The following is a 71,265-nucleotide window of genomic DNA, read 5'->3' on the forward strand; positions in this document are numbered from 1 at the left end:
CTACAAAAAAAAAAAAACAAGCAACAAGCTTCCATTCACTCAAGGCCAGTAGACACTAAATATATTGTAAACATATGCATGTTTTCACTTCAGCGTTAAATAAAAAGGAGGCATATACTATATTCATAAACGAATAATAATAATAATAAAAAAGTGGGCAGCATGCATTAGTGGTGCAAGGCTGGAGTAAACAGCGGAGCTGGTGATCAACCTGGCTTCTTCCAGGTTTTACTAGCTTTGTCTAAGTTTTGCTTAGACAAACATAGGTGGAACTACAACCAAACTATATATTCTCGCGCCGATGCTTATGGTGATAGTGGGAAATGCTCTAATTATGCCGTCCAATCGACGCGCTAACATAATACCTGGGTCACCATTCGTCACCACATACGCAGAGAGCTGCAATCAACCCTGGGCTGGTATAACGTAAAACTATTCCAATCTGTCTTCATTGCGAGAGCAATTATAAGGACACTACAGGCGCATTTCTGCCGCCGTCGTGATGTTCCTCATAAAGTCTGGGGGCAATAACATCGTCACCGTGTGCCGCATGTGCGAGTGAAAGAGTGCGAGGGTGAGCCGACAATGGCTTCCAAAAATCGCACGCTCAAGGAAGGAAAGCTGGGAGAAAGCGCGCCATCTTCGGTCGCGCGCAAGGCACCGTGGGGGGAAGAGGGAGAGGGGGGGCGTTCTCCGACGGCTGCCGCGTATGGCACCGCAGCGCGAGCCCTCTATTGAAAACGATCTGCCATGGAGACAGAGTGCAAGTGCTCATAGCATCGTGCACGCAGTGTTTTCGCAATTCGCGTTGAAGCAAGAGGCAGCACGAAGGTCAATTCGCTCGCTGCTGCTGCCGCGCTTCCTCACTCCAGCGTTTTGACAGCGAGTTTCTGTGGTAATCGAGTGAGATGTGTTTACTTGTGCACGCATGACACCATGCTGTTAATTTAGTCAGTAAGCAAATGTTTGCAAGTTTATACGGATGATAAAACTACTATCCTTACTTTGTATAGCTGTCGACTAATTTGCTATCGCAGTCGATGCTTCGCCTTTCAGGCGAAACTGCAACGTTTTATTCCAAATCTGCCATTAGCCCTTTGCGAAATGTTAAAATGGCTCAGGCCTTGCCCATTTGGGCATAAAGACAGATTGAAATATTTTTCAATCTCGGGACAGACTGGTCCAAATTAGTCTAGAACATTCACTTTTGCCGCCCTTCACACTCTTATGTAGGGCACTGGCATATCAAAGTGATCTTGAATGAACAACCATCATGTCATAGAGAGCATGCCTCAAACTACCCCCAACAACAACAAAAAAAAATGTCTTGATATTTTAAAAGCTGAACTGCTTGTTGCACAGGAAAATCAACTGCATATTTCAAATCCGCATGTAATGCCTAAGTCATGAAAGTTTGATAAAAATGTGCCGACATATAACAATATTCTGCTTTCAAGTGGAATGTCCTCCATTAACCCCTTAAGTGTCTTAGATGAGCTCAGCTCATGAGCGTGATCCTGGTTAATTTTACTTAGCTCCAGCTCAGCTCATCAACACCAATAATCCAGTTTTCAAATCGATTTGGACGAGCTCAACATGTCAACAGTTTTTTTTCCTTCTACTACATAGACTGCTGCTGTACCAGCATTTGAAATCCCCGGTTATATTATTGCGATAGCAATTATATGGACACTTCAACCGGATTTCTTCCGTCGGCGTCGCCGTGAGGTTCCCTATAGATAAAATCTTCGCCGCGTGCCGTATGCCCGAGCGGAAGCGTGCGGGGACGCGCGCTATCACGGAGAGCGAACGCACTCAATCTCCCACGCGCAAGCAAGGAAGCGGGAAGCCAGCGCCGGAGGGAGCGGGGACACACTTCCACTCTGCCAACAAACGCGCTCGTCGCTCGCTCGCACCGTCTCTTATCTCCACACGGCTCTGACCTTTATGCGCCATGCATTCGCCGCTCAGTTTCCGTTGAAGCGATGGACCGCTCGTACCTTCGCCGCTGCAGCGTATCCGCTTGCTGCCACAGTTTTCACGGTCGTTGTCTGCAGTCATTCGGTGTGATCCATTCATGTTTGTTTGTGCGCGCTCACACCACGCTTGTTCATTCAGTTAGTAATAGTCGGGCCACATTTTCCAACGCACGCTACACATGCAATGCTGCCCGGATCGGCAGTGCAGCGCTACAGGTGTGTCCCTTCGCACGTGCTGCCCACGGGAAGCGCTTCTCATCAACACCACCGTTTCACACGCGCCTTCTAGTGGTCATCGAGTCTCTCTTCATGTCGGTCTACTTATGCCACAGCACACCTGCTTACTTAATCAGCTCATGTTTGCTACAATTCATATTGCTACCAAAGCCGCTCACCTTACTTCGTATGACATTGCTCTGTTGCTATCGCATTCATTGCTTCGCCCTTAGAGCGAAACTGTGACATTTTTTTGTTCTTATCCTCTTACACTGTTTTTTGTTTTACTATGAAGATGTCGAGTTTTTCAGCTGTGTTGATTCAGTCTTCGTGTTCTGCAACATACTTGGCAGCCAATTTGCCAACGCTGGAGGGGCACGTTTATTGCGGTCTTTGTTTTCCACTACATAGATCGCAGCACTTTGTCAGTGCTCAAGGACAGTGTTTTTGGTATTTCATGCTTACGCCTTTTTCCTCGTTTTTAACTGTACCGTTTGTGGCAATAACAAGTACATATATATTGCATAGTGAAGAAGTAAAATGAGGTTTTCACACTTAGAACATGAAGTAAATTTGTTAAAACAGCTTTAGAAGGGTTTTCGATGGAGTGAAGTTTGAAAATAAGGCGTAAAATAATGCAAAATAAGATTATTTTAGGTCAAAATTATAAAAATTTTATGGGGTTAAGTAGCATCAGCACTGAAAGCTGCCAAAGTCTTCAAAAGAAAAAAAGGGCACTAAATACTGCTTTGCAGAAACGACAAGTCTTAGTGTATGTAAATGCAATGTACAGTTTTTAAAGCTTTGCCGATCTGCTCCTTGAGAAAGCAACAGATTCAGAAACAAACAAAGATTTTTCAGCAAATACAGAGAAACATTACAACTTCTAAGACAAAAAGAGGAAATATCAATAGAAGACAGCCTGCATAACAGCAATTAATAAAAAAGAATTTAATTTCCCAGTCGCTTTCTTAACAGCCTTTCACTTACAAGCTGGAGCTACAAAGAAGTGGAAGCTCAATAGAGTAAAACGAAAGACGGAGGAACATTGGAACCATAGCAGGTGCTTAGGAGCAAATCCAAGACAGAGCCACAAGGTTTGATTTCTTTTGACATAATGAATTACATGAAGACAATGTGCAAGTAGACACTGTTCCCAATTTTCAACAATATCATGTGAGCATCACAAAACGAATTGACCAGCATCATAAGATTGACCAACGTGAACGTATGCAAACATACAAATTACACAATGGAGCAGCCAACAGATGTTATAGGTCCCCCCCTTCATTCTATGGGATCTCCTCCAACACCACTACACGCAACATATTTTATGCGCAATAAAAACAAAAAACAATTCAACTACCATCTGCTAAGCTGTTGTCAGGATCTAATCACAATCTCTGCTTTTTTTGTTTAATGCTAAGCAAGAGGCAAAGAATGCAAAAGAAAGATAAGAGTACACATAGTATGCTTCATCTTTCTTACCACTGAACAAAGGAGTGGATTACAATGACCAACTTTCCCAAGCGTATGTTACCCTCAAAGCTTGTCAACGTACCGTGCTTAAAAGAACATGACAGTGTGGCTGCCATCTGCTATAATGTTCTCAGGAGTGCAGCTCGATATTTTGTGCCAGTTAACTCAGACATTTGTAAATGCTATCCAAAGTAATACCTGAAGGAGTCAATAAGCAGTGCTGCGAACACTAAACTTTGCAATGTGCAGTATGTTTTTGTTCTGTTCCGTCTGCCTGCAACATTCACAGTTGCTGATGTTTGCTTGGTTGAGAAAGAAGTAGCAGGAGTAGCACTGTGCTCAAGAGAGCACAGTGAACTGAACACGATGATGCACTGTATGTACAGATGGTATCAGAATATATAATATGAATACTACTGTAAACAACAACGTAAAATATGAATAAAAAAATTAACAAAGTACTAGCAAAATGACTAGTGAAATGTTAGTGCAATGCACATATTTATATAAAACAATGCAGAAGATTGTCAGTAATAAATGCAGCAAATAAAAAACTGATCAACAGAGCCATGAATGCTGCCAGCTACCATAACTACATGATGCCAGTACCAACTCATAAAGCACAAAGGCATGCTACATGTGGCAAAGTTATGAATATTCGTTCAAACAAAAAACCACAGTTGCACACATTCTGGGGAGATTAATTGTATGAGTTTAATAGGCCGTCTGTGAAGGCTAGTAAAGGTATGTTCTCACACACACAGTTAAGCAAAACCCATGTGCATTAATAAATGTTCTGCATGTTAAATTCTTCATCTTATGAGATAAATAAGCAAGCAGGCATATCCTCCTAAGACCCCTTGTACAATGCATTGCACATGGCCTTGAACTTTTTTTCGAAATTCACTCGGAAGTGATTAGACAAATTGTGGGTATGAAGTACGGTGCAAGTGTAACAGTAAGAAAGTGGTTGACTCGTATTCTTATCATAGGCTTTCGAGAAATTTGACACTAAACTGCTCTAGACCTCTGTGTAGTCTCGGATGGCAGAAAGCAACCTTGAGGTGTTTAATTATCACCAACATTGCGTCAAAATACTGGACGCAGCATTAACATAGCAATATTATACACGTAGTTCCATCTTTATCTCTGCATTTAGCCAATGAAATGTAGTTTTTACCATAGCACACATGAGGAGATAGTTTATTTTTTCACGTACACGGAGATGCAGCTTTTGGCATGTAAACATGGTCTTTAAACTTTAAAAATTGTTTTTCACGTTCATAACATAACAGTAGATAATAAAAACAACCTTGAAGAGTGATTATGTCCCTTAGCTGTATCCGGGTCTCAGGAGGATATGGGATCCCCACTAAGAGCATAAAAAAGAAGCTAAAATAGCGCACTGCTGCTGCAGGCTTTTATTCAAATACAGCGCAAAGAGTACTTAAGCACAGCTTGGTCATGGTAAGGTGGACTGATGTGCTCTTTCATGACCACTGCTCTGGTCATCCTTGCCACCTAACTGCAACAAATTTTGAAAAAGAACAGGGACAGAGTGTCGAGGCGGTCATGCTCTAGATACCGACCATTGAACACACAAAAATTTCGGGCGAAATAAAATGCATACACAGACACGGTATACACCATTCCTTCAACTGTGCTACAGGCATTAGGTACTATAAGCTTAATGTGGAACATTGTGGCACCTTTATGTGAAGGGGGCACATACAATGGAATACCCTGTAATGCTGCTTTAAGCAACATGAATAAATACCCTCCCTGACTAGATATTTTGTAGGAATTTAACTGCAATGGTTCAAGGCACTAAACACACAACTCAAAAATCGCACTTTGCCTCTTAGGAATATAGTCTTTCCGCATTCTGTCATACTCAGTGGGCCATTTCAATTCACCGAGGTGGTGCAGCATATTCTTCAGCATGCCCTATCACATCTTAATGGCCACATTATCACGGTCATCATCGCCAAGTTGGTCCTCAAACAGAGCCTGTATTGCACAAGTGCATCAACAGTTGTTTCAATTCTTGTCCTTGCTTTGATCAGGCACTGAAGTAGAGGGAGCTTGCCCCCCTTCTGTTCCACCACTCTCAGATTTGGTAGCTGTCTGCTTCCCTGAGGTTTCGCCATGCCACTCAACCAGGGAGCCAGGTTCTTGCTTCACAGTATCCGATTCCGTTACAGTGGCTCCAGCATTACCGGGCACTGCAGCTTGAACGGGGATGTTGTCAGCTTCCGCTTCTACAGGATTGGAGTACGAGATGTAAAAATCAGTAGTGCCCTGCTTTGGGCCTGTTGAAACCCGTTCAGTACTGTCAACCTTGGAAGCCTCCAGCTGTTGAACTGCAGTTGCAGTGTCCAACAAAGCTGCAGCACCATTTGCCGAAGGCTCGTGCACTTCCGCCAGAACTTTTGGTTCGTGTTCCACAGCACTTGGTTCAGCTATATTTGGCCCTACATAGCCAGACTCGGGCTTCATTGCACTTAGTGCATCCTCTTCAGCACCACCTTCCACAGGATTGGAGTACGAGACATAAAAATCAGTAGTGCTCTGCTTTGGGCCTGTTAAAACCTGTTCAGTACTGTCAACCTTGGAAGTCTCCAGCTGTTGAACTGCAGTTGCACTGTCCAACGAAGCTGCAGCACCATTTGTCAAAGGCTTGCGCACTTCCGCCTTTGGTTCCTGTTCCACAGCACTTGGTTCAGCTGTATTTGGCCCTACATAGCTAGACTCTGGCTTGATTGCACTTACTGCATCCTCTTCAGCACCACCTTCCACAGGATTGGAGTATGAAACATAGAAATCTGTAGTGCCCTGTTGCAAACTATGCGATACTGGTTCCGAGCTGCCAGCCCTGATAGTTTTTTCTGTACCCACGCTCTGACTTGGTGGCAAGGAATCATCCTTCTTCAACTGAACCTCAGCAGGACCCGAGTGCACAGCATGGAACGGCATACAAAGTGAGACATCTTGAGAATCTCTTCTAGCGGGAGCAGTGGCCACACCGATGCCTTCATCCGAAATGCTATGTGAAAGACACTTGGGTTCAGTCTCCAATGGTACCTTGGAAGCACTATCACAGGAAGCAGCATTTTCTATAGAATGTGGCATTAGTCCTTTTTGGTCATGATTTTGGCAGTTGACATCACTGTCCTCTTTCAATAAGGCAGCATCCTTTGGCAACTGGCCAACCACCCTGGCTGGAAAGGGTGATTCGGGTGACTTGGAAGCCTGCATGTTTTCGGAGGACTTGCTCCCTGCTCTGATGGCACCTTCCGGGGCCTTGTGCTTGGAGAAGATGTTCATGTCGCTCTTGGCTTTGGGAGGACCACCACCAGAGCTCGCAATCTCGACGTGCTTGTCGGCAGGCAGTTCAAGTACCAGTGGACGCGGAGGTGGAGTCAGGGAACGCGGCGGCGTCGGGCAGTAAGCTGGAGAACTCGGTTTGTACGGTGAGGAGTCTCGAGAAGACATTGGCCGCCGTGTTCTCATTCTGGCCGGTGGTCGGAACAGATTGCATATTTCCATATAATGCAGGGACGCGCCTGGAGCAAAACCTTCAGCATCCAAGTCCAACAAGGGAGGGCCGCTTTGGTCGGTTTCCTATGAGGGCAAAAAGAGAGAGAGCCCTCTCAGCGAATGAGCCGGTCCCACCGTTTCGTCGCTCCACCTCTTGCCGCTGCACTGCGATGTCAACAAGGCACAATATGCTCCTCCTTTTTCGGAATTCTACGATAAACCGAATATGACTCAAGCTTGAACCAGACCTTGATGGCTGCATGTATATAGGACGCTCCTAGCATAAAAACCAGAGAAGGAAAAAGGCAACGGACCGTGCAACTTGCATCCACTTGTTAAAAAATTTCGCCATAGCGCAGGCTTGACAAGAACGATCCAAAGATTGGCAAACAAAGGCAGACGCAAGAAGATCTCTGCACTGCCGCTGAGTGCCTGAAGTCACTAACACAAACTGATTCAGGCAAAATGTAGACGATATTAGATGCACAAGCTCAAGAAATTGCTAATCTGCTGATACAAAAACTGCCTCCAGTTATGATAAGCACGTATCGTTACACACAGGGTGCCCAGCAAATATTTGTTTTTACTGCATATCCCTGACGCAAGCACGAGCAAAGTTTCACGCTATCACCAGAAAGTGCTTCCTTAGAGAAACCAATCAGCTGCAACTCTCAAGTAATGGTGCATACTTTGACATCACCACTTTAACCTGAAGTTAAGGTGGTGTCTCAAGATTACCGAACTGTGAGTACCATGGCCATCAATGTGTGCAGGATGATCTTTAGCAAAAAAACAAAAGGGGTGGGGGGAAGAATACAAATAAACTCACCAGCCTTCCTTCCCTGCCAAAGAGCTCCAGGAAGTTAAAGATGAACTCCCTTGACTTCTCTTCCCACTTCTGGATGAATTCGTGCCTTTTTCCTTCAAAGTTCTCCACCAACTGTTTGCTCTTATCTTTTAACTCATCCATCTTGTTCTGAAGCAGAAACTTCTTCTCCTGCAAATGCAAAGGGGGAAAAAGGCTTTGTTCACTGGTCTTCTGTACTTTCAAAAGTCAGTCACTGCCTAACTGGATCGCCGTCTGACACATTTAATACCTTCAAACTTCACAAAAGCACAAAGCTATGAGGGGGATGTTGTGTGCAACCAGATTCCTTGTGCGACGAGTAATAAAACTTGTATACTTGTCAGAGGGAAGGTCAGTTAACGCACAGTTTCTACACATTGTAATATGGTATCAACTGTCAACACAATAAAAATGACATTAGCACTATGTTGTAAAATGTATGAGTGAATGAATTTATTTGGAAGAGGAAGTGCGTGCTCCCCTTGACATCATCATTGCTCATTTGTTCTCAGCAGGGACGAGTCATTTTTGTATACAAAGTATAGGCACACTAAAATTTCAGCCAAGAAAAAATTTAAATAAAAATTTAACCACTGAAGGTCACAAGCCCAGGCAATACAGACAACCAAGAAAAATCCTAGCAAAGCTCACCAAGAGAGAGAATCTCTATGCTGACATTCATATGCGTCCAAGCCAATTTGTGATACTAGTATCATATCTCGACTTGCAATAGCCTCAGCAGCTCAAAGCCGGCTTACCAGCACCTTCCAATGCCAAAAGATAAAAGAGCCCCCCCTCCGTCTTCAGAGCAAAACACGTGATAATGGAGCTTAACAGTTCACTCAGAGACCAGTGTGTTAAGACACAATAAAAATGGAAGGGGGCATAAACGAAAAAGCTAGCTTGTCACTTCTATGTATCATACTTATGTAGTGACTTTACAATTTTACAACATTCAGGACTTTTTTTTTTTTTTTTTTTTTTTCACACTACATTATACACTGTTTAGATAAGGAATCTGGCCAGTGCAGTAGAGAAGTCGTAATAACTGTGCAGATACAAACAACGAGTTGGTGACTGCATGCACACAAGGGCCTCAGTGTTTTTTTACCAAAGGCCATAAAGTTACGTAAATTGCGCTGTTCCTTGCCATTCAATTGGCAGCAACAATCACACAGAGATTTATCACCAAGACGCTGAGAAGTGTTCAATACTAAATTTGCACAACAACAAGGACTACAAAAGGGGCTTACATTTAAAAACGAGACATTCATGTCTCTAGCGGAGTAACCCCTGGCGAGGTTTCGTCTGACATACACATCGTAGTCTTTGACAATCCTTGCAACTAAATCTGATGTAGAGATTCCATCTGTCCTTTGTGTGGCGAGAACATGCCTTTCTCTTTGATAAACTTGTACACATCCTCTTCATTGCCCATACAGTAGGGAATCTCATCATGCGCCACAAAGTCAATCTGGAAAAGAAAAAAGCAAGGAGAAATATACTCAGGGCCCCTCACCAGGCCACATAGCAAACTTTGGTTACACGCCGGAAGTTGTTACGTGCCCTCTAATGAGTATTCTACCGCAATAGGTTTTCAAATTACAGTGCAGTCCACTTATAACGACATCAAGAAGAACTAAAAATCCCATCGTTGTAACCGATCTTCGCTATACAGTCGAATCCCCCTACAACCAATGCCGCTACAACGAAATTTCCGCCATAACGGAGATTTTCGGATTCCCCGTCAGCTGCCCATAGAAAGTAATACAAAAAAAGTCCCTTCATAACGAAGGCATTTTATTCGGTATTTCCGCTTCAACAAACTTTTCGAGAACGAAACTGTGGCTGAATTGAAATTGAAACTGCCGAGTAGTCAAATTAGAAGGCCCTTCCAAAGCTGTGACCATCGTATGTCCGCTTGAACGAGGTTTTCGCGAACGAAATCAAATTCAAAGTACCGGTTTAAGCCACTGCAATCCATAGCCACGCGTGATCACCACGCGCCTGCGCGACACTGCAGGGGATCACCACAATCGCTGCCGTTTTCTGTGGTGTGTGTCCGGATGAAATGGCTACGCCAACGAAGAAGCGGAAACTTCTCTCTCTCGAGGAGAAGGCACATACGATCGCCGAGGCAGAAAGCAAAAGGAAGAAATCTCGCAGTTTCGCCCGCAAGGCGAAGCATCGGTTGCGATAGCAAGTTAGTAGACAGCTTTACGAACTAAAGATAGTAGTTTTCTTGTAAACATTCGCTAACTAAATTACCGGGCACGGTGTCACACGCACACAGATAAACATGAACAGATCTCGCTCGATGACCGTGGAAACTCCGTGTCAACACGCTGGAGTGAGACGCGGCAATAACAGCGAACGAATTGACCTCCGTGCCGTCACTCGCTTCACCGCGAACTAAACGTCGAAAGCACAGCGCACACGACTCTACCGGCACTAGTTGCACTTTGCCCCCATCGCAGATCGCTTTGAAGATGAGGCCCGCGCGGGCGCTCACTTTGTGCACGTCGCATTTCAAGATAGCGGCCGCGCCGCGGCCGCTGTTGTTAACAAGATGCTAACGTCTCGTCGTTTGGGGAAAATGACTATCCGCTAGACACACCGACTCCGGCGACTGCTTTGAAAGCAATGGTTCATTTTCGCCTCATCAGAAAAGTTATCCGTACCCACGACAATGCGATAGCTCTTTTAACGGACTCTGAGACTCGCGTAACGCCTTTGCTTGCCGTGAAGCGTAAGAAATCCAGGCTGACCGACTTCGGGAAATAAAACTTCCGGTAAGCGCAAGCTTGCCAAGCTTGCCGACTTTGTCATAAATATGCAGTGAAATTGCGATAATTCAAACCGCTTCATTGCGAAGGTGCATGTGCCGCAAAATGAGTGTTTCGCGACCAGCCGAGCACGCGCGTTGGATTACGCGTCAGCCGCAATGTACGAAAAATGCTGTAAGAGCGGCGTAAAATGCATTCTCGCGTGAAGTTGACACTTTATTGACTGCCTTCGGTACCTCTCAACCTTTGCCCCCCACCGCCATCGCGAAGATTTCCCTGACGAATTTCGGTTTCGTTCGCGGCTTTGCCGTTTGGCATACGTACCGTATTTACTCGATTCTAAGCACCCCTTTTTTTCGTGATCGCGATGCCCAAAGTGAGGGGGGGGGGGGAGGTGCTTAGATTCGAAAAATCTCCGTGACGCTCGGCTCCGGCTACGCGCCGCGCGCGAGCGTCACGAGTCCACGCGGCGCGTGGGCGTCATGAGTCCGCGCGGCTCTGCAGTCTGACTGTGCGGCGAGATCGCGCTGCGGACGTCGTGCCACCTCGGGAGTGCGACGGCTCCGGCTACGCGCGGCTCGCGGGTGTCACGAGGCGGCCTTGGCTATGCGCTCTTCTTAACAAATAGGCGGGTGCTTAGATTCGCATGCAAACTTTTCCCCCAATTTTTCTCGGGAAAATGGGGGGGGGGGGGGTGCTTAGTATCGCGAAAATACGGTATATACATACCAATTCGCGTCAACGAAGTTCCGCCACAACGAAATTTTTCGTGTGTCCCGTGAATTTCGTTGTAGCGGGACTCGACTGTAGTGAACATTCGAATATTCTATCTGTCCGGTGTAGAGACCTGTGCAGCTTCTTTATCTATTTGTGCAGTGGGTTGTTGGGCCTCTGGTAACACATTGGGCCTCTTTGATTACCCGTCCCGGACAGTCCCGGAGTGTCTGAGGCGGGGATTTCAGCCAATGAGCGTTGCACATGCACCGTCTCAGACAGTCTGTGACTGTCGGGGACGGATAATCGACGAGGCCCATTGTAAACAAGACTGGCAGTGATTGCATATCATTCACAGCACAAGGTCCACTGCGGCACTGCTTCGCAGGAGCACGGTCCGGCACGGCAGTGAGTAGCTGAAAGGCGCTGAGTCGTGGTAATCGGATGTGGATCGTGTTTTGAAACAAGGGAAAGGAAAGTCAAACATGACGTCGATAATCACGTAATGTCCCTGTGCCATTTTGAGGAGTACATGACGAGGAGAAGAGATGCGAAGGAGAGAGAGAAACAAGCGGCGGCTGGCATTCTTGATCATCAAACGTCTAACTCTGCTTTTACAGCATCATTTTCAAAAATTCTTCTGGCCACGTGTTCGTTGTAGACTTGCCCACAACTGCCACTATATAAAAAAATTTTCGTCCTCGGGCTTGTTTAGTCAAATCAAAGAAGCTGTTAAATAACATGTGCTTAATAAGTACATCTGAGTCGGCATCTTATGCACGTATGGGTTTTCTGTCATGATTGATTCCTTTATTACAGAGAACAGAGGCGTGCTACTTTGCCAGCCAGCATTAAATATTACATTAGCCGTCCACTTGGCAAGAAGCATACTTTGAAGCATTCTCAGGGGAAGACAAAGCTTCGCTCTCGTAGGGTTGGCATTTGAAAGATTATACTTTTGCATGCAGCTTCTGCTGAGGTACGACCGTGCCGACGAAGCTGAAGACATTGCGGAGGGTTACATGGACGGCCACGCGGACGACTGCCTGCACGCTGCCTTGTACGCACAAGCCTTGTCGCAGCGGCGCAGCCCAGCGACTGGAGAGTTGGTTACATCTCAACGCATGGAGCTGCTTCATGTGAGTCCCTTACCCACCGTAGTGAACGAGGGGTTATGGCATAGCTGCTGACCGCGGAGTGCTGGGTTTGATTCCCGCACGTATAGGTATGGTTCTCAACATTAATGGTGTACCCACATAACTGACGGCTCTGTGGGCGACCGTTCGGCGATTCATCCAGCTGTGAATAGCATCCACGTGATAGATGAGAGCTAAGCAGACGACAGAGCTGCAAAAACATTAATACTCTCTACCCCAAACTTTCCGTGATTTCTAGCTGCAGGCTGGTGTGCGGATAATAACAAGATAAAGGTTAAGATGTGAGCATATCACAGTGCGCGACGTGCAAGCAGCTGCTGCTGTGTTCAAGTAGAATCACCATCGTGCCTGAGCTAGGCGTGCCCAGCACAACCATATGTCGTCATTGCATGCAAATGTTTAACGGGCAGACATCTGTGGGGCCACTAGGTGGACTAGGGGAGCACAATATCTTGTGCAAAGGCGTGCAGTGTTCCAGTCGACTCCATTGATTTTTTGTGCAACAGTTCGAGCTGCTCCAAGAAGGCATGTCGGTTCGGGAAACGCTCTCAATCTGCTATTGAAACATGCAGCTGGCACTCTAGATGTGCCATTGGAATGATTCAAAAAGAGCAGAAAATGTTTAACTGTAAGTGCTCTGAATCTGTCATTATGATTAACCTAAACTCATATGTGAATGTGCCTAAAGGGCATCATTCTGAGAATGGAGCTTTCATAAGTGTGAAAATGACATCAACATGGGACAGGCTTGTCATAGCCACTGTGAAAATACTCTTATGGCATAACATGTATCGTGTATAAATGGCAAACTGTAGTCATACTGTGCTGGGGTGCTCTTGGAACACAAGGACAGACACAGATGGGTGCATTTTTCAAAATTTATTCCCCCCCCCCCCCCCCCATTTTTTTTAGCACTCCAGCGACTGACACTTACTAAAATAATTCCAGTAGCGCTTCCATGTGGGGCTTAGTGTGCCTCACTTTGTCCTTGTCTTTCAAGCGCACCCCAAAGAAGTATGAATTACCAACCCGCCCAAGAAGCATCACCAGTCGAGCACTGGTGATGAAAAAGCTATACAGTGGAACTCTGTAAATACATTGCTCGCTGCTGCGTTTTCCCGGCGGCTATGTTGCGTTTTCGTGGTCCCGACCTAAATCTCATTGACTTCCATGTGTCGACAATCTGTAATAGTCCTGCACCTTACATTGCGTTTGAATGTGGCACTCACGTAAATTTACTGGTGCAGCCAGCCTGTATGTTGCAACAAGCGACTGGCACATTGCAGCAAGCGACCGAAGTTTGCAGCAAGTGACCACCATTTGCAGTAAGCGACCAAAGTTGCACAAGCCTGGCATTGCAAATGTGCACAGAGCTGCTGGCGAAGCACCCGAAGCAAAGTGTGCATCAGTTAAAGCCTACCAGGAACCACGCACACTGGGCCAGGTCCTCCTAGTGCAGCGTTACATTTATTTTGAAGTGGGCAAGGGTCTTATATGCATAGCATAATCGCTGGCTCTCTTAAAGGCCAACGGCAACGAAATTTTACTTAGGCTAAATTGCCTATGCAGTAAAATCTCGTTACTACAAACACCACATTAACAAACTTCAGATTTACGAACTTTTCACAAATCCCCGGCTGACTTCTTATAGTTTCAATGCAAAATATTTCAGTACTGCGAACTTGAGAATACCGAACTTTTCAGAATAACGATCGTTATTCAGTTTCTGTGTCATGTTAACAATGCCTCAGTACTACGAACTCATATTCCAAAATCTGGGATTCTTAGATTTCCATGTATCGAGTCACGGCAGCCAAAATAGGAGTCTAGCAGACAAGGCGCAGAAAGCTGACGTCGCGGTGCACGGGTCCGGAAAACCTCGCCTGAGTGGGGAAAAAAAAGAAAAGAACTATGCTGGCACGCAGCATCGGCGTGTCAACATAGCTTTGGTTAACCCTGGTTGATAGTGAGAGCTTTACCACAGCTCGACAATGCGCTGTCGAGCTGTGGCCGAGGTGTGGTTTCGCAATGATATACAGACATGTTTGCGATGAATACAGTGTTTATTCATCATTTACAGTGGAGTCTCGATACGAATCTCACGGGCTCACGAAAAATATTCGTATTAGCCGAAATTCGTATCATCAAAACGCAATTAAAACTAGCCAAAGTAAGGGGGGACGCGGGGATCAGATCGTGAAAGTCGTGAGAAAAAAATCGATTTTTGAAAACCACGTGTTTTGGTATCTGCAACGCCTAATCTACGCTGTATCAAAATGGTTTGGCTGAAAACGCACTAAAAGTGACCAAAAAAGATTAATTCGTCAGTGCGCAGGGTGAGAAAACAGCTTTAAATCGCGCAATATCACCGCAGTTCACGGAGACATATCGTATTTCCCACCACCGAGCGCCGCCATCTTGGTACTGTTTGAAAGCTGAAGGTTTTACGTAGTTTCGCCGTTCCGCTTCTCAATTCGTCCGTTGTCGCCATCTTGTAACAAACGCACAAACACAAAAGAAGCGCGGGTCTGCGATAGGTAGTCACACGGGCCCTCTGATGAAAGTGGGCCTCCGATTGGCTGCCGTGCTGAAAGGCGTCTCTCTATTGGTTGCTGCTGTGACAGGAGCAAGATTGCAACGGCAGTTGTCTGCTTCGTAAACCACGCCGGCGTCTTCACCTGACACGCAGAATTCGGATTATTGAGAGCTCCCAGGTTAGTGATGGATCGTCGCTCGTTGGAAAAGAAATTTTGGAGGAAGCACTCTTCGGATTACGGAAGCGCAAGCCTCCTACGGCTAGAAAAATACGGCGATTAGCGGGAGAAGCGGAGGAGCACCCAACTGAACATGCCGCGCTACCTTGCACTGTGGATTACGTGCCACGCTATCTTGCACTGTGTGATTCCGGCAGCGAAACAGACATTCGCCCTGTGCCATCGGCACCGATAACGCAATCGACGGAAGACGCGCCAACGGAGGCTCTACGGTCGCGCAAATCAGCCGAGATCGTATCTCGGTAGACATAGCTCGCTGCGATTAGGCAAAATGGCGCAAACACAAAAAACGCGGCCCGAAGCACAGCACCCACTCCGTCCGGCCGATGGCACGCGGAAAAGGAGGAAAAGCACAAAAGCCACAAAAGCGCCACCACTTCAAACTCTTCGCCCAGTCGCGGCCTTCGCGCTGTCCGGCGCCGCGTCCGCGCCTCCGCACCAAAAGAGAAAGGGCGTGCCTGCGGGCTGTTCTCTTTCGTGGCCGTCGGTGGGGTGACGTTTATTCGCATCAACCGACGCGGGTCGAAAAGCGATTCATAACAGCCGTTCTCTAGCACATTGCAAACTAACGGGGCTCGGCCGAGACCACAGAAAAATTTGTATCATCCGGAAATTCGTATTAGCCGTGATCGTATCATCGAGATTCCACTGTATTTTTATGCCTATAAAGACTTTCAAAAGATGAAGCGCCACCAGTGACAGCACATTAGGAAGGAACAAAGACAGGACAGGCGCTACTTGCAACTGTTTATTGTGGTCAAAGGTGGTTGAATATATAGCCATGGGGAGAGGAGGGACGAAAAAAACACTGAAGATATGCATGAAGGAAATGGCGAATCTAAAACTTATCTAAAAACACACTTTCATTTGTGTATATATTAAGAGACGGGGAGCTGACACATGTTTCCCCTCTCTTCCTAATCTGGCTTGCCTCCAACAATTCACGTGCCACAGAGTCTTTACTTTTAAACAAGATTGTAGTATCTTGAAGCCTTGCTTCACATGCTTGTTTATTTTCATTGCCGCAAGCCTTGCAATGAAGAGGCAAGTTTGAGCCATAACCATATTTCAATGAAAGCTTATGCTCCCGTAGGCGATCATTAATACATCGGCCAGTTTGGCCGACATACTCTTTCCCACACTTCAGCGGTATACGGTATACAACTCCTTCCTCACACTTCACAAAAGGATTCGTATGTTTAATGGAACACCCTGCTTTCTTAGAGTTATCAGAACCAATCAGGCGGCACAAAGTAGCAAGTTTTCTGGGTGCGGAAAAAACCACAGGAATTTTGTATTTCACGGCAACGTGTTTAAGATTGTGCGCCACTTTGTGAGAATACGGAATCACCACTGGTTTGGCTTTCGGTAGTTTTAGAAATCGCTAGTTTTCGGGTAGTCTGGCTATTATTTTTTTTCCTGCCACAGGAAATGATTCATGTTGAAGTGTATGGTATCAAATTGTAGAAGAAGAAATTATCTTTCCAACGGTATTAATTTCAAACAGCATATTTATTAAAAATACTACGAAAAAAATTATCAAAACAAAAAAATCGCATCAAGGATGAGAAAGATCGATAAAAACATCAATGCTGCTTTGCACAAAAAAATATTTTAAAGAATCGAAATACAGTGAAAGCTCGTTAATTCGCACCTCATTAATTCGAACTTTCAGGTTAATTCGAACTGATGGTCATGGTCCGGCCACAATATATAGGCGTCTATGGGTTAACCAACTCGTTAGTTCACGCGCATCGGCTCCTCTATCGATAATTTGAACTGCGCGCCGCTGCGTGGTGGTATTTTATACTGCCGCCGCAAGCTTTCAAGGCTCAACGATAGATGGCGCGAGCGCAGCGGCGTCACTGTCGTCATTGCGCTCGCTCTTCGCATCGTGTGATGGTTCGTGCCGGACGTGTCTGCGTAGTCTCCGTGTCCTTTGTGTGCCGCACATTCAGTCGCTAGGCCTCGTGTACGTCAGAGCTATGAAGTCGTTCGGTGCCGTGTCGCTACGATGTGACGCTGCTCACGGCCTTGCATATGTTGGTGCGGGCCTGGGATCAGGTCACGGCAACAACTGTTGCCAATTGCTTCCGCCACAGTGGCTTTTGTGTGACCAATGAGGGCACAGCTTGCGAGCCCGACGAGCGCGAGGCCGTGGTCATTCCTGCCGGATTGCGGGATGCGCTGGAGGACGTGACCTTCGACGACTACGTCGATGCAGATCGCTGTGCAGCGGTCTGCGGCACAATCACCGACGATGATATCATCGCGCAGGTTACTGGTGGAGAAGCGCCCGTCGTCGATGTAGGTGCGGATGACGAAGAGGATGATGCACCCACGCGGCCCTCAGCTTTGGAACTAATGGAGGCTATGCGTGTCGCGCGTCTATTCTTCAGCTTCGAGGAAGACGCAGAGGATGCTTTCTGCCACGTTCGCGCGTTGGAAAACAAGGCTATGGCGATCGCATTCAAAGAAGAGAAACAGACAGTGATCACGGATTATTTTCGCAAGTAAATATTTTGAGTGATTTTCCAACAACCCGGTCTCAATTCCTGCTGTTTTTTCAATGAATTTCGTTAGTTCGAATTTCGGTTTAATTCGAACTCATTGGGCGTCCCCGCGAAATTCGAATTAACGAGCTTTTACTGTATACATTTTCAAGAAAAGGGATATATGAAATCAGCCTGCAAATATAAGCTCTGCATCTACAAAAGTCCTTGAGGCACACGAATACACACAGCACTTCGGAGCGCGATTCCAAGGTGCACTCCCGGCCGTCTTCGTGGACAAAACTCGACTCTCTGCGCGACCGCCAGTAAATGATCCCGTCCAACGACGTTTACATCTTGCAGATAAGAACTGTGACCTTTAGAACACGCCGGAAATCCTTACGTCGATGCGCGGCAGCGATAACACGGTCCGAGAAGAAAGCAAAACTCAACGGCGGATACTTGTCGATGTTCCGGGGCGGTTTGCCGCACTTTCTTCGTCCGTAATGAAGTCCGACGAATCGAAGTCGTCTTCCGAGTCTGTGCTGCTATGATCATCCGCAAATTCAAGCCCAGATGCGTCGGAAACCGTTGAAACTCGCCGTTTCCGTGGAGCGGACGCGTGCGACATACCGTATTTATTCGAATCTAGGCCGACAGTTTTTTTCAAATAATCACATACGAAACTCTAGGGTCGGCTTAGATTCGAGGATTTTAAAAAACGCGCCAGTTTTTAACTGAAACCGATAAATATGGTGCATAGTTAGCGCCATCTAGAAAAGTCAGTATCGCAGCCGCTACTAGCCGCGCCAGTAGCCAGCTGAAGTACACGAGCGACGTCGCCATTTTGACCTGCGTCGTATCGGTAGTATCGGTATGGTGCAGCATCGGCGCGCGGTGTGGCGTTATCGTAACGGCACCGAATAGGCGATGCCACTATAGTGCCGCTTTCTAAACGAATACTGTATTTACTCGAATCTAACGCGCACTTTCAACACTACCCTAAATCTGCGTCGGCATTTCAAAATGGCCGCCTCGCACGCGCGTCGTGCCTAGCTACCGTAGCATGCGGAAGCTTCCTCCGTGTGCTGCAGTACACGTGCTTAGGCAATAGTCTACCGTCTGTCTTCACGTTCTCAGCGTCTGCTCTATCAGCATGAAGTACCGAGTTCATCACGATGCCGCATTTAAAAGGAAAGTGATCATCTGTGCGGAGACGGACGGAAATCGGGCCGCATCACGGGCGTTCGGAGAATCCGAAACTTGCGAGCGGGACTGGCGCAAACAGAAGGAGAGGATTTTCGCCAGCAAAGCAATGCGGAACGGTTTCAGTGGACCGAAGCAGGACGTAATCTGCGACGATCCACTCCGGCGATACGATCAGGCTTGGCCCTATCTTGAAAGCAATCTGCGACTGGTAAAGTCCGCCGCGCGCCGTGTTTGGGCCGCGTTGAAGCGAGAGGCATGCTAGCACGAAGGCGCGCTTCGTCTCCAGCGTTTTGACAGTTCGTTTCCGCGGTCAGCGAGCGAGGTGTGTTCATGTTTGCTTGAGCGCGCGTGACACCGTGCTTGTTAATAGCGGTCTACTAATTTGCTACCGCATTCGATGCATTGCCTTTCGGGCGAAACTGCGACTTTTTTTATTCATCGCAGCATCAGTGCATCGGGAGGAAATCTATTTTACCAAATTTTTCCTCACGGAAAACGGGCGCGCGTTACAATCGAGGAAGCGTGAGAATCGAGTAAATACGGTAGTTGTGCTAGCCGTAGAGGCATCCTCAAACGTTCAAACCGGGCGGAACTTCGGCATCGGTCTGTCGTTGGAGGGGGCCACGGGAGATGGTTTTTGCGTGCGCCGCAACGTGCGCTCCTTCCAAAAATGCAGCATCTCTAATGCGCTGGATGGTACTGAATATAGCGCACTGTCAGCAGTAAGGAAGATAGCGACGAGGCTAGCAGCGATGGTGACAGAATGAGCTCGGCATGTTCAAATTTAATAAATGCTGTTTCATTTTGCGATTGCTGTCCTCGCTTTTTCGTTCGGCCTACATTCGAGGTAAGTTTTTTTTTTTTTCGGACTTCGAACTTTTGGGGGGTCGGCTTAGAATCGGAGTCGGCCTAGATTCGAGTAAATACGGTAGATGCCAAACGACGAGCGCTCGTCACCCCAACTATGCAGGCGCTTTAAAAATCCCCGCGCGATGGAAAAGAGAAACATAAAACCGAAACCGATAAAATAGTCTCTCTTTTAACCCGCTTGATGGCACTAGCTGTCCGGAGCGCTTGGAGAGGCGTGAAAATTCAACTTGTACCATCGACAACATACTGTCGACGGGAATAGGTGCGGTGACAAAAGTGTTAAGTAGACGAACGAGAGCCTTTCTGATGCAACGCTAGAAACGCTGTCAGCAGGAACCGCATGCTGCATTTGTCACGAAGGAGAACGCAACACAAGTTGTAGATGCAGCAGCAAACCATGCGGGAATGTCATGACACTAGAGCGCAATGGGCGAAACTTTATCACGGCCGGAGCCCTGCCTGCTTGGCCTTGAGTTTACGCGCACCTAGCCCACGTCCATGCTAGAGGGTAGACCTCTCTTGCCCGGCCATGCTGAGCCTAAGCTACTTATCATCCCTTACTACAGATGGTGGTAGTTGTCCTGATCGGTCTACGAGCCCGGCGTGTGCCGGGCAGCGGCCGGTAAAGTTGGTTACCTCATGCAGAAGATGCTAAGATCAAGAAAACAATAAACAAATACTTCACTATGTCATCACGCTTCTATTTACTCAATGAATCGTCAAATCTTGTTTCTATTTAGCACAAGACCAGTGCAGATGCTGAAATTCTCTTCATCTCATGACTGATTAGCGCTAGCAGCGGCGAAGGCCTCGTGACATCCTTCGCGGCGCGCGTTTTCATCTGAGACGCGCTTTGAACACCAACGGGCGCACATCTCGATTATTTTTTCGCCACTCAGCTGCTCGCCAACAAATTTTTCGTCCATCGCGATGTAGCTACTGCTTTTTATCTTCGACAGCTTTGCACTGAATCAAAGCGAAACTACTGCTTGCCGCAACCGCTGCGAATGAAACCGCGGCCGCTATCGACGATCATGGACGGCGACTTTACGGTTCAGAAGGCAGGCGGCTGACGCACGCACAAAGTCAAAACGAAACTACCGTTCGCTGCAAGAAGTGCGGACGAAACTGCGGTCGCTATCGACGCTGCCATGGGAGGCGACTGCGCAGTTGTGAAGGCACGCAGCCGACGTGCGCATCGAGTGAAAACGAAACTACTATTTGCCACAACCGCGGCGGACGAAACTGCGGTGGTTATCGACGCGATTAGAGATAGCGACTACGCACTTATGGGGGCACGCGGCTAGCCGCCAACGCGGTGTTGCGCGCGGCGATAAACGCAAGAATAAAGGCTGTCAGTCACGTGCCGCTTAGATCGCCGCTGAGGACCACGGCGATGCGGACTACGCCGATTCGTTTCGGTTGGACGCTACGCCGTTTTTGCTCTTCTGCGGCGCGCATTTGCGGCGCTCCGCGCATTGCTTTTTTTTTTTTTTCCCTCCAACGTATACGTTAGTGCGCACACTATCGGTACTGACCCTATCTACAAATAGGAGAAACGCGCATGGTGCTAAGCTACGGCCTCCGAGATTCAAGTGTGAAAGGTTAGGCGCACTGCCCGTTCTCAGAGGTTGGGTGGCTAAAAGCTGCTTGCGTATTTATTGCGCAGTTCGCGCGTTGCTGTTACGCACTGTGATGTGCTTTTTGACGCTCGGGCATGGGTAATGGTGGTTCTTTCGATCGAGCGCACCTCGTGTTCGCCGTTTAGACACTTGTCGAGAGCGGGACCAGGGAAAATTTATCAGTGGCTCGGGGTTCCGCGAGCCACTAATAAATTTACCGTGTTCCCGGGCTCGCCAAGTGGCGAAAACGGCGAACACGAGATGCGCTTGATCCACAGAACCTCAATTACCTATGCCCGAGTGTCAAAAAGCACATCACAGTGCGTAACGGCAACGCAATACTGCGCAATAAATCCGCAAGCAGCTTGTAGCCACCCAATCTCCGAAAACGGGCAGCCATGGGCAGTGCGCCTAAGCTTTCGCACTTGAATCTCGGAGGCTCTAACTTACCACCGTGCGCATTTCTCCCGTTTGTAGATAGGGTATGTGCCGATAGCGTGCGCACTGATGTTATACGTCGGAGGAATAAAAAAAAAAACTGATGCGCGGAGCACCACAAGTGCACGCTGCAAAAGAGCTAGAACGGCGCTAGCGTCCGAAAACGGAGCGATGCAGTCCTCATTGGTATGGTCCTCAGCGGCAATCGTACGCTATACGTGACTGACAGCAACGCCGGAACTCTTCGTGCCTGATTGTGACCTCAAAGCCTTTATTCTTGCGTTAATCGCCGCGCGTAACACCGCGTTGGTGGCTAGCCGCGTGCCTTCATAAGTGCGTAATCGCAATCTATGATCGCGTCGATAACCAGCACAGTTTCGTCCGCAGCAGCGGTTGCGGGAAATAGTTTCGTTTTGACGGTGCGCGCGTCGGCTGCGTGCCTTTCGCAGCTGCGTAGTCGCCATCCATGATCGCGTCGATAGCGACCGCGGTTTCGTGCGCACTTGTTGCAGCAAACGGTAGTTTCGTTTTGACTTGGTGAGTGCGTCGGCTATGGCGTCGGCCGCCTGCCTTCTGAACCGCAAGGCCGCCGACCATGATCTCGTCGATAACGGCCGCGGTTTTCTCCGCAGCGGTTGCGGTAAGCAGTAGTTTCGCTCTGACTCAGTGCAAAGCTGTCGAAGATGAAGAGCACCGACTACATCGCGATGGGCGGGCAATTTGTTGGCGACCAGCTCACTAGCGAAAAAATAATCGGGATGTGCGCGCGGTAGTGAAAAGCGTGTCTCAGATGAAGACGCGCGCCGCGGCCGCGCTGCGAAGGATGTCGCGAGGCCTTCGCCGCTGCTAGCTCAAATAAGTCATGAGATGACGAGAACTTCAGCTTCCGCACTGCTCGTCTTCTTTCTAGGGTTTTACGTGCCAAAACCAGTTCTGACTGTGAGGTACGCCGTAGTGGAGGGCTCCGGATTAATTTTGACCACCTGGGGTTCTTTAACATGCACTACAACTGCAAGCACGTACACGGGCAAAAGTTTTTGCATTTCTCCTCCATCGAAATGCGGCCGCCGCGGCCGGGATTTGATCCCGTGACCTCGTGCTCAGCCACGAAACGCCTTTGCTAACTGAGCCACCGCGGCGGGTGCCGCACTGCTCTTGGGCAAAATAGAAACAAGATTTGCTAATTCATTCAGTAAATAAAAGCCTGTTGACGTAGTAAGCATTCATTTATTGTTTTCTTGATACCTTCGGTAATTCGACATTTGGTTAATTAGGACATTTTAATTCGGTTAAATGGGGGGGGTGTTCCTTGGCGCTTCATGAAGCTTAGCAGGGTTCCCTGGAACTAACATGCTTGAGAACCCCTGCTGTAGAGCATCCAATTTTCCACGACCTAGTGTAAAGCTGTGCCACGTGTGGATCACGTACGCGTAAGCTTTTTTTTTTTTTTAAGTTTAGCTTGGCCACTCCAATGCGCTTTTGTTTGAGCGGATGCGTAACGCATCGAGGCTGTGCTTGTTGAATGCAGACAACCATATAGAGAAAACCGGCTTGACACGGGAGTTGCATTAAAAGAACATTGTGGGCGCGCAACGGTGTTGGCACAGCGCACAAAAGAGCTTGCAAAGTATACTAACTCGATGGCTAGCACACATGCGGGACTTGTCTGCTGATAGAGGGGAACGGTATATAAGCAAGGGAAGCAGACGAGCCGGGCACTGGTTCTCTACAGTCTCTATAGTACATCACTTCCGGCGACTGGTAATGACAGGGTTTTTTTTTTCTTTTTTCAGTTTTGGTGTGAAAAACATTAATTTTACCGAGCGTTTTGTGAATTACCCACTCTCATTTCAGGCATAAATTTTCCAGAGACGCTGTTGTACGTCTAAATTATCTGAAAGGGGGCTTTTTACGCGGTGCAGAATTTTAGTGCAGTTGGCCTTTAGGTCAGCTTTGCCGCAATGGAGCCGTGTTACACGGGGAAGCATAAGGAAAATATTGCAGTCAAAATAGTTGAAAGGGGCTGCTGTCGCGAAACATTGTTCATGTCCCTTAATTATACATGCACGCGCACCGTCCTCAGTCACAGCGCAAGTGCTGAGATGGCTAGTAACTGTACTGGCAGCCATTCACAGCTGCTTCTGACATAGCTGTGCCAATTGGTGGCCTTCCTCACAGTTAGGTTTTCCTGGCTGTTAAAATTTTTTCCCTGCGGTCCCTTGAAAAACGTATCAAGGGGGTTCAACTTTATTGTATTCAAAGCAGAGTGCATTGCTGGGCCTATTGGTACATCAAGCTTTTGAAAATAAGGAGCTAGAAACCAAAAGGATAGAGGTGAAGAATGTGATAGAATGTGAAACTAACATGTCAAATCGACTCAGTATTTATGACTGAGTACCTTTCAGAATGTTCTGGAATGAGAACAAATAGATTTCTAATCTTGGCTGCAGAGCTGGGGAACTGAAGGTGTGATTAACTGCCTGGATTGACAAAACTAAATTAGCCTGGTGTTGAGCCTCTCCAGTATGGAGTAGATAAAATTCTGGAGAAATGGTGGAATGCTAATCACCATGAAGTCTGACTGATCTGTCAATTTAATTTTACAGAGAGTTTGTGAAGCGGACCCTACAAACCCCCAAGTTCTGGAATATGTACAGCTTATTGAACAAAATGGTATGTGCACATTTACATTTTCTTTATTGCTAGAGCTAACTGTATGCTTGGGGGACATCCATAGATGAAAGACTGCTTGAAGCTATCTGTGCAGTCACTTGGCTTCAAGCAGTCAAGATGGCTTCAAGCAAAGGCGATGAACAGATGTGGTGAGAATGATATCGATGTGTGCATGAGCAGTTTTGGAATAACACTCCATGTCAGTGCAGCTAATGGCAGGTGTGTACCTGTTTTTAGATGTTGCAGAGGGCTTATTTATCTATTTATTCATTTAGTACAAATGCTTCTAGGGCCTGCAGGCACTACAAAAATGAACGGATAGTAACATGAACGTGCAGTGAACATTTGAAAAAAAATTGCACCAGAACCCATCTCACAATGACTGTAGACAGTAATGGATTAGCATTGACTCAGTATAGCGACATAACGTATTGCCACCATCGAAACGAGTTTTGTATGAGGCATTTACAGTAAGACATCGTTAACTTGACCCTTGTTAATTAGTAAAATCGCATAATTCGGACTCGTCTTTTGGTCCCGGCAGGCACATGCATTATTTAATGCAATGAAACTCTCATTCATTCGGACTTATTTGGTCGCACATCGGTTAAGGTATGTCACCACCTTTGAAAAGGCGTTTTTCAAGAAAAATATACACTTTCTCTTTTTTAGATTTCGAGAATTCCCAAACATTCAAAAATGTTCCGCCGAAAGAATTATGTTTTTATCTTATTTAGTTCAAAAGTTATAGCCAACTTACAATCAGCTGGTGAACGGTTCTGAAACCGAAACAAATGTGGTGTGGCAACAGAAACTGATAACTCAGCGGAAATCACAGGCGTATATTGAGATGTTTCTGTTATGTTTCAGTTTGATACGTAAAAGATTATTCAAAGACAATTTCTAAGGCTTCCTTTTTTTAAAAGCATGGCTTTAAGTTTCCGTAAGGGGGATGCCTGACGCTACAAGCGTTAAAAGTGCGTCTCTGTTGTTCACGTTGCGCGCGCTTTTGCTGCTGCTCTGAATGCTACCGGGATCATCGTTTTTATAGCTATTATTTTTAGTAGCAACAGTAATAACATATGCTGAACGTTTTTATAGGACGGCATGGCCAAGGTCAAGGTAAAAAGGCAATTGAAACAAAAGTTTCAATCAAAACTTTCGAAAAAATAGAAAACATTCGAAAAAAGATTCAAACGAAAGTGAAGTTGGTTTATGCTGACCTTTGTACGGATTTAAAGAAGTGCCTGCACGGAAAATCCCAAAATGTAACGAGAGTTAACGGTATGATATGGCAACGGGTACCAAAGACGTCCGCGTGAGCCTGCCCATCCTCCTTTTTGGTTTATATGATGCTGTGTGCCACTTAAACGATGGCAACAGAAGTACAACAAATATTTTGAGGGAAGCAGGCATTGAACCTGGTCATCACACGTTTGTAGCATGTTGAACCAGTGACCAGTACTGTGTGAAGAAGGCCCAGCATCAATCAACAGGTGAGGCAAAATATCTACGCAAGAAAATATGGGCTGCAATAAAAGCCAAAACAGAGCTCGTGGCAGCTAAGAAGGGCCCTAGCTATGAACCTAGTGGATTTTAACTTTCTAGGGCGTGATGATCTTGTTTGTACAAGGATTGAAAAACTTTAATCTTCTTTTTCTCAAAACTTGATTTCTTGCACTTTCCAGGTGCGCAAACAGTTGTAACTTCAAAATCAATAAATAGTTTTCAACGAAACTTTGTACGCTCGTTCCTTTATTACTAGCCTGTGCAATCAACTAGGATTAATGAAAACGAATGATAGGTTTTGATGTAATCATGTTTTGTTGCAAGCAATGCGGACAAAAATGACACATTTTTTGTTTTATTTGGTATTTTTACTATACCTTGATTCCCAATCATCGGATGGCAAAGATCCTAGTTAGTTGCACAGTCTGGTTAGTTGGCTACCTCTGTGCCAAAAAGTTTACAATTCCTGCACTCCATTCGCTAGTTATGAATGTTCGCGTAACAGCCAAGTTTGGCAATGTTTTGTCAATAACAAATGCCAGTATAACTTTTTTCACTCTTTTGTGCGTTTGAATATCATTTAAAATGGTCCTTTATACGGTCAATGTGAAATAAAAATTTAATGGCCAAAACTAAAAAAATTTTGAAAAAGGTGGTGACATACCTTAATTCGGATAACTCTTAGAGTTCGGAGAATGCCACAAAAGGAGCAAAAATGGCGTTAGCGTCCACCAAAACGAAGTGGCAGAGTTCACATCGTCATAGTCATCAGTGGAAATTATTTGTGAATGACAGCAACACCAGAACGCTTCATGCCGGTGTGTGCCTGTAAAGCCTTTATTCTTTTGCGTTTACCGCCATGCTTAGCACCGCATTGGTCACGTGCCTTCATGAATGCGTAGTTGCCATCCATGATCGCGTTGATAGTGGCCGCAGTTTTGTGTGCAGTTGCAGTAAATGGTAGTTTTGTTATGACTTGGTGCGTACGTTGGCCACATGCCTTCAGAACCGCAAGGTTGCCATTCATGATCGTGCCAGCAGCGGCTGCGGTTTCGCCCGCAATGGTTGCGGCAAACAGTAGTTTCGTTTTGGCAAGCTGTCGAGGATGAGGAGCGCTGGATGCATCGCGATGGACGGCGACCAGCTCACTGGCAAAAAAATGATCAAGGTGTGCGCTCTGCATCGAAAAGGCGTCTCAGATGAACACGTGGACCGCGGCCATGCTGTGAAGGAAGTCGTGAAACTTTCGCCTCTGCGAGCACTAATCAGCCACGAGATGATGAGAATTGCAGCTTCCGCACTAATTTTGTACAAAACAGAAACAGGATTGGCTCATCCTTTTTGATGCAGGATGAAGAATTACTGGATTTTTTCACACATAATTTTGAACGGACCACTGCATCAGTTCAAATAAACCTGAAGTTCAATTTACAATCGAATTTCGATAATTCGAACTCGAAGGGGCCCGAAAATTTGTTTGAATTAAAAGAAGTTCGAATTAAAAGAAGCACTTGTTTTCGAGGTATTCGTGCACCATAGCACGATGCACGAACGGTGCAAGTCGTGAAATATCGCGGCGCGGAAGCACACTGCCAGCGAGGACCACAAAACTGCCCACACCGGCCAACGCTCGCTTCCTGATAACGGCAGCAAACGAAACTTCAGGGAGCGGGCTGAGCTGTCGCCGGGCCGGCCGCGCGGAGGTGGTCGCGCGGCACGTGGCGATCGTCGAAGGGGAGAGAGTTACGAAGGAGGGCGAGGGCAGCGGAGTTGCGAGGATGACGAAGGGGTTGCCACTGATCATAATCATGTTGGTGTGCTCCCTTCTGTTGCGGTGTCGCCGAGTTCAAAAGACAAGGAACATGAGGTAATGGGTGTTGCCTTTGCGTCCTTGCACTCAGTATCTGTCTTGTCGTACAGAATCGCATATGGCGCACTGTCTCCAGAAACCTTTCCATCAGGACGTCTCGGTTTAGACTCGTCATTGTAAAGAAACAATCGCAAACCAAGCAAACCAAAACAAGCGCGAGCGAGAGCTGATGCAAGCAGACGATAGGGTGCGAAACAAGCGGTCCGGCTGAATCAGGCGCGAGTACGAATGGAGTGGTCGGGTGGATCCGCGTGACACCAGTTTCCTTCACGGACATCACCGAAGGGGCCGCTCTCATTGGTCTCCTCTGCTCACTTGCCAGCGTGGCGATCCGAGAAAAATCGGCCCAGGACCGATTCCTCCCGCGGCGCGCGTCTTTCCACTAGTGTGGCTGGGGCATTAAGGCACGTACATACTAGCGGCAAAAACGCGCGCAGCACGAATGCCTTGCGAAGGTCACACTGACCCGCGTTTTGCGGGACACAGCAGTTACATGACACCACCTGACGTCCCGTTTTGCCTCGTTTCCTTCCGATACTTCTCGTGAAAGCGCAGCTCCTTATCCTTAAAATAAACATTAGATTTTTCATACATGCCCGCATTTGTGCGAACAGTTTCAAAAAATGCTTCCATTGTGATGCGACTTCTTCCTCGACGTCTCGACAGCCGTATGGGAAGGCTTAACGAAAATGGCTTCGTTGACTGGACGTGGCCTCTGAGATTTGACAGCTTGCGCGTCACTGTTCGATCTTGGAGCCCATACATTATGATTCTTTGCTTGCGCGACAGGTGGCGCCACAACTGCGCTGCTCACTTCTGATTGGTGCTCGTTTGGCGGCTGCCGCAAAAAATGGGTCTCGCACCCATTCGAGCATTCGCCGCGCGTTGCTGCCACCAGACAGCCATCAAAGGACGGGGACAACATTTTGCTTATGAAAGATGTGTGAAACACACAATGACGTTGGATCTGTCGGGACCTGGAAGATTGAATATAAAAGGCTAAGAGTAATGTAACACTGACTTGTGACTAGTACAGTAAAACCTTGTTAATTCGGATTTCACGGGACAAAAAACTGTCCGAATTAACCGAATGTCGAATTATCGAGGGTATCCACAAAACAATAAGCAAGGGCTTACTATGTCAACACGCTTTTATTTAGTGAATGAATGAGCAAATAATGTTGCTATTTTGCACAAAAGCAGAGCGGAAGCTGAAATTCTCGTCATCTCATGACTCATTGGCTCTCGCAACGGCGATCAAGGCCTCGTGACTTCCTTCGCAGCACGGTCACGGTGTGCGCCTTCATTTGGGACGTGCTTTTCACTACCACACGCATATCCCAATTATGTTGTCGTTGTCGTCAGTGAACTTATCGCCAACAGATCGTCCATCCATCGCGATGCAGTTGGTGCTCTTCAAGCTGTGCGCCGAGTCAAAACGAAACAACTGTTTGCCGCAACCGCTGCGGAGAAAACCGTGGCCGCTATCGACACGATTATAAACAGCGACTTTGTGGTGCTAAAGGCACGCGGCCGGTGCACCCATCGAGTCAGAATGAAACTACCATTCGCGGCAACAATGGCGGACGAAACCGTGGTTGCTATCGATGCGATCATGGCGACTATGCAGTTTTTTAGGCACGCAGCCGATGTGCGTACCGAGTCAAAATGAAACTGCTGTTTGCAGCAACCACTTGGGAAGAAACCGCGGCCCCTGTCGATGCAATCATGGATGGCGTCTACGCAATTACAGTGGAATTCCCCTACAACGAATGCCGCTACAACGAAATTTCCGCCACAACGAAAATTTTTCGATTCCCCGTCAGCTGTCCATAGAAAGTAATACAAAAAAGGTCTCTCCATAACGCAGGTGTTTTATTCGGTATTTCCGCTTCAACGAACTTTTCGAGAACGAAACTGGGACTGAATTGAAATTAGAATTGCCGAGTAGTTAAATTAGAAGGCTCTTCCAAAGCTGTGACAATCGTATGTCCACTCGAACCAGGTTTTCGCGAACGAAATTAAGTTCAAAGTACCGATTTATGCCACTGCAATTCATAGCCACATCACGCGCCTGCACGATACCGCACGGGATCACCACAATCGCTGCCATTTTCTGTGGTGTGTGTCCGGTCGAAATGGCTACTCCAACGAAGAAGCGTAAACACATTTCGCTCGATGACCGTGGAAACTCAGTGTCAGCGTATGCTGGAATGAGAAGGTGCGTCAATAGCAGCGAGCGAATTGACCTCCGTGCCGCCTGTTGCTTCAGCGCGAACTAAACGTCGAAAGCACAGTGCACACGACTCTACCGGCACTAGTTACACTTTGCCCACGTGGCAGATCACTTTGAAGATGAGGCCGGAGCGGCTGCGTGCTTTGTGTGCGGGACAGATTGCTTTCAAGATACGGCGGCCGCGCTGCATCTGCTGTTGTCAACATGATGCCAACGTCTCGTCTTCTGAGGAAAATGACAACCCGCTAGACGCACTGACTCCGGCGACTGCTTTGAAAGTAATGGATCCTTTTGACCTCCTCTTAAAAGTTATCAGAGCCCACGACAACGACATTGTGATGGCTCTTTTACCGTACTGTGTGTCATATGTAAGAGGCCGCCTGCGGCACGAAAAAGAAGAGCACGTGAAGCACAGTGTTCGGAACGGCATGAGCTCTCGAGGCGCGTGAGCCGAGGCGTGATCGGGGGATGAACGGCGCTGTCGGGGGATTATCGACGTGGCTCCGGGCCAGGAAGGTCGCATCGCCAGCTCCGCTCTGGCGACGGGAGACTTGGGGGTCTGGCTGAGTCCGTGACGTTGGCCGTCCAAGGTGTGGCCGTCGACCTAGGCAAGTTCGAGCGAGGCTCCTGGACTGGCTGCAGCCTCTCACGGCAGGACCGGGCACCCCAGAGAGGATCCCCCTTCTACGGCAGACCGGCACGTTCGATTCTCCACGGGACGCCACGTCGGCACTCATGAAGAGGTAGCGACGCATCCAGACGCTAGGCCTATCCAGATGGGCCTAAGCAACGCCGAACGCCATCGCTGATGAGCTGACGAGCTCATCACCGACGAGCCGACGAGCTCACCGCCGACAAAAGGCGTCGGCGAGGCGTCGGCACCTACGGCACTTTCAACGCTTCCGACGAGCCCGACAAGTGTGCGACAAGAACTTCAAGACGACGATCCGTAAGAGACGATCACGTTTTGTTTACGACGCAGTTAGGCCGGGGCCAAGGTGGTCAGACTTTGACGAGTCAGCGCTCAGACTGACGTAGAAACTCTAAGACGGAGTTAGGCTCCGAGACAGAGATAGATTATTTTCGGGTAGTTTTGGCATTTAGTCAGAGATTTGTATTTTGTATTGAGCAAGTATTTTTTGTTGAGTTATGTCTAGTTTCGCGTGCCTTTAGTTTTGACTTTCGGTTTTAGTGTTGTGTGCCGCGTGAGTTCACCATCCCTGTACATATTAAATCCTCGTTTGCTGTGTCGCCATCCCGTCTTCCTTCTCCATCTCTTCTAACACCCGCACGCCCCGAGATCGGTGACAAAAAACATCACACTGTGAGACTCGTGTAACGCCTTCACTTGCCGTGAAGTGCAAGAAATCCAGGCTGGCCTACTTCTGGAAATAAAACTTCCAGTAAGCGCAAGCTTGCCAAGTTTGCCGACTTTTTCATAAATATGCAATGAAATTGTGATAATTCAAACCGCTTCGTTGCGACGGTGCATGTGCCACAAAATGAGTGTTTTGCGATCGGCTGGGCACGCGCGTTGAGTTATGCGTCTGCCGCAATGTGCGAAAAATGCTGTAACAGGGGCGTAAAATGCAATCTCTCGTGAAGTTGATTGACACTTTATTGACCGGACCGCCTTCGGTACGTCTTAACCTTTGCCCCCATGCCATCACAAAGATTTCCCAGACGATGGTTTCGGTTTCGTTTGCGGCTTTGCCGTTTGGCGTACGTATATACCTACTAATTTCGCGTCAACGAAGTTCTGCCACAACGAAATTTTTCGTGTGTCCCGTGAATTTCGTTGTAGCAGGACTCGACTGTATGAAGGCCCGCGGCCAACGCGGTGTTATGTGCGGTGGTAAGCGCAAGAATAAAGGCGTTAAAGGCAGAAAAAGTACGAAGCGTTTTGGCATAAGATTTCTGATGATGACTATGGCGATGCGGACTCCGCCGCTTTGTTTCAGTTGGACGCTAGTGTCGTTGCTCATTTGCGGCGTTCCTCGCTCGCCGAGCTCCGAAAGTTGTCCGAATGAACTGATGTGCTGCCAAGAACGTCTGAATTAGCGAGAGTTTGACTGTATTGAGTAATGAATACGCTGGTCAGTGCCAGAGGGCGAGGCCGAATTATCCGATTTCCCGAATTAACAAGGGTCAAATTAACGAGCTGTACTGTACATCTCTACATCTATTTTCAGACTACATGCTGTAGTAAATAAAGGATGACCTTCTGTTTTTCATGTCAAAGAATCTTGAATGAGAGTACAGTTCTACATAGCGCGAGATGCCCACTTCTGCATCCTTTCTTTCACAGGCAGAAAAAGTTTGTCTGCTAGTATACCTAATAGACTGGTTTTCATTATTAGGTCGCTTTCATGATCACTTTTTCATTACGTGCAGAGCAAGGAGAGGAGAGCGTGATCGAGTGCTTGCGTCTCTTGGCCGACTTTGTGGACTGCCCCGACAATAAGGACAGCATGGATGCCTGGAGGAGGCTGTGCCACATTACGGTACTCACGGGACACAGGTATGACAAGGTTGTCGTTAACCGGCCCTTGCACGAATCTTTTCGTGGGAGGGACGTGCTAGCATTATGTGGAGAGCTTTGGTGGGAGAACATCAACGTGGGGCCGTTTCTGTTTCTGCTCTCATCTTTTGGTCCAGTACAGTCGCCTACTGGTTCTTCTGTGATAGCTATTATACAGGCAGTCGACGAAATGCGTTGACGTCATTGGGCTGTCACGGTATCGACGCACATGCGTGGCCCACGCGTAAAGGGTTAGGATGTCTCCAGAGGCGTTTTCACTGACAGCTCATGTGAAAGCTGATTGTTCATGGCACATCATGTAGCGACAGCTCCATTTGCACGACTGGCAACCTGAGAGCATCTGGGCCGTGTCTCGAGGAGCGCTCGAGCTGGCGTGCAGGCACAAGCCCACAATATAAACAATAAGTGATTTATTCTCAGAACCGAACAGACGTTTGGGTGAAGAAAGGAATGTTTGGGTGGAGAAAGCCAATTAGAGAAGCTGGAGTGGTGAAAATTGATCCAAAGGCTTCCTTGCGTGGCGTCTCTCAAGCCCTCTGGGTTGCTATAGGATGTTAAAGGCACACTAAAGAGATAAATGGTTTGAGCTGTACTAGTAAATTTTATTGCAATAGCAATTATATTGACACTCAAAGAGGATTTCTGCCGTTAACGTCGCTGTCACCGTGAGGTTCCGTATGACGTCAACGGCGATGAAATCGTCGCCTTGCGCTGGACGCTGTATGTGCGAGTGAAAGGGCGCGAGGGACGCGCGTTCACGGTGAGCAAACGCACGATGGAGAGCTAACGCGCGTTCTATGTCGTGCTCCCTGAAGGGCTGCAGAATTGAGCGTCTCTTTCCTCCTTTACAATCGCCATATATAGAGAGCAAACGCGACTTTTTTCGTCGCGCAAATGACTGTGGGGGGACGGGAGGGAGGGAGGGGAGGCGGCATTTAGCTGCGGTGCAAAATGCGTATTTACAGTAAAAGCTCGATGATACGAATCTCACGGGGTCACGAAAAATATTCGTATTAGCCGAAATTCGTATCATCGAAACACAATTAAAACTACTGTCGAATCTCGATAATTCGAACTCGAAGGGGCCCGAAAATTTGTTCGAATTTAAAGGACGTATTTTTGAAGTATTCGTGCACTATAGCACGATGCACGAACGGTGCGAGTCGTGAAATATCGCAGCGCGCAAGCGCATAGCAAGCGCGGGCCACGAAACTGCCCACGCCGGCTAACGGTCGCTTCCCGATAACGACAGAAAACGAAGCTTCAGGGAGCGAGCGGGCGGCGCCGGCACACGGGTGCGCGCGGAGACCGTCGAAGGTGAGGGAGGAGGGCGGCAGGGAAGCGGATTTGGCCGCGTCAACTCCGCCGCTTCGGTGGCTCCCCTCGCCCTCCCTCTCAACTCCCTCGTAGCTCTCTCACCTTCGAATCCGTGCGCACATCTCCGTGCGCGCCCGCCGCCGTGCTGGCGCCAGCTTATTTTAGCCACCCCCTGAAGTTTCGTTTTCTGCCGTTATCGGGAAGCGAGCGTTTGCGGGCGTGGCAGTTTCGTTGGCCCGAAAGTGCCTCCGCCGCTGCTTTTCTCTGCGCTGCTGCCGCAGCGTGCAAGGTCAACATGTGACTAGAAAATAGAGAAGAAGGGTTCACTGCCATTTTATCCGCGTGGCTGATACGTCGGCACTAGTGTGTGCTAGAATACGGTTGTCTAGAACACTCTAGTCGGCACGTACACGCTTGTTCCGGCGCGATGCAGAAATGGCGACCTTGCAATTTCAGAGAGGGGGAAATTTCCGCCGCGGGTTCTTTTTTTTTTCCCCCGTTCCTTCGCGCGCGGCATTGAGGGGTCTCTCCTGAGCTTTTGCTCTATGGCGGTGTCGGAGCAATGCCGGTCGGAGGCGCCGCCGCGTTATTTGGCGCGCTGCTAAGAGCATTGTCGGTGCGCGGTATGTTCGAAATAAGCGTGTTCGAATTAACGAGATTCGACTGTAGCTAAATTAAAGAGTCAGAGGTGAACTCACTCAGGCACGTGTACGTAAAAAGTATTTATTTCTTGAAGCGCCACCGCTTCAAACTCTTCGCGCCCAGTCGCGGAGTCCGCGCTGTCCGGCGCCGCGCCTCCGCACCAAAAGAGGAGAGAAAGCGCGTGACTGCGCGCTGTTCTCTTTCGCCGCCGTCGGTGGGGCGGCGTTTATTCGTATCAACCGACGCAGGCTGAAAATCGATTCGTAACAACCGTTCTCTAGCACGTTGCAAAGTAATGGGGCTCGGCCGGGACCACAGAAAAATTCGTATCATCCGGACATTCGTATTAGCCGTGATCGTATCATCGAGCTTTTACTGTATATAAAAACGTTGCGAGGCGAGAAGGTGGTAAAGACTTCTGACGCTGCTCGACGAGTTTCTCGTTCTGATCTTGTCGAAAACCTCCGAGCCGCCCCCAGAGGCCCTGGCAACAGTCACCAACGCTGCGCATGTTTGGAGTGAACGCGGGCAAAACGCCGACGGCGTCGACAACAGTTCTGCGCGTTGCTGGTGCTGCTGCTTGTCCAAGTTTATACAGCTGACAAAACTATCCTTACTCCGTACAGCTCTCTACTAAGTTGCTATCGCAATTGATGCTTCGCCTTTCGGGTGAAACTGCGACATTTTTTCTTCTAAAATACCACAAGAATGCATTTTCGTCGTAAGAAGAGGCTTGTGGCTAGAAAAGGCACTAAAATTAAAGACAGGGTGGTGACACTGCCTTGAAGTTGCCACAGCAGCTCGCCATTATGTCATGGATGTCGATGGCGTTTTCTTTGGCCTAGGTTGTTAGGTTTCTATCGCTAAAGATTTACTGCATTTTATTCTAGTAAAATCTGAACATTGAATTTCGAAAGTTTCATGAACTTTTACTGAACCACAACAGGTCAAATGTGAAAAACTAAATATGAAATCTGTGACGTCACAGTGATGTACTGGCCCTGGTACAAAATGCATCTGGCACAAAATGCGATAAATTAAAGTGTGACCTTCATTTCCATTTTTAATAATGACCTGTTTCCACAAAATAATGAACATAGAGATTTGAAAGAATATTTTATGACTCTAAATTGATTTGTGTTTCTCTTTTTCTCTTTGGTGCCCCTCTAAACACTATGAACTGATCTGTCTGTGATGTCCGTGCAGTGAAGATGCAGCTGTCAGGGACTGTGGCAGTCGTCTGTGGCAAGAGCGTGGCGACTACTGGCTGCCGTACCACTTTTCTCCGCACCTGGATGGCAGTCCTGAGACGTGGATCCTGAAAGTAGTCTTCTTGCTGGCCCTGGGACAGACTGTGGGCAAGGCAGGTAAGCGGGCAAACTTTCCCTTCGCCTACTGGTACGTTGCCATGGACGTTTCACAGATTTTGGCAAAGGTACAATTTTCGTTTGACTCACCACTTTTTAACGGCTCACATACAGCACTTCTTCAGCTACAGTTGAATCTCAGTGGCATGATCACAGTTGTACAAATATTGAGAAATTTCCTGCCGAAGTACATTAAATACAGTGCTTCCTGTTTCGTGGTGACTGCAATGATGTACAGTAAAACCTCGTTGATATATACCCGCTTATACCATAGTTGCGGTTAAGGGGGGACGCGGGGATCAGATCGCGAAAATCACGAGAAAAATCGGTTTTTGGAAACCCCGCATTTCGGTATCTGCAACGCCTAATCTACGCTGTATCAAAATGATTTGGCTGGAAACGCATTAAAAGTGCCCGAAAAAAATTAATTTGTCAGTGCGCAGGGCGAAAAAACAGCTTTAAATCGCGCAAAATCACCGCAGTTCACGGAGCCATATCTCGTATTTCCCGCCACCGAGCGCCGCCATCTTGGTATCGTTCGAAAGCTCAAAGTTTCGCCGTTCCGCTTCTCAATTCGTCGGTCTTCGCCATCTTGTAACAAACGCACAAACACAAAAGAATCGCGGGTCTGCTAGAGGTAGTCACACGGGCCCTCCGATGAAAGCGGGCCTGCGATTGGCTGCCGTGCTGAATGGCGTCTTCCCATTGGTTACTGCTGCGGCAGCGGGCAAGATGGCTACCGCAGTTGTTCGCTTCGCAAACCATGCCGGCGTCTTCACTTGACACGCAGAATTCGGATTTCTGAGAGCGCCCAGTTTAGTTAAGGATCGTCGCTTGTTGGAGAAGAAAGTTTGGACGAAGCACGTCTTCGGAATACGGAAGCGCAAGCCTCCTACGGCGAGAAAAGTACGGCGATTAGCGGAGGAGCACCCGACTGAACATGCCGCGCTACCTTGCACCGTGGATTACGTGCCGCGCTATCTTGCACCGTGTGACTCAAGCAGCGAAACCGACAATCGCCCTGTGCCATCGGTACCGATAACGCAGTCGACGGAAGACGCGCCAACGGAAGCTCCCGCGCCTCGGCATACGGCCGCGCGAACCAGCCGAGATCGTATCGACGCGGGTCGAAGGTCACCATCGCCGGCGAAGACGGTGTACTTAGTTTGATGCATCGTGCGACATGAACACGCCGCCTCTGAGCGAGCCCCAACCGTCGACGAGCTACAGTGTAATAACCGAAAATTCACCGGACAAATAGTCGCCCGAACGGCGCACCATTCAGACGCGCCTCGAGCCGCGTTTCGCGTCAGCGGTGACGGCAGAATCGCGAGCATGCAGCGTGCGCGACTCCCGTCGCGCGATGTCCGCAACTGAACGGAAGTTCAATTTGATGTACTAGCCAGGCTATTAAATTTTCAAAGCCCACCAAACGAAGAGGCAAAGGTGCAAGAAGATGCTTGACAGCACTGATGCCAAAAATTACCGCCCTGATGCGTTTAATAAACCTGCACTGCTTGCAAAACTTTGCAGCTCGTTTTCTCAATAGTGTTTTTTTTGGTCGGTCACCTCGCTCGTGGAAAGCATAGCACAACAATGGCTGGACCGATTTTGATCCAGTTTGTTTGCTGTGATCCATGAACTGTGCTGCACATCAAGACAGTCCTTGAAATGTTCATTATTTTTCCATTATTTAATTACTTCACAATTACTGCATGGCTCTATGCAGTCAAACACAAGTTACATGCATGTCATGTTGAGTAAAAATGATTGAGTCACGCGGCGCAACCGAAAAAATGCCGCAAAGAGAGCGAGAATATAAGATAAACAAGGCACTAAAAAAAAAACTTCCGCCGCCCCTGCTGCCGACAGAGAGAAAACACTGTCTTGATATAGATTAGGCATCTGGGCAACCAAACACCGCGTAGCGCGTTGCCGCAAAGAGAGCGAGAATACCTCATGAGTATAAACAAGCTAAGACAGCGCCCCAGAAATCAACTTCCGCCGCCCCTGCAAGAGAGTGCCGACAGAGAGAAAACCATGTTGGCGCGCCTCGTTGCGATCACGCGGCGCAACCGAAACCGCTAAGCGCGTGCCGCAAAGAGAGCGAGAATACCCATGAGCGCGCTGATAAACAAGCTAAGACAGCGCTAATCAAGATAGAAATCACTTCCGCCGCCCCTGCAAGAGAGTGCCGGCGACTCGCGTTTGCGCGCCTCCGTTGCGATCACGCGGCGCAACCGAAACCGCGTAAGCGTGTTGCCGCAAAGAAGCGGAACCTCTGAGCGGCGCTGATAAACAAGCTAAACAAGATAGAAATCAACTTCCGCCGCCCCTGCAAGAGAGTGCCGGCAGAGAGAAAACTCGCGTTTGGCGCGCCTCCGTTCGATCACGCGGCGCAACCGAAACCGCGTAGCGCGTTGCCGCAAAGAGAGCGAGAAACCTCGTGAGCGGCGCAAAAACTAATAAGACAGCGCCAATCAAGATAGAAATCTTCCGCCGCCCCTGCAAGAAGTGCCGACAGAGAGAAAACTCACGTTTGGCGCGCCTCCGTTGCGATCACGCGGCGCAACCGAAACCGCGTAATTACCTGTCTGATAAACAAGCTAAGACAGCGCTATTGAAATCAATGTGCCGACAGAGAGAAAACTCACGTTTGGCGTGCGTGTGTGCTGAAACAAATTTCAGCTTGTAAGTCCTAAAGGTGGCAGCACCTCTGCCAAGAAACACGGGGAAAAGTACCCGTACGGCAAAGATTTTTACACATCCCCTCCTCCCCCCTTAAAATGTAATTGCTATAGTTCCCCGGCTGAGCCCCATTGAACACAATGTACAGACTGACTGCTTATGGCATAGTGTGCTAGAATGCGTGCCGGTTAGCACATACCATTTTCGTTAAGTCGCCGTTTGACGAACAGCATGGTGTGCCACAGATGTGTTTTCTTCACTTTTGAAAAAGCAAATGGACGCAGAAACCGCAATTAAGGGGGGACGGGGGTTCTAAAAACTTCTTCTTCAGTTTTGGTTCTATCTTAACTAAACTTCACTGTTTAGATCAATTTTTCACGCTGATTTCAAATCTATAATTCTACTCTAGTTCAGAAAGTATTAAAATCTGAAAATAAATTTCATGAGTACTTTTTACGGGGCTTTTTGGCAATTTATCCTTTGGCAATTTATCCTTGTCAAAGACAAGAAGTTAGAGCATGACTTTAATGCCAAAGACTTGCTCTGGGGGGTGATGCTATTTTTATTTGTTTGAAAGCATTATAAAGGTAAGAAAGGAGACCAACATTGAATGTGAATATATTTTTCTTATTTTCACTCACTGTTACTTTTGATTCTAATTTATAAAATGATGCTAGAGTAACAAAAATAGCATCACCCCCTAAAACATTTCATTACGAATACACAAGTGTCACTCCACAACATCATAAAAAAAAAGCCCCGTAAGACTGAGTGCGGTTTCTAAAAACATCGAACTGAGAAAAACGCATTTGAAGTTTAGAGAGCTGCAACTTTTTCTAGAATCCAGCTGCAGCAATATTAATGACATCATTTTGTAGCTCTATTTTTCACAATAATTACTATACTAAATTTATGACTGTACCCTGCCAGAAAAATGGGAAAAGCTTTTCATAAAGCCATGTACTGCCCCCAAACCAGCATGAGAAACTACATTTACCACTTCATGTGTCCGTTCCAGTGGCCTGCAAGCTAAATGAATACAAAAATTTTATGATAAAGTAGCCTTTCCATAGACAAATAAACTTACACTATGTTCAAGTCAAGAGCACGCACTTATGGAATATTTATTGAATGACCAAAATTGATTATTTTCATTCAACAACACTTCACTCTACAGCATGCCAGGGCATGCAGGGTTCTTTGCTGAGTTGTGCCGTTTTGAAAGCCTAGCCTTGGTAGCACTACTGTCTAGATGCTCATTTTGTGACTTCCGAAACTTTTGCGACTAGCAGCTTGAATTTCCGCTCCGTTGCGCACTATGATGCCAGGCACTCTTTCAAGATCGCCGCACTTCTCGTGCGCTCAGCTGACTCACCCACTGAATACAGTCGAATCCCGCTACAACGAAATTGACGGGGAGCGCGAAAAATTTCGTTGTCACGGAAATTCGTTGTCGCGAGATTATTCAAATACATAGGTGACACGTGACTCGCTGACGCAAAAAGCAATCTTTAATGCCAAAAATCAGTCAGCTTAGCTTGCTTCCGCTTCCTGCCAAGCGATGGCACAACGAGGTTCTCGCATGCCGCCAGCAAAGCCATTGCCTGATCGTTGTCCGTGGTCCCGATGGAACACCTGATCGTGTCGAATGCGTCCTTACCTGCGATGTAGTCGGTTGTCCGGGCTCACGTTGCGCGGCTGCGTCATCTTCGTCCGACGAAACACAGTCTTCCCGGACGCTGTTCAGGATGTCTTCGTCGGTCATTTCCTCGCGCACCACCACGCACGAGTCAGCTTGGATGTACTCGTCTGGATGTACACCGGCGGGCACATCTCCACTTTCCAGCAGGGCTGCCCACGCGGCTTCGACTTCATCAGACGGCGACCCGTCTCCATCTATATCTTCGTTTTCAGAGTCCGAAGTCTCGGTAGCCTGTGCGCTGAACCCAGCATGGCGGAAACAATTGCTGATTATGGCGCTTCTCGTTGCGCACCACGAAGCGGCAATCATTTGGAGCGCCATAAACAGGTCCACTTTTGTTTCGCGGCCCAACTGCGTATTTAGAAGCAGCCTTTGAATGAGGCGCTCACGGTAGGCCCGCTTGACGCTCTGGATGACCCCTTGGTCGAGGGGTTGAATGATGGAGGTGCAGTTCGGTGGGAAAAACTTTGACTGCACGTTTTCCAGCTCGGCGTCGTCCTCTATGATGTGGGCGGAACAATTGTCTAAGAGTAGACAAACCTTTCGGCCTTGCCTGCCCATGTCCCGGTCGAAAGTCTGGACCCACTCTCCGAAAATAGCCCGGGTCATCCACGCCCGAGTGTTAGCCATGTACTTCACGGGAAGGCTCCGGTTTCCTTTGAAGCAGCGGGGTTTGGCACTTTTGCCGATGACCAACAGCGTCCGCTTGTCCGAACCGTCCATGTTGGCGCACAGGAGCACGGTTATTCGCTTCTTACTGTGCTTGCCTCCGTGGCAGCGCAGCCCCTTAAAATCCAGGGTCCTGGTGGGTAGCATTTCGTAAAGGAGTCCGGTCTCATCTGCATTGTAAATATCCGACGGTGAGTAGTCATTCAAGATGCCTGCGAGGCTAGCTGACATCCACGCAGCGGCGCCGTCACTATCCGCCGAAGCGGCTTCATCGCACAAAACTTTGCCGATGATGCTGTGACGCGACTTGAATCTGTTCAGCCAACCTACACTGGCCTTAAAGTCATCTATGCCTAGCAAGCAGGCATAATTCAGTGCTTTTTGTCGCACAATATCACCACTAAGAGCGATCTTCTTGGCCCGCGTCTCCACAAACCAGGTGTATACTGCCTTGTCCAAGTCCTCGTGCACCGGCTGAGTCACTTTCTTGTGTTTCGCCGACGTCCCGGAAGCTAGCGCTTTCACTATAGCGTCCTTGCACTTCAGTATAGTAGAAAGGGAGCTCGCCGGAATCCCAAATTCTTCCGCGATGACTGACTTTCTCTTTCCGCCTTCAGCCTGGGCGATAACTTTAGCCTTCTCTTCCAGCGACAAAAACTTCCGCTTCTTTGTTCGGCGGCGACATGCTTCTCCGAATACCGATTTGACACCTTCGGGAGACAATGACCAACTGGCGTGCAATCGCTTGTTGTCAAGTGTGCATCGCGTGAACGCCTTGGCGCACCCTACCGGGATTTGACCTCGCAACCGCAACTTTTTAATTGGTGTTGTACACCGTGAAATTCTCACGAAACGTTATAGAACATTAATAATTAGACATACTATAAAAAATAAAATTGATGCGTGTATGTAATTTATAGGCATATTATTTTTCTAACAAATATGACCCAAAACGTTTCTTCGGAGCTCGGATGCTCCTCCATACGGGTACGTTGCATCGCCATCACTAACGCGGCATGGCGGCTTTGTTTTGTTTACATTGCAGCCCGAGCAGCTCAAGTTTCTGTGTGTTTACGCTATGAAGGTCGATGGTTTGCTAAGGCATGAAAAAAGAGTTTTAGGGGTTTCGGTGAGCTGCCGTTTTGGAGGGAATTTCAATGCATTATGTTCTATGTGACATCGACGGGGAATGAAAAAAACTTCGTTGTGGTGAAAATTTCGTTGAAGCGGACTTCGTTGTGCCGGGATTCGACTGTAGTAAGCCGTATCAACGCGGTCTTGGATGCCGCTGGACGCACTGGCTGACGATCCAATGACATCAGATGGGCCGCAGCTATGCCCAGTAGAATCAACGGCGACGTTAATGTGCCGCTTCAGACGCAACAGGTGGTTCCGGCCGTTCCGCACGTGCTGACCGTTCGGGCAGCGCACTGAATAGTACGCCATATCAACGCGGTCTTGCGCTGAATAGTATGTCATATCAACACAGTCTTGGGTGCCGCTGGACGCGCTGGCTGACGATCCAATGACATCAGATGGGCCGTAGCTATGCCCAGTAGAATCAACGGCGACGTTAGATGTGCCGCTTCGGACGCAGTGGTTCCGGCCGTTCGGGTAGAGCGCCTTCGTCCGCGATCTTCAGCTGTGCGTTCCATGGACGCTTTCGTTTCTTTCCGTAAGATTAACGCGTTATCTTTAGACGAGTGCAAAAGGAAAAGACTGTGCGTGAGCCGCGTGAACACAAACGTAGCAGACGACCGTGAGAAACCGGGAGCTACGGAGGAGATACGGCAGCGCATGCAAAACAAAAATAAAAAGCAAAATGGCCGTCTCAGGCTGCGCCAGCCAATGGGAGGCGCAAGACGGGGGGCTCGCCTTGCGCGCGCGCGCTCCGCCCAATCAGAGGCCCGGAAGCACCCATCGGAAAAGCGGCGAGAGCGATCGTCCAGCTTGAGCGGCGCCAATATTGAGCTGGCGCAAAATGCTCACAAGGAAAAGAGCTACAAAACAAGCCCAAGATGGCGGCGGTCGGCTGACGGCTGCTCCCGCGGCGCGCGCGGGAATTTTGAACAAATTTTGCCTGCTGCAGGTCGTTTCGCAGTTCCCGTGGCGTTTCGAAAGCTGATTTTTTCCTATTTACCGATCGAAATCGGGGTTAATAATTTGAGGGCAGCTGCTTGAAGGCCCAAACATTCCTAAAATGTGTTTTTCCAAAAATCAACTTTTGGGCGGTTTTTTACCATTCTCGAACCCGCGTCCCCCCTTAAATCGATACTCGGAAGTTCCGATCGACGCCATGTTGGCGATAGTGATGGTGGTTGGGCGTTCTGATGGTGATTGATGGTGGCAAATCATTCTTTGCAGCTGTGGCTAGGATAAAGGTGTGTGTTCAGGGTATTTTTTAAGATGCTTTTAAGATATTTGTCTTCCTTGAGAAAAAAATAGTCCCAGTTTCGCCCTAAAGGCAACGCATTAATGGCGATAGCAAAGACATAACTACACGAAATAAGGTTCGTAGCTGTCACAGCTGTCCCCGATTCGTCGTCGGCGCGAAGTCGATCGACGGGGTAGACAAGCTGGTTGGTCGTTCCGTACGCAAGCGAGCACAGTGAAAAGAGTCAGAGTCGGGAGTAAACAAAAAAACAAGATATTTATCGGCTGATAAATATACACAGATTAATAAAGTACAATAATAAAGAAAACACAAGACAGACTAACACACCTGAACTTCATATAACACAATGATGAAGACAAATAAATACGAGCAATGAACAGTAGATATTAAAATGAAACATGGCGCGGATCAAATATACAAGAATAACACCTAACAGCATTTCACTAAACAAAGTTCAAAAGAAATCAACGTTCAAAAGAAAACAAACGATGTCATACGCATTGCCGGGCAGCAGCAGCAAGTCCATAAACCGTGGAAGTCGGTGCACAAAGCTTTCCCGAAGAAGGCTGGCGGTCCGATCTTGTCGAGGTGGATGCGAATTGCTGAGCTGGGGTTCCCGGGAGACTAGATCTGACGACTTCCCTCAAGCAGGTTGAGCTAACTTGAGGTGAACTACTGTGAGCTTCGTTGCAGACGCTGGTTTGACGTCTCGTACGTCAACAAGTTCCTCAGAGTTCCGACGTGGCCAGGCGGCCCAGGCGATATGGGACGGCGCTAGCCCCCCAACGGCTTCTCAGTAGCGCATAGGTTCAGCTTCTAGACTAATCAGCAGGGCCCAAATCATGCGCTTAAATAGCCTCTCCTTTCCCTAGTTCCCTATGTAGGGAAACTGCCGCTATGTAGAGTTCTCCGAATTCAGGGCTCTTAGCTCCCAACAATCTTGGCCGCGTCCCTTTCACCATGGACGAAGAACCACAGATTCTCCTCTCTCCCAATGTCAAGGGCCAAGGTCGAGCCCGGCACTACCACGTGGCCGTACATGCACACTTCGGGGTCCGTAATCGGCGTGTCGCGTCTGGAATCGAGATGGCACCCCGAGTGGCCACGACGCTTTTGACGCCCGTAATTCGGCGTGTCGATGTCGAATAAATTATACGCTGCACAGCCAGGAGCCCACGTTTTTGACGCTCGTAATTCGGCGTGTCGTTAATCAGCGTCCAAACCATTCGAAAATATGCCGCTCCGTGACAGTAGCTTATCGGCTCTATAAATTTCAGTGCGTGTTTGCTTGCGGATTAAATTAACACAGGCAGGGTGTGTACAGGCAAATATAAACAGATCTCACTCGATGACCGCGAACACTCGCTGTCACAACACTAGTGTGATAACAAGCACTGGCAGCAGGGAGCAAGTGCTTCAGGTGACCTCTTGCTTCACTGTGTCTCGGAAACTTGAGATTATACAACATCCAGCACGAGATGCACATAAACACAGCTTGTGTTAAGGCACAAGCCATCTCGGCGAGGTCCTTGCACTTGCCAGAGATTGCCTCCAAGATATGGTGCGTGGCCTGTGTATGCACTTAGCCACATCCGCAGCCATGCGTGGCCACGGCCAGGGTAGAGGAGCAGATGCGCGCTAGGGTAAGAAGGTAGGTGTGGGCAAGTCTCCTACCTACCCCCCCCCCCCCCCCTTCTTCTTCAGTGAAGGAATCGAGCTCTCAGATTAACCCAAGCTGCCGCGCACGTGCAGCCTGAACAGATAGTGCCGTGGTGATGCTCTCCGGTGCGCACGCTTTGACGGCGTTTGTGCCACTCAAATCGTTTCGTGCGGAAACATGCGTGCAAATTACTTCGGCTTCGGCCGGCATTTTTATTGCTTTTTTGATAGATTTAGCAGCCCTACAGATTCCAATTACGTGCTTGATATGGCCAAAAACTTTGTTAAATCAGAAGCGTGTCATAAAGCTACCGTATTTACTCGATTCTAAGGCGCCCTCAATTGTAACATGCACCTGTTTTCCGTGACCACACACAAAAAAAAAGATCCTTTACAGTACCGCGCAGCTCAAGCTTTCATACAGAACTAAAACTTTCTCTCGTTTGGAAAAACAGATTTCCTCCCGATGCACTAAAGTTGCGATTAATAAAAAAAGTTGCAGTTTCGCCCGAAAGGCGAAGCATCGATTGCGATAGCAGATTAGTAGACTGCTATACGAAGTAAGGATAGCAGTTTTATTGGCCATATAAACTTGCAAACATTCGCTTACTAAATAAATTAACAAGCACGGTGTCACGCGCGCACAAGCAAACATGAACACATCTCGCTCGTTGACTGTGGAAACTTGCTGTTAAAATGCTGGAGTGATGAGGTGCGGCGAACGAATTGACCTTCGTGCTAGCATGCCTCTCGCTTCACCGCGACCTATAAGTGGCGAAAACACTGCGCACGGCGGACTTTCCTCGTCGCAGATCGCTGTCAAGATAGGGCCAAGGCGATCGTATCGCGGGAGTAGATTGTCGCAGAATACGTCCTGCTTCGGTCCACTGAAACCCTTCCGGGTTGCTTTGCTGGCGAAAATCCTCTCCTTCTGTTTGCGCCAGTCCCGCACGCAATTTTCGGATTTTTCGAACGGCCATGATCCGGCCCAATTTCTGTCAGTCTCTGCACACATGATCACTTTCCTTTTAAATGTGGCATCATTAGTGCGTCTGCTCTATCAGCACTTCATGCTGATAGAGCAGACGCAGAAAACGGCAAGACAGACTGTATAATAATGCCTAAGCATGTGTACTCCAGCACATGGAGGAAGCTACGGCAGCTAGGCAGTGTAGCTAGGCTCGAAGCGCATGCGAGGCGGCCATTTTGAAATGCTGACGGCTATATGGTAATGCAGATTTAGGGTCGTACTCGATTCTAACGCACATGCAATTTGTGGACCTGTTTTATCGAAAAAAAAGTGCGCGTTAGGTTCGAGTAAATACGGTACTTCGATGAATCCCGGAAAAAGATGCATGATTTTCAATGGAACCAAGATCGGGAACTGAAAATATTATGCTACATCGCCAATTTCATTCAATCGAGGTTTGACCGAATAAGTAGGCACGTGTAGTCATATAAAAATGTCACTCTTGTGCCGTCCTGTTTGTGTCACAGGGGGCTACATCTCTGAAGTGGAGAAAAGGCTCCTCGAGCACGACGCCGAACTGCTGGAAAAGTTTAGGGCGGCCCAGGAACAGGTGCTGTGTGCTCCCGTGCTTGACCACCTCTTGGAAGAGGCTCTACGGGCAGCCCGTCACTTCACGAGCTGATGGTATCCCATCCACCAGTAGTGCTGTGGAGGCCAACCAAGTGAATACATGAATATGATTTGAGCATGATGCACTCTAGTGCGATTAACGAGACACAAGGTGAAGGTAGCGCTCAGACGAAGGGCTGCTCCTTTGCGAAAATATCAAGAGGATTAGTAGCTAGCTGCAAGTGTTCTCTTTTTGCATGTGTAGCTGTGTGTTTGTGCATGTTGTGCAGGAAGAGTTACATTCGACATCTGAAGAAAAGCGCCCATATTAGAGTTTGATGTTTTCAGGTGCACCAGTACTGTTTTTCAGCCTTCGAAGTATGGCCAAGGACCAGTTTTTTTAACTGAAAATTGTTTTCTTGGCAGGCAGCTCTGAAACACTCCCGAAAATTGTCAAACTATAATTTTTGGAAAATTGAAAAAAAAAAAAGTAGTCGAGTAGGAATGTGCAAATAATGCTTTTTGAGACTGAATCGAATACTGCCAGAAGCGAATCGAATATCGAATAGTTTTAGAATAATGAACAGCCGTTACCACAATTAAGGGGGGATGTGGTAATTAAAATTATCATTACTTATTTCTGAACCAAACTTGATAAAAGTTGCATGCTTGTTTATTTTCTTCTTTTGATTCTAAAAATGCAGATATTTTTTCTGTAGGTTCATTATGTAATTAAGAAAACAATGTTTTGTTCTTACTACAATATAAAAATAACCACTGCACAAAAATAGACAAATGACATATGGACCAATAGCAGAAAGCACAAGCTTCACAACATAGGAAGCACTTTTATGATTGGATCAATATTTCTTACTTTATGGTACACTGAACTCTATTGTTTTGAACATGGCCATGCATTAGTCACACAAAAGACAAATTTTAAAAACTTAAAAACAAAGAAACTTGAAAAACTGTTTCCTATGTTGGGCGCTCCAAACAGGTAGCTCATGCTGCAAAAAAAAATTAACGTTATATCTATGGTGGCTACTGATATATCACAGCAAATGTCTTGCTGGGTGTGCAAAATTAGTATTTCGAGAAAATCAAGAAAACAAACAAATGTGACGTTTATTTGTGAAGAGTCACAAATGTGTACACATACACACTCCCAAAACATTAGTAGGCTCCTGGGGCATAGTCGGTTTGGGCATCAGCACCTCTGTGGCGCTTTTTGAATAAGCACTGCACATGTTCTGCCGATGCACTCTTCTGTTCAGATGCGGCTGATCGGCGTCGGTCTTTTTCCGCCATGCGCTGCATATACTTTTGGCCAGGGTTCATCCAGAGTTCTTGCAGAATGCTTGCCGAGGTTCTCCTGCAGCCAGCATTGAATTTTGTCACTGTTTCCGCCACAGCAGCCTCAACGCTGAAGAAGTGCCGCTCCTTCGGTGCGAGCGCCCGTATTAGCGAGTGCAGGTTTTTGTTGTTGTTCTGTGTTTTGCCTCGCCGGCAACGTTCAAGCAGCATCTTGTTAGAGAGCTGTTGGTAAATTGGCAGTAACGCCTTGCTGACATGAGTCGGTAAATTGTAGTGGTGCTTCGGCACAGGTTAGCCTTTGGCCTTTGCAGCATTTTGCCGGCACCAGGAATCGGGACCTTCTGGACAAAGGCTATGATTTGAGGTGACATCATTTGATGTTACGTGATAGTAGCTTGCCATCACGGCCTTCTCCATGGCTTCAATGTCACCAGTGTGGGACTTCAGATCCCATCCATAAGAGTTCAATTTGTTGACCAAATCTCCAGTCAACCTTCCTCTTCCACTAAATGGCTCTGAGCCAGGCCCCTTGTGCTTTGACAGGGCATTGCGTAGTGCTGTCCCCATCCTCTTATGGACATGGTTGACACAATCCTCTTTGTCAACTTCGATGTCGCCATATACTTTGACCTCGTTTAGGGCCAAGAAAGTACGGCTGTCACCGTCTGACAGCACAGTTGTGTATCTTAGACTGTCCTTTTCCAGCGATCTGTTGAATAAAGTGAGGCCAGCCTCCACCCCCATTTTACCAGCCTTCTTATCCGTATTTTTCTGGCACTCATGGCTGGCTTTCCATTCTTCGTATGAAGGGTTGCCAACTTTTGGTCCACGCTGACAACCGGCACAAAAGTTGCTCAGCACAACGTAGTCCAGCACAAGTCTGGTAAAAAGTTCAATGACGGCGCCGACACCGATGTGCGAACTGTGCCCGCGAGTCATCCAAGACCGATCATACGATACAGCAACGTTGCCCGGGTTGCCGAAGTTTAATTGGCTGTAAAGCTGCCGTACCGACCAGGGATGGGTGAATAATGAATCTGAGGCTCGAAGAGAATTTGAAGCGAATAGTGATTTGGTCGAATAATTTCGAATCGAATTGTTCGAATAGTGTATATCACATTACAGTAGAACCTCGTTAATACGTAGTTGGCGGGGACGTGGGGAAAATACGTGCTAACCGGTTATACGCCTTAACCGAAAACCACGATTTAGCCGCGACTTACCGTTCAAAAGTGAAGAAAAAGTAATGAGTAATGTTCGCAGTACACAGCTTGCTTTATTCAGAAGCAATTGACCAAAAGTCGGTAAGTGTCAGTTGCCGCCGCGCAGGCCTTGCAGCGACAACAGCATCCTCGAATTCCAAGAGACCGCGGGCCAACTTCGGCATGAGACCTTTTTTCTCGGCAAATGCGCTCATCACAGTCACGGCGTCAGCAACTGCCGTCAGAGACGGACCTGGATCCGGATCCGCTTCGACGTCGTCATCGTCGTTCTCGTCGTCTTCAACTTCACAAGGCACAACAGCGGCGGCAATCTCGCTGTCTGTTAGGTCAGGAGATGTTGCCACGTCACTGTCTAGGTCACGAAAGGATTCAAACTGCAGAGCCTCGGTACTACCTTGACGCTCCAACAGTGTGAGCAGCCTGTTGCAGTCGTCGGCAGTCTCTTCGTTTTTGCCAGTGCTCACGCGCACAACGAACTTTGCTCGAGCGAAGCAGTTCTCCACTGTGGCGGACTCCAGCTGCTGCCACGGGTAGGCTAGGAGGTGTATTGCACCTAACGTGTCGATGGAGTACGTCTTGCCACACTCCATTGCGAGCAGCATTCTGCGCAGCAAGTTTTTTTGTACAAATGCTTAACTGAGTGAATGATGCCCTGGTCAAGGGGCTGTGCAAGCGCCATGGTGTTCGGCGGCAAGAAGAAGAGTTCGATTGCGCTCAAGTTATCGAGCGCAACGTGTGACGATGCGTTGTCGAGCACAAGGAGAACTTTTCTTTTTTCTCTGACAAAACGGCGATCCAGAAGCCGGATATATTCTTCGAAAAGCTTTGAAGTCATCCACGCTTTTGTGTTGCTTCGGTATATGACGCCCGAGGGCAGGTGGGCGCCTTAAAAGCACCTCGGTTTCGCAAACCAGCCGATAACAAGCAGTGGTAGCTTTTGGGTTCCTGTCGCGTTGACCGTGAAAGCAACTGACAGCCTTTCTTTGGCATGCTTGCCACCAGTGCAATTTTCGCCCTTGAACGCCAGCGTTCGGTTGGGCAGAAGTCGGTAGAAGAGTGCCGACTCGTCCAAGTTGAAAACGTCTTCCATGGCGTAGTTGGCTAGAGTCGCCGGCAGCGGCCCATTCTGCCATTCTGCGGCACCTTCATGGTCCGCATGTGCTGCCTCTCCGCACACCACCCTCGCACTTACGTTGTGGCGCGCTTTAAACCTTGCTAGCCAATCATTGCTGCAAGAAAAGTTATTGCAGTTCATTTGACTGGCAAATATTTATGCCTTTTTGGCGAGTAGGGGGCCGCTGACTGGCAAGTTCTGCGCCCTGGCTTTTTTCAGCCATAAAACCAACGCCTCTTCAACCTCGGGAAAGGCTGATCCCCTCAAGCGGGTGCACCTCTTAATGTTGGATGCAGCACCGCTCCTTAGCTTTTCTCGAACATTCCATATGCCGCAAACTGTTGTTAAAGGCAGTCCACACGCACGCGCGACGGTGGTCTTCGTTGTTTCATTTTCAAAACTACGAAGGATGTCCAACTTTTCCTTCACGCATGGCACGCGATTCTTTTGTCCAGGTTTTGGCATCGCTCCCGTTCTCCGGACGAAGAAATATTCTGTCGATGATGAGCAACCACGAACGACACCACTATGCACGCAACACTCCTAGAACGAAGTCACACGCGCAATGAAATATCCAGTCGCCGCTGAACGACCACGTCGATGACACACGTGGAATGCGATGACACACATGCAATCCAGTTGCGAAGGAGCAGCAGTATGGGCAGGTCGCAGCACGGAGAGTGATGGTTGTGGTGATGGAGCTTTTAGCTACACTACGCTGCGACCCGATCTAGAGGAGGAAGCCCAATCACCATCACCAACATGGCGTTGATACGCTGCGTCGATCGGTGCCTCAAAGTACCGAATGAATTGCGGTTTTCACGTTTCTTTTTCAAAAGTGAAAAAAAAAAAAAACGCATTTGCGGCACAACAATTTTGCCCCCATACTGTGACTTAGTGAAAATGGTACACGCTAACCGGTACGCATTCGACGAGCCACTACGCCGTAAGCGGTCAGTCAATAGATTGGTTTCAATGGGGGCTTGGCCGGGGAACTGTAGCAACTATGTGTTAACCGTAACTACGTCGTAAGCGGGTACGTATTAACGAGGTTTTACTGTATTTAAAAAATTAGCATTTTTATCATGACCAAACTAAAAAAAAAGCAAGGCAAAAAAATTGATCTCCATACCAATGCATGGTATGGAGCCCACGTAGTGAGCTGTATAGCCCACGTAGTGAGCTATACAGCTATGACGTATTTCCGGCTTTCTAATGCGAAAAATGTATAGCCTTCGAGATCTACAGCTGCTGTATGGCAGCCATGTCAGATGAAACATAGCCTCAGAGATTTCTATTTGTGGATGGATGGAAACAACTTTATTCAAATCCGGCGAAGTTTAATGACCCGGGCTCAGGTCTCCCATGAGGGGACTTCGAGGCCTTGCCTCGTCGCAGCCTCCCGGGCCCGCTGGACTGCCCACTCTTGTGTCTTGAGGTTGGAGCTGCGCAGAGCGGCGGCCCACTTCGACGCAAGAGCCTCCGGAGCTACTGCCATTTTCGCTGCTATAACAGGACACTCCCACAACATGTGTGAGAGTGTCGCTCTAGTTGCCTGACATAATTTGCAAATAGCACTCGGGTATTGCGTGGGGAAAATGTGCTGCAATCGCACCGGACTGGGGAAGGTGTGTGTCTGCAGTTGTCGCCAGACGACTGCCTGGCAACGTTTCAGTTTGGGGTGAGGTGGGGGCAATATCCTCCTGCCTAACTGGTAGTGTTTGGGGATGTTATATCTCACTAAGCGTTCTCGTGTGTTTCGCACCAGGAGGTCCGAACTCGAAGAGGGTGTCTCAGACTCTGCGCGGCGAGTCAGTTCTCGCGCAGAGCGGTGTGCCACCTCATTCAAGTTAGGGGGGCCCTCGTCGGTGGGGGTGGCGACGTGCGCTGGAACCACATGATTGCGGTGCTATCGAAGTGCTGTCGACCAGCTTTCCTTAGGATCTGAAGAGCTTCGGAGGCAATGCGCCCCCGCGCGTAGTTACGAACTGCGGATTGTGAGTCGCTAAGAACTACCTCGCAGAAGGGGTCGGTAAGCGCAAGCGCAATCGCAACCTCTTCCGCTGTATCTGGGTATTCCGTTTCTATTTGTGCCCGTTGTTCGTGGCTTTTGGCTGCCTTTTCAAAACCGCCGAATAATTCAAAGATATCAAGTACCTTAATGCGAATTGAAGCGAATAGCGAATAGAGAACTATTCGATCGAATATTCAACAACATCGAATATTCGCCCATTCCTAGTGCCAACATTGCGCATTTAGTTGTGAGCGTCTCAGCTGCCCGATTCGCGGCAGGCGTCAACTTCATTTTGACGTACCCCTGCCACGTTTTCGTATGCAGCCTACGGTGCGATATATTCATGGCTGCGAAAATATCATAGAACGTAGTTTGCCAATTGCCGGTGCTTTGCATCACGCGCGTAGCCAGAATATTAACGGTACGCGGATTCACCTTCCGCGAGTCCCATTCACACGTGGCGAGCTCCACACTGTAGCTTTGTCGCCGCATTTCGAGCATATGAGCACCAGACTTACTGCAAGGCCATATTCGCGCTCCTTCCGGCTGATTTTCGCGCTAGCGCCGCATGTATTACAATTCACGGGCTCCAGCAGTGCGTTCACCGATTCCAGGCACACCTCGGTGAAAACAGTATTGTCAAGCGGGCCGGCCGCGACATCGCCATCGGACAAGATCTCCGACTTACGGCTTACTGCTGTGGTTGACACGAGCTCTTGTAGTTTCTCGTTGGCTCTTCTGTCGATTAGCTCCAAATCTGAAGGCGTCAGCATAACTGTGTCACGACGGACGCGGCTGGCGTTTTGGTGGCTCGTCCTCAACGACTTGCGACATGGTGGGGCATTTTTTGAAGTTGTAGAGCATGGATTTCTTCCGTTTCTTTCCGAACTTGTGCTTAGAGCCAAACTTTCGAAGCGGAGGAGGCATTGTCGCTCGTACTCACGCAATGATCGTATTGAACATGGCGTCTCGCCTGCTTCTCTGCTGCGGCTAGGAGACAGCTCGGAGTGGGCCCAGCCAATCGCGTGGCGTTCTCGTCACATGCATGTGACCGCGAATAAGAACGCGCGTTTCATCTATTTTTGCTGCTGGTTTTTGTATGGAACCAGCAAGCCTAACGAAGCGGCAGCGCGCTATATTTGAAGCCGAACCCTCGCTCTTTCAAATGAAACCAATATGGCCGCCCTCAAGGCACTGGTATGCAAGCGCGGCACCATGGAATGTGTGTAGTTTTAGCGTGGACACATGCAAAAAATCAGGTGCCCTATCTTTTTTTAAATTGATGGTTTGGCTGAAATATGACCTTACGGGATTGGAAACTTGGCAGATAGGGAGAGTAATGGATGTAGATTCGAGAAATGCTATTTTCCAAAATTATTTTTCTTTTAAAATTATTTTTTGGGACTAAAGACCCGTGTCCCTCCTTAAGGGGGGAGTAGGGGATGACAATTAACTTTTTTGTTTCTTGGCAGAAAGGGCTGAGATTTGGCACACACACTGCACATTGCAATAAAGGGACAAATCTAAAATTTCATGGAGATATCTGCATTAGTTCTTACTTTATAAGAATTTACAAAAATGTACAAGTTCCTTGCTCGTACAAAACAAAACATGGTACAAAACAAAACATGGTACGGAGCTGGGAATACTTTGTATGTTTGTCTAAATGTCTAATCTATACATCAAGACAGTGTTCAATCTTTTTTTAGTGCCCTCATATTTTTTTTTTTGCTCAACATGACATGCATGTGACTGTGTTTCACTGCATAGAGCCATGTAGTTAATGTGAAAAATAAAATAAGGGAACGATTAATAAAAATTTCAATGCTGTCTTGATGTACAATACAGTCTAGGGATCACAAAACAAACTGGATCAAAATTGGTCCAGCCATTGTTGTGCTATGCTTTCCACAAACGAGGTGACCGACAAAAAAAAAAAAAACAATTGAGAAAACGGGTTGTAAAGTTTTGCAAGCAGTACACATTTATTAAAACACACCAGGGCTGTAATATTTTGCATCCTTGTTGTCAGGCGTCTTCTTGCTTCTTTGCCTCTTCGTTTGGTGGGCTTTGGATGACATCTTCAGGTGTTTTTGGTCCTTTTCGAGAGCCCTATGGACGGCAAGAGCACCAGGACATACACCCAAGGTGGCACACATTTCGGAGTAGGCTTTTTGGCTCCCTGAATTCTACTTCATGACTGCCTCGCTTACGGCTGTCTGTACTGCAAAAAGTGAGGCATGCTCAATTTTTGAGAGCACCGACCAAATAACAGAGTGCAAGCTCTCGGCTGCATTCTGGGTCTTTCCACCTTTGCACCGCTCCAGCAAGTGGACGTCTGAAAGTCGTTCATAAACGGGCAGCATGGCATGGCCAACTCTGCTCATGAGCTTATATTCATGAGCAGGCTGTGCTTCCTTTTTTGCTTCTGCTGCTCTCTGCTCACACCAGCTGAGAGGGCCAGGGGGGCACAGCTCATGGTGGGGGTCACTGTCTGTAGATGTCACGTGATAATATGTGGCCATCACAGCTTTCTCCATTGCAGCATCATCATTGGTATTCTTGCAAGTAGCCAGGCCATAGTAGTTGGTGAGCTTTTTAATCAGCTGTTGTGTGAGCCCACCTTTGCCACCCAGTGGTTCCCCTTTCTTGGCCTTGCGCACAACGGAGCGAGGACCAGTGCCCATTCTTTTTTTTTTTTTTTTGACATGGTTTATGCAGTCTTCTATTGTGACTGCTATAAATCCATAGGGCTGCTCGTCACGCAGCGCCTGGAAAACATGGCTGTGTCCATCAGAGACAACTGCCGTGTATCGCAGGTCGTTTTTGGCCAATGAACGACCAGAAAGCTGCAATGCAGCCTCTACTTCCATTCGGCCAGAGCCAACATCAGTGTTTTTTTAACACTGATGCTGCTGCCTCCACTGAAGGTATGTGGGGTTACACTCTGCTGGCCCCAGGCTGCACCCAATGCAGAAGTTTGATAGAACAACACTGTCCAGCACAAGCCCAGTGTGGAATTCTGTTATACATCCTACACCAACGTGGGAGCTATGACTGCGCGTGAGCCAGGTGCCATCATAAACAACGGTCACATTTTTGGTGAAGCCGACCTCCATCTCGCTGTACACCTTCTTCACAGCAGCTACAGCACCCATAACAGCCTTTTCAAGTGGCCCTGGAATGTTATGTGGTGTAGACCACAATGGGACATATTCATGGTGGCCCAGAAATCGTTCAGAGCTGTCTGCCCTTTGCCTATGTTTTCACAGCTTGCATTGAGCGAATGTTGACATCAAACACCCTTGCCCCTTTCTTCCTTTGAGAACACCACTAGGACTCAATTGGGCCACAAGTAGTGCATGAGAGCACCATTTTCACGGCCAGACCCAGCCTTGTATTACAGTGCACACCTACGGAATGCTGCTAGCATCTCGGGCACAGAGTTTGAGCGATCAAAGAATTCTCTGCGGAAACCTGCACAAGAATAAACTCACTGTCACAAGGTGCTGAAATTTGTTCTTGATCTTCCATGTCCATGAAATTGAACTTCCGTGCGGTTGCGGCCACCGCGCGAAGGGAGTCGCGAACGCTGCATGCTTGGCCTTTTGCCGCCACCGCTGACACGAAACGCGGCTCGAGGCACATCTGAATCGTGTGACGTCCTGTGAATCTTCGGTGATCACACTGTAGCTCGTCGACGGTTGGAGCTCGCTTGCAGGCTGCGTGTCCGTGTCGCACGATGAATCGGAAACAGAGTACACCGTCTGTGCCGGCAGTGGTGACGTTCGCCCCCCGTTGCCTTCAACGATGCGATCTCGGCTGATAAGCGCGGCCGTACGCCGAGGCGCGGGAGTCTCCGTTGGCGGGTCTTCAGTCGACTGCGCTATCTGTGTAGATGGAACAGGGCGTTTGTCGGCTTCGCGGGCTTCGCTGCTGGAGTCGCAAGATAGCGTGGCACGTTATTCACATGTTCAGTCGGGGGCTCCGCTTCTCCCGCTAATCGCCGCCTTTTTCTCGCCGTAGGAGGCTTGTGCGTCCGTTTTCCGAAGGCGTGCTTTGTCAAAACTTTCTTCTGAAACGAGTGAAGATCCATGACTATCCTAGGGAGCTTTCAGAAATCCGAATCCTGTTTGTCAGGTTAAGACGCCGGCGTGGTTTGTGAAGCAGACAACTGCGGTTGCCAGCTTGTCCGCTGCCGCAGCTACAACCAATGGGGAGGCGCCTTTCATCACGGCAGCCAATCGTAGGCCCGCTTTCATCGGAGGGCCCGTGTAATCGCCTCTAGCAGACCCGCGCTTCTTTTGTGTTTGTACGTTTGTTACAAGATGGCGACGACTGAAGAATTGAGAAGCGGAACAACGAAACTTTGAGCTTTTGATCAATACCAAGATGGCGCCGCTCGGTGGCGGGAAAGATGAGATATGACTCCGTGATCTGCGGTGATCTTGCGCGATTTAAAGCTGTTTTCCTGCCCTGTGCACTGACAAATTAATTTTTTTCGGGCACTTTTCGTGCGTTTTCAACTAAACCATTTTGATACAGTGTAGATTAGGAGTTGCAGATACTGAAACGCGTGGTTTCCAAAAATTGATTTTTCTAGCGATTTTCTTGATCTGATCCCCGCATCCCCCCTTAAATGAAAATTCTTTTATTCGCGGACAGGTCTGAAACACTCGCCATAATTTTTTTCAAATTTGAAATAAAGTAGTCGAGTCATTTTTAGGCGACAAACTTTTTAGGGCAACAAAAAGCTTCTGTTGCCCTTTCAGACTTTGGTCGTCACTTGACTTTCTTGTGGAAAAAGATTTATTGATGTCGAAACTATCTTAAACAGCAGAATCTTGGTGATACAATCACACATGATATGAATCTTTGGTTGATACGAGCTTTTCAAAAGTCCTGGCCCCAGTCTGTTAGCTTAAAATCTGCTAAATTTCGAATATAGTCGCCGACCGATTTGTCAGACCTGGCGGGGACCGAAAAATCGAACATTCTGAAAAGTTCGTTAAGCCAAGAAAACAAAATTGATTAGCCTTAGAGTGGTTTAAAAAGAAATCTGATACTGCTCTGGCCACTACGCTTAGCGGCGATCAGATTGGCTTGTATTTGGACTAAAGTGGCATTGTATCCATATACACTGAACAAGAGCGTCACTGTGTTGGTGATCTCTGCCGCCAATGGTTGCGGGCGGTCATCATCGTCTTCGTCTAAGCAGCTTTCTGGCTACGGTACAACTTGGCACACAAGTTCATCATCCGTGAGCTCGGCGCACAGTACAACATTGTCGTCGACATGAGTGAATTCCTCGCATGTCATTGTGGCAGGAACGTCCACCCCACCACTTCGCAGATCGCACATTAGGTCCTCCAATCCTTCCCCTGAATCAGTGCGGTTGGTCGTGCTTTCCGGGTCATCCGCCATGGGCTCTTCCGAAGCACAGAAACCTGCATGATTAAAGCACCGCGTGATCGACGGCTTTACCGCATTCCACGCATTTACCAACATACTGTATTTACTCGCGTAATGAACGCATTTTTTTCCCCGGAAAATGAAGCAAAGACAGGGGGGGGGTGTTATTATGCCGGGTAAAATTTACGAAAACTTTTTCGGGATGAGCAAAATGTACGGTTGTGCAAAAATAACTGTGATAGCTTACCTTTTGCAGTAATTATGCACGTGCACTATTTGCGAACAGCTTTTTTATTGCACTTCACTCATCTTCGTTTCTCTGTGCTTGTCCGAAGCTCGTCGGCTCTTTCTCTCCGAATTCAGCGCTCTTGTCGATTCCGCAGACGTCTGTGCCTCGCTGTCGTCGCGTCGTCTCTTTTGGCGATGTTTAGCTCATCAGTGCTCCGTCAGTGGCGAGCTCATCATCTCGTCATTGATGGCGTTCGCCGTAGCTTAGGCCCACCTGCCTAGGCCTAGCGTCGGGATGCGTCGCAACTTCTTCAGGAGTGCCAACGTGTCGTCCCGAGGAGATTCGAACGTGCCGGTCTGCCGCAGAAGGGGGATCCTCTCTGGGGTGCCTGGTCCTGCCGTGAGAAGCTGCAGCCCGTCCAGGAGCCTCGCCCGAACTTGCCGAGGTCGACGGCCACACCTTGGACAGCCAGCGTCGCGGACTCAACCAGACCCCCAAGTCTCCCGTCGCCAGAACATAGCTGGAGATGCGACCTTCCTGACCCGGTGCCACATTGAAACTCAACGGACAGCGCCGTTCATCCCTCGACTATGCCTCGGTTCACTCTTTGTCAGAATCGCTGCAGCATGCTTGTTGTATTTGGAGGCAAAAATTCCAGCCAAATGGCCTTAAGGTTCGGCACATTACCGTGTGCGCCACAGCTTCCTATGAAAAACATAACTTTCCTCTTCTCATGCAAACACTTTCGGCCAAGTTGGCGTAGGTATTCGCCGAACAAAGAGTGCACGATCTACGCCTTGGAGTTGCTGTTATATTACTGGAAGGGTTTTTACTGCCCTGAAGCAGCTAGGGGTTTTCGCTTTGCCAATTACGAGAAGTGGCAGTCTTTGTGTACCTAGTGCGTTGGCACTGACCATGACTGTTATCTTTTCTTTGCTGTGTTTACTCCCCGTGCAAGGTTCAGCCCGAAATGCGAGGGTACGATCAGGCAGCATCTTGAAAAATAGCCCCGTCTCGCTCACAATTAAATATGTCCCAAGGAGCATTCTTCTAGCAAGGACTTCAGTTTGGCCACACAGTAGTCGGACACGACCTTGTGCACCACTCTGCTTTCGCCGCACATATTCTTGACTAAAATCCCATGCCTCTTCTTAAGGGGGACCCTGCGGCCTACCGTGAAATTCCGAGCAAGCGCCTCCACCCGTGGAAGTGCCCCCCCTCTAACTTCCCTGCCAACTTCAAATTTTCGCGCCGTTCCGGGAAACCCCCCCCGCTCCGCACCAACACTGGCCTCCCACATCCAGTCCACGAAAATAATGGCACATTCGGCAAACCGCACCGGTGCGCATTGCGGTGCCCCGGTGAGCCACTTCATCGAATCATGGTCGCACCTGGCACCCCTAAAGTCCCTAGATATTTTTTTCTAGGGACTTTAGGTGCCCCAGTGGGCACACGTGCGCATCGGGGCGAACTGCGGCTGGCGGTGTGTAGTTCGCGGACCGCCGGCCAACGGCGAGATCTGCCTCTCACAAGGCACAGAGGATTTCCCTGCAGCACAGCGACGAGACCACTCGGCGACAGAGGAGTGGTCGCAGCTACGCTTTGTGCGTCGCCACTGCTAATTACTCGCCACCGATATCGTCGCTAGGCCTTTTCCAGTTCATTTCGAATCTGTAGCAGACGGCGCTTCAGAACGAACCACTGACGCTCCCAAGCAGCAATGTTTTCTTACCGTCGTTGCCACTTTACCTCTCGCAATAATTTCATACGATGAAGAAAACATGCTGATATTTGCGGTGCCACCAGCTGCGATGCGAGCATGGCCGAGCCGCGGTTCGCTGTCCGCCGTCGGTAGCCATGCACTGCAGCTGAGCTTGACTTGTATCGGAACTCTCATTAGTGCTAAACGTTTCACCGTGGACATGGTTATTAATAAAGTGAACATTATGCGTCACTTTACTATAGCGGACATAATTTTGCCTGGAATAGACGCTGCATAACCAATGTTCGTTTCGCCGGTCGCGGCGACGCGTCAGTGCAGCGTCAATGCGCTTTTTGAGAGTGGTTTTGAGAGTGATAAAAACCACTAACAAATCTTTGGCTTAATAAAGTTCATGTTCATTAAAATTTTATTGCCATTCCCACTGTGCTTTTTTTTGGCGGGAAAATTTTGTCGTTGCCATCTGAATGCTGGTTGCCAGTGTTGAACCGCAAGACTGCCTCAGCAACTGCAGCTTCCACAGCAAACAGTGATGAATGCTTTTCTTTGGCAACCAAACTCCATATCACAGAGGGAAAACTCTCATTAGAGTTCTGAGTTTTTCCTCGTTGGCACCTTTCTAGCAGGCTTCTATTAGAGAGGCGCTTGTACACAGGCAGTAGTGCTTCGGCTACTTCCTTGGGCAAGTTGTACCTGTGTTTTGGCACATGTTCTCCTTTGGCTTGTGGGGATCTTCCCCAACCCGTAGCGCGGGCAATCGCAGCTACGTAGGGTTCGGCGAATAAGGCAACAAGCGAGTGAACTCAATGTTTATTGCTGCGGGCAATAAAACACACTTGCAGAGGGATGTCCGCCTTGTATAATAAGTAATAAAATAGGCTTGCCTCGTCGCGTGTGATAGTCACGCAAACAATGTCATTCACCGGTTGCAGCGGGTATATCCGTATGGGCAGGTAGGTTTAGCGAGGTCAGAGAGCCGCGGGGGTCTCTCTGTCGCGCTCTTTTATATCTTTTTACCTTTTAGCGAGGGGAATGTCCTCCTCGCCCGCCGGATACTTTCCCTCTTCCCGCACGGGCACGCGCGTCGCGAGAGGCGAGCGAGAACCGAGAGAGGGCAAAGTGCATCTTTCCCGAGTCCGCCCGGCTCCCGCCGAGTGCGCTACGTGCGCAAGCGACGGTGAGCGCCCACGAGTGAAGGTGGCAGCGTGTGCTCCCCACATCCTCCCCCCCATTAGAAGGTCCTCGGACGCGAGAGACGTGGATGCATTTTATTCGTCAAGCATGGCCCACAATTCGGCCTCCACCTCCATGGCCAGCGGCGCCTCCAGCAACGGTGCCGTTTTGTCGATCTGCGCCTCCGATGCCACCGCCTCCGCCTCGTCTCCGGCGTCAGCTGTTGCCGCTGCGGTCCCCACCGCCTCCGCATCCTCGGCCGTTGTGCCCGACGGGGGCTATGCGGCCGGCTTACCCGTGGGTGGCTGCTCCTGTTCTTTTTGAGGCGCCGCTCCAGCAGCGGCGCTTGGGTGGCCGGTCGTAACCTACAGCAGCCACTCTGCAAACTCGGTCTCCCGGGCTGCTTGGGCCAGCATGGCCTGGGCTGCCCCGCTAGGCGGCCGCTGCTGCAGTGACAGTGGGTTTTGCGAACCCCGCGTTCGGATCCGGTGCAGGGCCCCCGGGTAGTGGCTCTGGTGGACCCGCACAGCCCCACAGCCGCACAGCCTTGTACCCGCCGGCACCGGCAGGCAGGCGCCCTTCGCCCTCTGGTCGACGTCTCGGACTGTCCGGCCTTGGAACAGCCGCTCCGGGGGCATGCCAGTGCGAGCCCTTTCCTGCCACCGCCAAGGCCTGTCGGATACGCAGGCCTCCGGCGGGTCCATGCCGTCTTGGGACGTCCACGTCGCCACGTCCCGGGTGCTGTGGCCTTGTTGGTTGGGGGTCCTCTCGCCGGGCTTCTGTGGTGCCAGCGACTGAGCCTCGGCGGACACAGAGGTCGGGCGGTGAGGCGATGGGCTGTTGGGGAAGCGGCGTGATGGTGTATGTGGGGCCGGTCTTGCGGGCGTCCGGGGTGAGGCCTGGCACTGTCGCTGGTGGTGGGCTGGTCTTGCGGACGTCCGGGGTGAGGCCTGGCGCTGTCTCTGGTGGTGGGCCGGTCTTGCTGGCGTCCGGGGTGAGGCCTGACGCTGTCTCTGGTGGTGGGCCGGTCTTGCTGGCGTCCTGGGTGAGGCCTGGCGCTGTCTTTGGTGGTGGGCCGGTATTGCTGGCGTCCGGGGTGAGGCCTGGCGCTGTCTCTGGTGGTGGACTGGTCTTGCTGGCGTCTGGGGTGAGGCCTGACGCTGTCTCTGGTGGTGGGCCGGTCTTGCTGGCTTCCGAGGTGAGGCCTGGCGCTGTCTCTGGTGGTGGGCCGGTCTTGCTGGCGTCCTGGGTGAGGCCTGGCGCTGTCTTTGGTAGTGGGCCGGTATTGCTGGCGTCCGGGGTGAGGCCTGACGCTGTCTTTGGTGGTGGGCCGATCTTGCTGGCGTCTGGGGTGAGGCCTGGCGCTGTCTCTGGTGGTGGGCCGGTCTTGCTGGCGTATGGGGTGAGTCCTGGCGCTGTCTCTGGTGGTGGGCCGGTCTTGCTGGCATCTAGGGTGAGGCCTGGCGCTGTCTCTGGTGGTGGGCCGGTCTTGCTGGCGTCCGGGGTGAGGCCTGGTGCTGTCTCTGGTGGTGGGCCGGTCTTGCTGGCGTCCGGGGTGGGGCCTGACGCTGTCTCTGGTGGTGGGCCGGTCTTGCTGGCGTCTGGGGTGAGGCCTGGCGCTGTCTCTGGTGGTGGGCCGGTCTTGCTGGCGTCCGGGGTGAGGCCTGGCGCTGTCTCTGGTGGTGGGCCTGGTCTTGCTGGCGTCCGGGGTGAGGCCTGGCGCTGTCTCTGGTGGTGGGCCGGTCTTGCTGGCGTCCGGGGTGAGGCCTGGCGCTGTCTCTGGTGGTGGGCCGGTCTTGCTGGCGTCCGGGGTGAGGCCTGGCGCTGTCTCTGGTGGTGGGCCGGTCTTGCTGGCGTCCGGGGTGAGGCCTGACGCTGTCTCTGGTGGTGGGCTGAAGGCCCTCGTGGGGACTCCCCGAAGGGAGGGCAGCCCGCCTTCCCCAACCCGTAGCGCGGGTAATCGCAGCTACGTAGGGTTTGGGCGAATAAGGCAACAAGCGAGTCAACTCAGCAACGTTTATTGCTGCGGGCAATAAAACACACTTGCAGAGGGAAGTCCGCTCTGTATAATAAGTAATAAAATAGGCTTGCCTCGTCGCGTGTGATAGTCACGCAAACGAGGTCACTCGCGGGTTGCAGCGGGTATATCCGTATGGGCAGGTAGGTGTAGCGAGGTCAGAGAGCCGCGGGGGTCTCTCGGTCGCGCTCTTTTATACCTTTTTACTTTTTGCAAGGGGAATGTCCTCCTCGCCCGCCGGATACTTTCCTCTTTCCGCGTGGGCACGCGCGTCGCGAGAGGTGATCGAGAACAGGGAGAGGGCAAAGTGCATCTCTCCCGTGTCCGCCCGGCTCCCGCCGAGTGCGCTGCGTGCGCAAGCGACGGCGAGCACCCGCGGGAGAAGGTGGCAGCGTGTGCTCCCCACAGGCTGTAGCAGTTTTGTGCCGGCACCAGGACTGCTCACCATTTGGGCAGAGGCTGTGGTTGGCGCACTTGTCTGTGGATGCGACGTGATGGTAAGTTGCCAACACAGCTCGCTGCATGGCACCCACATTGCCTTCATACGATTTGAGAGCACGGCCATAATACAGGCTCAGTTTCGTTATCAGGTCAGCCGTCAACCTGCCTTTTCCTCCAAGACTTGGTCCATCTTTAGTCATGATTTTTCACCAAGTTCTGAAGTGCAGTACCCATTTTTTTCTGCACATGGTTGACGCAGTCCTCCTTTTGCACTTCAACAAAGCCACATGTCCTGGCTTGCGTTATGGCCTCAAAAGTACGACTGTCACCGTCGCACAAGATAGATGTGTAGCGGAGGTTGTGTTTCTGCAGGGATCTCTGAAACAAAATGAGGCCTACCTCCACCTCCATCTGCCCAGACTTGCTTTCTGTGTTTTTCTGGCATTGGTGCCTTTTTTTCCAGGCTTCATAGCCCTCGGAGCCGGGCTTTGGTGCAACCTCGCAGCCCAAACAAAAGTTTGACAAGACTTGGTAGTCTAACACAACCCAGTGAAAAGTTCAATCACTGCACCAACTCCTATGTGTGACGAATGTCCCCGTGTCATCCACGTGCCATCATAGCATATGCCGATGTTATTTGTGTGCCCAAAGCACAAATCGTCATAAGTTTTCGCCACTTCTCTCGCACACTCTTTCATTACGATCTCAGCCGCTTGCGTGGCAGCAGGCGTCAGCGTTTTTTTTTTTTTTTTTTTTTCAAGTGCTGCTGAAATGTTTTTTTACGCATTCCCCGACGGGACAAACCCATAGCCGAAAATATATCATTCAGGGCCGTGTGGCCGTTGTCAGTCGACAACATAGCATGCATTGCGAGTATGTTTGCTTCAAAGCGATTGCACGTTCTCGGGCACTCATTTCTCGGCGAGCTCCATCCCGACGCAACTTCACCGCAGATCTCGCAAACCACAGTCAGTTTTGTTGCAAGACCTTAATCTTGATCGTTCCGCACTAGCTTCGCAGAACCACCGCAAGTATTGCACGAGAGAACGCCGATAAAATTGTTCACTGCAGCAAGTTATGCGATGATGTACGATGCAGCGGGCTCCGCGACAGAGGCTGTTGCACTATCGGCGGTTGGATCTTCAAACCGCCGAATCTTTCGCTCCGTGGCCAGCGTAGATGCTATCTTGTCGAGCGCAACTTGCTCGCGTGCTCTTATCTCATTCACTTCCTCTTCAGTTACGACAGGCATGTCAATTCTTGAGTGGAACCGGCGTGTGGAGATGCGTGATCCGGCAGAGCAGTTGAGGCGTCGACGTTCAGCGGCGGCACGATTTCAGCAGCGAGCTGCCGGGTATCCTGCGCCGACTGCGACGACGGAATCGTTTTCGGAATTTTCTTGCTTGTTGCACGTTTCCGCCCGTAACGATTCATGGAACGAAACATAGTCGGACCTCCAGGCTTATCCAACGTCGCACTTGCGAGGCTTGCGAGACCACGACAAAATGGCAGCTGTTTTCATCGTTGACTCGCGCGTGGTCCTTGGAGCCAATCACCACTCGCCATCATGGTCACGTGTTCAAACTGGCCAATAGTGGCATGCGTGGTGCATTTCTTTTGCTGTTTTTTTTTTGTGACAGTTCAGCCGGCAATATTGCCGACCGACGAATAAACAAAGCCAGAAACGTCAGCTTTCGAACGATACCAAAGTGGCGCTTGCAGAGCTTGTAGTTATCGAGTTATGCGCAAAAAAAATCGAGTGCGATTTCTTCCCAAATTGAAAGGGCAACGCTTGCGGACTCGCATCTTTAGATCACGTTAACGGAAGAAATACGCGCTATTTTGTAACCAGATTTCGGAGATAGCTGTCATAGGATTAGTAGTTTCCAACATACTCTAAAAGTATTGTATAAGCTGGGTCCTTTGTTTGGAGGAAAATTAGCATCTAAACAGGAAACCCCAACACAGTGGTTTGACATGTCAGTGCCCGTCCTGTCATGTCTTTCTGTGTCGTCTTGAAAAGTAGCGCTGGATTACTTTCGTAAGAAAGAAAATATAAGTGGTTTGAGTATAAGGACTATCTAGAAGGTTCACGGAGTGTCATAAGGTACTAATCGATGTTCTAGGTCAATTTGAACAAGCGTTAAAGCTCATCCGAGTTGGTAGAAAAAAATTCCATCTTCACACGTCAAACATATGATCCATTTCAAAACCTTTTGAGAAGAATACTGCCTTGAAAAGGGGTGTATTGCTTACTGCATACATTTCTCTTTCTGGCAAAAAAAAAATGCTGATACAGTGGAACCTCCTTGATACGATTTGGTTGGATAATACGCTGGATGATACGATTTTTGGATTATATATGCTTTATTTTCTGGTTCCCACGAAGCTCGTGTCAACGAGATTTCACTGTAGCTGAAATAGGACAGAAGCTAATTTACCTTCACAATTGGAAGTGTGTCAAATTTGTTTTGAGAAATCAAGGAAAAACATTCTGCAACATCTTTTTGGGAACATACCAGTGAAATCGCAAGGAATTCCACCAGGGGCATAGCCTGGATGCATCCCATCCTTATGCCTCTTCTTGGCCAGCCTCCTCGCTCTCGGAGGCTTCCCACTTCTTGCTGGAGCTAGCACTTCGACGGAGATCTTTCTCGTTTGCTCTCCGAGATGCACTGCCAGAAATATTCATGTGTAGCTGCTGTAGAATTGCAGCGGACGCATTCAGATTCCCAGTGTTGAAGCGTAGGACAGCTTTCGCAACAGCGGCTTGCACGGCAAAGAGAGATGCATGCTGTTCCTTTGACACTAAACTCCAAATCACAGAGTGAAGGCTTTCATTCGAATTCTGCGTCTTGCCTAGCTGGCGTCTCTGGAGCTGGGTCTTTTCATATAGCCGAGTACAGTAAAACCCCGTTGATTCCGATTTCACGGGACCGGAGAAAATGTCCAAGTTAACCGAATGTTGAATTAACGAGGCTTCAGCAATAATAACTAAAAATAATGCCTAAAACATCAACATACCTTTACTTCATGAAATAACTGGTTATTGTTGCTTGTTGCGCTCGAGAAATTTGCGCGGAAAGCACAATTTTTTTGAGTACTTTTTTTGGAGGTGGCGTAGTCCGCACAGTCTGTCGGCAGAAACGACACAGGCATCCTCCAAAATTTTAAGGGCGTCATTGGCCTCTTTAGCATCGGCCTTTTCGTCGCCTAGTACATCCAGTATTTCGTCGTCATTGAGGCGACCGGCAACGTCACTGTCGATGTGGATGTATTCGTCCAGCGGGTCGTCCGCAGGCAGAAGTCTGTCAAAGCGACTGTCATCTTCCTCGGCATTTTGGTTAACATCCGCATCCCCGGCTTCCAAAGAATCACCGTCACGGGCAAAGCTGCTGTGTCAGAAGCAGTTTGCAATTACTGCGGGCAGCGTGTTGCTCCACACATGCACTACCATGTGGGCACTGCACTGAGCAGCGTTGCGTCATATTTTTTCTTTGCCTCCATACAGAGCAACATGCGCTCAAGCACTTGTCTTCTGTATCAGCTTTTCACATACTGAATATCGTGTTTACTCAATTCTAAGCACCCCCTTTTTTTTCACGATCGTGATGCCCTAAGTGAGGGGGGGTGCTTAGATTTGAAAAATATAAAATGACCCCCCCCACCCTCTTTTTGCTGCGACATCCCAGTGAGACGGGTGCAAGAAGTAACATTTTATTTTGCAAACATTCAACTGAAAAATTGGTGCTGACAGTGAACCCACCGCTTGTGTCGGATGCCCAGTCACTCTCACTGCCACTCGAGTCCGTCGCACCGCTTGAACCGCTGCTCTCGGTATCCCACAGCAGGTCGTCTTCTGTTCCGTTGAAGTGGCTTGTGATCGAGCACTTCTTAAATGATTTGACCGCAACGTCCACTTGGACCCGTTTCCACGCATCCGAAATCTACTTTGCGATGGTTGGTGGGGACGCTTTCTGGAGCTTTCCCGTCAGCGTCTTCTTTTGGGCAGGGTTCCGCACCCACTCTTTGTACTCCTGTCGGAAATTGGCCTTGAAGGGCTTGTTGACTGAAACGTCGAGGGGTTGCAGCACTGGCGTCATGCCGCCCGGAATCGCAACCAAGTCACTATTGATGTTCTGAAGCTTGGTCTTTACCTCCTGGGTCAGATGGCCGCGAAGTGCGTCCAACAGAAGCATCGACTGCGTGCCTGCAGGTCCGCCGAGCAATGCTCCCGGGCGCTGCTGCCACACGACTCGAATCCAGTCTGTCATCAGATCGGCTGTCATCCACCCTTTTTCCTGTACTCTCACGATCACATCTTTAGGAAAACATTCATTTTTTGGCATGTTTTTCCTTTTTAGACTAATATATGGCGGAAGCTTTCGGCTGTCACCTGTTAACATTTCCTCACGTGCAAACATTATGCTTTTGATCATATGTGCACCGTTGTGTAGGCTTGAAAGTGAGCGCGTTTGTGCCTGATCATGGTTGAGACTAAAACGATGTTTGTGTGGTCGTGTTATCCGTTATTTCTGCCCAGCTTGTTGACCGTAGTAACTGTTATGCGCAGCATCACTGTGACACGCTGCTTCTCATACCCTGTCCTCACCTTCACTTCTCGGGTCCCTACTTCATTAACTGTGCATGCCCTCGGCATGTCAAAATAGACCGGCGTCTCATCGGCGTTGCCGATCTGGCCGAGCTCGTAGGAGTGTTCTCTGCAAAGCTTCATCACGTACTGCTGAAAAGCTATAAGTTTTTCTTCAAAATCGGCTGGCAGCTTCTGGCAAACTGTTGTCCAGCATCTCAAAGAAAATATTTTTCATCTCATCATACGCTCCACCCAGACCAGGCTTGCACGAAACACCATGCGGGAAATCTGCATCCTTGTTGCGATCTCCAGTGCTTTCATTTTAATTGCATCAGCAGTGATAGCAAAGCCCCTGCATCGTTCGCTGTGAACGAACTCGCATACTTCTTCCATTTGCAGATGTCGGCCCTTGCGCGGTCCTGTGAACTTCTTACGCGTCGGGGCGCCTTTCATAATCTGGTCCCACTGCTTTCTCCACCTGATGATGAAGGCTTGGTCCACGCCGAATTCCGCGGCGGCACTATGGTTGCCATTGTCTTCACCAAACGTGATTGCAGTTCACTTGGAACTTCAAGCTGTGGGCAGCCCTCTTCGAACTCATCACTTCGTTAGGGCTGTCAAACAACTGATACCAAACGAAGCAATGCGCACCCGCGATGTCCACGAAACCTGCCAAGCGCTGCTGATACCAGGCCCACGTGACAACGTGCTGATAGAGTTATCGGGGTCGCTTTCGACCGGTTTTTGACGTCCTGTACCGCCATCTGTCGCGTAGCGTGTAAATGCAGCAACGGCTAGCACGGCTGGACTAGAGAGGCGCACGGGCGCCACGAGTCCGTGTTCCTCTGCTGTGCGGTGACACAGCAGTGTTTGAAAGGTCGCGACTGCCTAAAGTTTTGGCAAGTGATCTGTTTTGACTAAAAGCAAAAAATGTCCAAGGTGTTTTAGTGTGCCCTCTCCTTCTTGCTGATCAAGCGTTTCCTCTACAGCACCACCTCATGAAGCCGTTTCCTCGTGCCGGGCCAGTTGGTTCCCCGTCCCAAGCGTTCAACTACCGTCTGTCGAGTGCGAGAAGGGTTGTGGAGAATGCGTTTGGCAGACTTAAAGCACGGTTTCGAATCATGCACAAGGGCCTCGAAGTTGATGTTGACAATGTCAATCGCATTATTTGTGTGTGCTGTGTACTGCACAACATATGTGAAGAGCTCACAGATCACTGCGATATCACCTGGATGGAAGCTGTGCAGTGCCACGACGCGGGTCGGCCGCAACCACTGTGCAGAAGTCGCCGTGAAGAGCCACTCGGAGTCGCAGTTAGAGAGGCTCTTGCCAAGCACCTTGCTGCTCGCCAAGCTAGCTGGGCATGCAGTTCTCGGTGCTTCTTAGGAGGAAGTTTACAATGTATTTTGAACTGCTATAGCCAGTGTTGAGCTTTATCATTTTTTTTCTTCATTTTACGAGGGGTGCCTGAAAAGTTCGCACACCATCCGTGAAATCTTTTTGCGTGGTCTTGTTTTGCAATGCAATATGTTACTCAGTTATTTGAATGGTCTTATGAGCAATCTGGATTTATTTTGATTTTCTTGGTTGCAAGTACAGCGGTTTAAAGAAGGTCGTGAGGCTGAAATATGAAAAGGGAGAAATTCGCAAAGCGAGTAGTCATTAAATACCTCTTGAAAAAAAGGACTGACACCACAAGAAATTCACAAGGACATGCTGTAAACATAAGGGGACAATGCGCCTTGTTATGCTATAGTTAAAAAGTGGGTTGCCGATTTTAAGCGAAGCCAGACATCAATTGAAGATGCTGCGCGCGTGCAGTGGTCGCCCCTCAGAGCATGCACAGATGAAAATGTCGAAAAAGTGCGAGACATTGTAATGGCTGATTGACGTGCTACACAACAGCACATTTCAGAATGTGTGGGTATATCAGTGGAGAGGTTTGGTCATATCCTAACGCAGCTCCTGAACATGCACAAAGTTCCGACCCGATGGCTGCCCAAACTCTTGGCATTAGAGAACAAACGTCTCGGAGAACTTCACTCTGCAGAAAACGTGCAACTGTTTGAAGCTAATAATAATCTTTTTGGGCGGAGGAGGAGGAACAACTTTATTAAAAAACACCAGTCAACGTCGGGAGAGAAATCATTCTCCACCGTCGCCCCTAGCCGTCGGCTGGAATACCTTGAGACACAGCAGCAGCAAGGGCTTGACCGATGATGTCCTGCTGGACAATGGGGTCTGGGCTGCGGAGCAAAGCCTCCCAGGATTCTAGAGTGCGCGAGCTATCATGCTTAGACGGACATGTCCACACCATGTGAACTAGATTTGCTGCCTCATCACAGAATTTGCACTTTGAATCGAATACTCTTGGATGCCACTTGCTGTAGAGTACGGGGTTTGGGAAAACCCCCGTCTGTAATTTCCTCCACATAACCTCATCTTTCTTACTGAGTGTTCTGTCCGCTGCCGGGTAAATTTGTCGATTTAGTCTGTAGTATACTGTGATTTCCTGGTATGCGCGCATATCCTCTCTTCTGTTTATAGTTTCGGTGACTTGGGAGGTTCCGGGGGTCGACCGGTAAGTGAGACCTCGGGCGACCGAATGAGCCTCCTCGTTCCCTCTAAGTCCCTGGTGAGCTGGTGCCCAAACGAGCAGAACAAGCTGTCTGGGTCCCCCGTCCCTGTTTAATATACGGATGGCAGTCTCCGTCACCCTCCCGAATTCGTAATTTCGCACGGCGTTTTTGGAGTCGCTGATGACCACCTTTGCCCCCCTTTGGCTGACGGCCAAGGCTATAGCCACTTCCTCAGCTTCAACCGTCTCGACGCCACTGACTGTGCAGCACGCCATTGGTGTTCCATCTTCTCTAACCGTCACGGCCGCATATGCCGCTTTGCTGTCATATTCTGCAGCGTCCGTGTATAGGACGTCCTGTCGACCAGTATACCTAGTTTGTAATGCCTCTGCCCTGTCTTTACGTCTGCCGTCGTGAAAGGCAGGGTTCATGTTTCTGGGTAGCGGAGGTATTTTTATCTT

The 71,265-nt window shown here is 48.9% G+C and overlaps 2 protein-coding genes across 4 annotated transcripts; one reads left to right on the forward strand and one right to left on the reverse strand.

Annotated features, from left to right (window-relative positions):
* Positions 1-5,205: 5,205 nt before the first annotated feature.
* Positions 5,206-9,636, reverse strand: LOC119463578 (uncharacterized). 3 transcript variants are annotated; one of them, XM_049656469.1, is made up of 4 exons: positions 9,315-9,631; positions 8,044-8,211; positions 6,203-7,298; positions 5,206-5,932 (listed from the first exon to the last, which is right to left on the reverse strand). In XM_049656469.1, the coding sequence occupies exons 1-4, from the start codon at positions 9,333-9,335 to the stop codon at positions 5,715-5,717; spliced, it is 1,503 nt and encodes a 500-aa protein (XP_049512426.1). In that variant the 5' UTR covers positions 9,336-9,631; the 3' UTR covers positions 5,206-5,714. The 3 variants fall into 3 exon arrangements, with proteins under 3 accessions (XP_049512426.1, XP_049512425.1, XP_037580335.2); XM_049656468.1 differs by having other exon boundaries at positions 5,206-6,202; positions 6,467-7,298; positions 9,315-9,626; XM_037724407.2 differs by having other exon boundaries at positions 5,206-7,298; positions 9,315-9,636.
* A 2,856-nt stretch (positions 9,637-12,492) lies between these two features.
* LOC119465229 (uncharacterized) lies at positions 12,493-48,547 on the forward strand. The gene is made up of 5 exons (XM_037726026.2): positions 12,493-12,700; positions 24,730-24,796; positions 32,806-32,932; positions 36,119-36,279; positions 46,890-48,547. The coding sequence occupies exons 1-5, from the start codon at positions 12,524-12,526 to the stop codon at positions 47,042-47,044; spliced, it is 687 nt and encodes a 228-aa protein (XP_037581954.2). The 5' UTR covers positions 12,493-12,523; the 3' UTR covers positions 47,045-48,547.
* Positions 48,548-71,265: the final 22,718 nt, after the last annotated feature.

The sequence above is a fragment of the Dermacentor silvarum genome, chromosome 9 (assembly GCF_013339745.2).
Source record: "Dermacentor silvarum isolate Dsil-2018 chromosome 9, BIME_Dsil_1.4, whole genome shotgun sequence".
NCBI classification, from domain to species: Eukaryota; Metazoa; Arthropoda; class Arachnida; order Ixodida; family Ixodidae; genus Dermacentor; species Dermacentor silvarum.

Excerpts from the sequence above, each read along its gene's own strand:
- LOC119463578 (XM_037724407.2), bottom strand. The coding sequence starts at position 9,335 with ATGAATGTCTCGTTTTTAAAT. Across the intron at positions 8,212-9,314 it reads TGAATGTCTCGTTTTTAAAT|GAGAAGAAGTTTCTGCTTCA; the intron begins GTAAGCCCCTTT and ends TTGCATTTGCAG. Across the intron at positions 7,299-8,043 it reads TTGGCAGGGAAGGAAGGCTG|GAAACCGACCAAAGCGGCCC; the intron begins GTGAGTTTATTT and ends TTGCCCTCATAG.
- LOC119465229 (XM_037726026.2), top strand. The coding sequence starts at position 12,524 with ATGCAGCTTCTGCTGAGGTACGACCGTGCCGACGAAGCTGAAGACATT. Across the intron at positions 24,797-32,805 it reads ACAGCTTATTGAACAAAATG|AGCAAGGAGAGGAGAGCGTG; the intron begins GTATGTGCACAT and ends CATTACGTGCAG. Across the intron at positions 36,280-46,889 it reads ACAGACTGTGGGCAAGGCAG|GGGGCTACATCTCTGAAGTG; the intron begins GTAAGCGGGCAA and ends TTTGTGTCACAG.